We start from the raw sequence: 72,089 nt of genomic DNA, 5'->3' as shown, positions 1-72,089 counted from the left end.
GTGAGAACTCTTGAGTTAACATATTTGCTAAATTATGCAGATAGATATGTGTGGAGGAACAAGGCCTAGGCCCCTTGATTTTTGTAAAATAAACCCTTAAATTGTAAATGAATTGAACTGATATTAGCAAACCTCTTCTTCTTGTAAATAAGCCCTTAAATAAGTATTATTGCATTGATATATTCCTAAAACTCTTATTATAAATAGTATGTATAAAATGCTTGCAAAGTCCCTATGCTGGCATTTGTAATTAATTTGAGTTCTCGGATTTTGACCCAACAGGAACTTTGGGTCCTTAATCTGGGTCTAAATTTTGTTCCAAAACCTTTACATAATGATTTCAACTTGAAGAAAGATTTATTTAAATTGGTTAGATTATTGAAATTACGGAAACTTTTTGGTGACTCTCCAGCTCCTGATAAAATGGGCTTCAGAACTAAGTCTACCTTCTGCCCTAACGTGGATGACCCAGCCATAACAGTTTTTTACAAGCAAATAGAGTCGAGAATAAGCTCCCTACAGGTAGATCATAATAGGAGAGGTAGAAGTGGTTACAATAATTTTTCAAAACAGGACTGGCAATCATTATATAATTTAAGCAAGGATAAGTCCATTATTATTAAGCCAGCTGATAAAGGTGGTGTGGTCGTTGTTATGAATGTTTATGATTATCAGAAGGAAATAGACCGCATATTGTCTGATACCACTACTTATAAACCAATTCCACATGATCCCACTGATAAAATCACATTTTTGATTAAAATTTATTTATTTATTTATTTATTTATTTGCATTTATATACCGCCTTTCATTAAAAAGATAACCCCAAGGCGGTTTACAAAAGTTAAAAACATACAATAAAAAGACAATAAAAACATCATGTTAAAAGTACAAAAACATATAAAAACAGGCATAAAAACAACACAACAAATACAACAAATAGGAACACAGAGAAGCCGCAGTAGAAAACAATCATGTAAAAGCCTGGGTAAAAAGCCAAGTCTTTAAAAGCTTTCTAAAAGCCGTGATGGAGTCCGAGGAACGAATGGCCACTGGGAGAGCATTCCAGAGTCTGGGGGCAGCAACAGAGAAGGCCCTGTCCCGAGTGCACGACAACCGGGCCTCCCTCATTGTCGGCACCCGGAGCAGGGCCCCCTCAGATGTCCTCGTCCAGTGGGCAGCAACCCTTGGGAGCAGGCGGTCCCTCAAATATCCTGGGCCCAAACCGTTTAGGGCTTTAAAGGTCAAAACCAGCACATTGAATTGGACCCGGAAACGAACCGGCAGCCAGTGCAGCTCTTTCAAAATGGGGGTGATATGTTCCCAACGGGCAGCTCTGCATAAAACCCTCGCTGCCGCGTTTTGCACTAGCTGCAGTTTCCGGATATTCTTCAAGGGCAGCCCCACGTAGAGCGCGTTACAGTAATCCAGCCGAGACGTGACTAAGGCGTGGGTAACCGTGGCCAGATCTGCCTTCTCGAGAAAGGGACGCAGCTGGCGCACCAGCCGAAGCCGTGCAAAGGCACCCCTGGCCACCGCCTCCACCTGAGCCTCCAAAAGCAGAGCCGGGTCCAGTAGTACCCCCAAGCTGCGTACTTGCTCCTTCAAGGGGAGTGCAACCCCATCCAGAACTGGTAAAATCTCCTCATCCCGATTGGCTCTCCTACTGACCAACAGTACCTCCGTCTTATCCGGATTCAGTTTCAGTTTGTTAGCCCACATCCAACCCATCACGGCCTCCAACCCCCGATTCAGGACATCCACCGCCTCCCTAGGATCAGATGACAAGGAGAGATAGAGCTGAGTGTCATCCGCATATTGCTGACAACTCAGTCCAAATCTCCGGATGACCTCTCCCAGCGGCTTCATGTAGATGTTAAACAGCATGGGGGACAAGACCGATCCCTGCGGGACCCCACAGGCCAACGGCCACGGGGCCGAGCAGTAGTCCCCCAGCACCACCTTCTGAACCCTCCCCTCAAGAAAGGACCGGAACCACTGCAACGCAGTGCCTCCGATTCCCATACTCGAGAGGCGGCCCAGAAGGATACCATGGTCGATGGTATCAAACGCCGCCGAGAGGTCCAGCAGAACCAACAGGGACGCACTCCCCCTGTCTAGTTCCCGGCGTAGGTCATCCACTAGAGCGACCAAGGCAGTCTCAGTCCCATACCCGGGGCGGAAGCCAGATTGAAAAGGTTCCAGATAATCCGTATCATCCAAGACACTCTGCAGCTGGGACGCCACCACACGCTCCATCACCTTGCCCAAAAAGGGGAGGTTAGACACAGGTCTATAGTTGTCCAGGTTGGAGGGATCAAGGGAGGGCTTTTTTAATAGAGGTCTTACCACCGCCTCCTTGAGGCACGATGGCATCCTGCCCTCCCTTAACGAAGCATTAACGATCACCTCCAGCCATCTACCTGTCCCCTCCCTGGCAGCTTTTATTAGCCATGAAGGGCAAGGGTCAAGAGCGCACGAAGTCGCCCGCACACTGCCCAGGATCTTGTCCACATCCTCAGGCCGCACCAACTGAAAAGAATCCAACACAACGGGACCAGATGGTACCAGAGGCACGTCTGCTGGAACTGCCAAAACTCTGGAGTCCAGGTCAGCATGGATGCAAGCGACTTTATCTGCAAAGCGACAGGCAAACCGATCACAAAGAGCCGTAGATGACTCCTCCCCCATTGTCTGGGGGGATGTGTGGAGCAATGTTTTCACCACACGAAACAGCTCTGTTTGCCTGCACTGAGCAGACGCAATGGAGGTGGAGAAAAAACATTTCTTCGCTGCCCCCACCGCCACGGCATAGTCCCTAAAATGGGCTCTAGCCCGTGTTCGATCGGATTCGTGAGGACTCTTCCTCCAGCGTCGCTCCAGCCGTCGTCCGAGTTGCTTCATCGCCCTAAGCTCCGAGGAAAACCAAGGAGCAGAACGGGCTCCACCAAGCCGGAGAGGGCGCTTGGGGGCATCCGTGTCAACAGCCCGGGCCATCTCTCCATTCCAGAGATCAACCAAGGCCTCGACAGGGTCACCAGCTCTGGACACTGGAAACTCCCCGAGGGCCATCTGAAATCCAAGCGGATCCATAAGCCTCCGGGGGCGGACCATCTTAATCGGCCCACCACCCCTGCAGAGGGCAGACGGAGCAGTCAAACTAAACCCCACCAGGTGATGATCTGTCCATGACAAGGGAGTGATCTCAAATTCCCCCACCTCCAGATCATTTATTTCCCGATCGGCAAAAACCAGATCCAGAGTGTGTCCCGCCACGTGGGTAGGGCCCGATACCAACTGAGACAGGCCCATGGTTGCCATGGAGGCCATGAAATCCTGAGCCGCACCCACTAAGGGGACCTCAGCGTGGACATTGAAGTCCCCCAAGACAATAACCCTGGGGGAACCCAAGGCCACCTCCGAGACCACCCCCGCCAGCTCAGGTAAGGAGACTGAAGTGCAGCGGGGTGGTCGGTACACCAGCAGAATCCCCAGCCTATCTCGGAGGCCCACCCTCAAGGACAAACACTCGAAATTCTGAGATTGCCTGACCGGGCACCTGGAAACGGGGAGGGTCTCTCGAAAGATGACCGCAACGCCTCCTCCCTGACCCTCGAGGCGGGGCTGCTGCACGATCTGGAAACCTGGAGGACAAAGCTGAGAGAGACCAACCCCGCCCAGCGCATCCAACCAGGTCTCCGTCATGCATACCAGGTCAGCACGCTCATCCACAATCAAATCGTGGATGAGAGATGTTTTTGCGTTAACTGACCTGGCATTTAGCAGCAGCACCCTAATCCTCGAAGGAGTGTTCTCAGAGCTCCCTAGGGTCAGAGGGTTGGGGGAAGGGCCGGAAAAAGGAACAGGCCTCAATTGCCTGGACCGTTTTCCCCTGTAACGGCCTGCCCAACTCCCACCGCCATACCTCCCTCTGCCCGCTACCCGTGATATTGCCGCCCCCACTCCAGACCCACTTTTTTGCTCTCCCAGACACATCCCCCCAGACTATTCCACCACGGCTACTTGGCTTAATTTAAAACCAAGACCAGACTCATACAGTCCCTGCTGACTTCTTGCTTGGTGGAAGATGGATCGTCAAGGCAGGAGGAGAAGATCTTCAGGGCTCCAGGCAGCTTGCCCCACGGCTGAGAGCCACAAGGACAAGAGCCCTTGTGCTCTCGCCCTTCGGCTCATGCCAAGAGGCTCACGCCCCTGGCCCAGCCCCAGCTTTAAAGCCACAGAGGCTGAGGGTAGATGGCACACACCTGGAGAAAGAGGTGGGGCAGAAGCCCAAACACAGTCACTGCCCTGCCAAGATGTTCCCTCTTCCCTTCCTCAGTCCCTGGCCCAGCCCCAGCTTTAAAGCCACAGAGGCTGAGGGTAGATGGCACACACCTGGAGAAAGAGGTGGGGCAGAAGCCCAAACACAGTCACTGCCCTGCCAAGATGTTCCCTCTTCCCTTCCCTTCTAAAATAGTGGTGCGAGAGGGTGTGTCTCTAAATCTTATTTCAGAGTCTCTTGCCAAATTTTTGATGAAACCCTATGGATGTATTATGGACTTCCTAAGGTCCATAAAAGCTTGATCTCCCCTCCCGGCCGCCCTATTGTGTCAGGCTGCAACTCCTTATTGTAACCATTATCTGTCTTTGTGGACTCATTTCTTAGACCTTTTGTTCCACGCATTTCTTCTTACGTAAAAGATACTAAAGATCTTATTAATCAATTGGAGGGCATGCAAGTATCTGAAGGTTGTATACTTGTTACTTTGGATGTAGTGTCTTTATATTCCAACATCCCTTTGGATGAAGCTAGGACTACTATTTCCAACTTTTTTGACAAAAGGGATAATATGGACCCTCCTTCCTTTTTCATTATGGAGTTGGCAGATATTGTTCTGGAGAAAAGTTTCTTCAGATTTAATGAGGAATTTCACCTGCAACATAAGGGTATTGCTATGGGCAACACCATGGCTCCTAGTCTTGCCCGTCTTTTTATGTCGGAACTAGAAGAAGCTACTATTCTATCTCAAGCATGCAACCCTTTTTTTGAGTACATTACCGTTTACAAACGATATGTTGATGATATCTTTTTGATCTTTAGGGACTGCAAGAAACTTTTCGAATTCGATCCATCCATCTATTAAATTCAGTATGGCTTCGAATCCGCACAGAATAGCATTTTTGGATACCTATATTAATACAAGATGTGATAGATCCATCTTTTTTCAACTGTCTCGTAAATTAACAGACAAGAATATGCTGCTTCATTATGAATCTTGGCACCCTGACCATTTACGTAGAGGACTTCCATATGGTCAATTCTTACGTTTAAAGAGAAATGCTACTCATTCTGATTTTGAGAAAGAGGCTAAAACCCTCATGGAACATTTATCAGACAGAGGGTATCCGAGACAGGTGATCATGGCAGCCAAAATGAAAGCGAGTAGGAAAAGTAGGGATAGACTACTAGAAGAGAGACCTTGTAATAACAAAAAAACTAATCGACTTATATGGTCCTCAGATTTTACACCTTTGAGCTTTAAGATCAAAAACATTATCTGCCAGGAATGGCGTATTGTCAAAGACATTCCAGGATGTTCATTACCACCTATTTTTGCTTTCAGAAGAACCAAAAATATTAGAGACCATTTGGTGAAAGCTGATATGCTTGTTACTCCAGTATCACATACGTCTCCATTAGGGTTTTTTCGTTGTGGCCATTGTGCCGCCTGTTCTTTGGCTGTGGAAATTGATGAAATATATGTTACCAGGGGAAAACAGATGGTCAAATTATCATTTTTTGCTAACTGCAGCAGTAAAAACATCATTTATATGATCACATGTCCCTGTGGCTTAAAATACGTGGGTAAAAGTACCCGGGCAGTGAGGACTAGAATTTTGGAACATCGCTCCAGGATAAAACATATGATTTTGGAAGCGCCTCTCATGGAACACTTCAGGAGTTTCCAACATGCTTCTGAAGATATCAGGTTTAGTGTAATCTTTAAATATCAACCACGGAAATTTGGGCATGAGAACATAGACCAATTACTCTTAAGAATGGAATCTACATTTATATATAGATTAAACACGGTTTTCCCAAACGGCCTTAACTCAGCATGTGATATGGCAGTGTTCTTATAGCTTTTTCATCTGGTTATATAACTATTGTGAAAGGTTGGTGCACATATCGGTTATTGATAAGAATTTGGCTGTCACTTATCATCTGTATAGGAGAACTATATAATTAGGAAGATAATGGTATGTGTTCGCGTACTGTAGGTGTTGCTGCATTTTACAAGGTTTGAAATACCCAATTGATGATTGTTTTTGCAGATAGTGTCTTTTGCAATAATTAAAGGCAACACATTTCTAACGATATGACATGCTTAGGATCTCAAAGTAGAGTGAACTGTGTGCCAGCTTACTGCTTCAGCAGTTTTAGTAGGATGATAATGCCGACAACCTGAAAGTTAATATAAACCGTATTGCTAATGAATGTGTATTACTAATGAATATGATGACAGGTTTTTCATCTGGTTATATAACTATTGTGAAAGTTTGCCTGTACATACTAGTTACTGACAAGAATTTGGCTGTCACTTATCATCTGTATAGGAAAGTTTTGTGAATTACAATTAGGAATAAGATGTTATGTGTTACATACTGTATGTGTTGCTGTATTTTATAACGTTTGTAATATCCAATTGATGATTGTCTATGCAGGTAGTGTTTCTTGCAATAATTAATTGCAACACATTTTCTAATGATATGATATGTTTAAGATCTGAAAAGTAGAGTGATTTGTGTGCCAGCTCACTGCTTTGGCAGTTTAAAAAAAAGGATGATAATGTTGACAACCTGAAAGTTCAGATAAATCGTATTGCTGATGGATGTGATGACAGTACACAGCTGATGCCTTTACATGCTTATCATTACCTTGAGAGACCAATTTGTAGGTGTTTTCACCTGATTAGAATTTTCTTGATTGGTATCGGACTATATATTCTCAAGCCTTGCAGCTTGTCGACTAGTAAGCGTTTTTTCTCCTCAAAAAGATGTAAGAGGAAGGGTTGCCTCTATAAAGATTGTAAGCTTAAATAGGAGGAAAGTTGGTATGTATCGTTGTGTGTATAAGGGGGAGGATATTGTTAACATTACTATGATTATCTGTGAAAATCCTTGACTGGGAGACTTGTTAGCTCTTATCTTGTTGTTACAGAATAATTGTGGTCTCTGATGAAGGATCAGGATCATCCCGAAATGGGCTTAAGAATCCCAGGTTAGCCTATTGGACTTTCTCCAGTTTGGCAAGAAGCTTCAGCTCCCCTTTGTGATGCTATATATTTTCACATGCATGCTCAGACATTACTCCATATATCTACGTTTGTGACTCATTTGGAATCTTTATCAACGTTGGAGTGCTTACTATTCTCCATATGGACTTATATACTATAATTTGTAGTATATTTATGTGCTTGTCCAGATATACATTCATTCTTTGTTATGATTATTCACTCACTATTTGAGTCAATGAGTTTGGGTATATGTATGTGCAGCATTCGTTGCCAGATCACTGCTTTTTGTTCTGGTTTTCTAGATTAGTGATTGATATGACTTTATCACTTACATTTACAATATAGCATCCAGAATTTGTCATACAGACTCATGTGTAGTGCTTTCCTTCCTTTACTCTGAATTTTGGCTTTTCTGTAGCAATTGCAGTGCCTCCGCTACTAATAGCAATTTTTGGTCCCTCACTATTTACCTTTGCACAGTATTTTTCTATTCTACTTTCTAACGTCCGTTCCAGGCAAATTGATGGAAAGCATCCTCAAGGATAAAATTGTAAAGCACCTAGAAGAACAGGCCCTGCTGGGAGTGAGCCAGCATGGCTTCCGCAAAGGTAAATCTTGCCTCACCAACCTTTTGGACTTCTTTGAGAGTGTCAACGAGTGTGTGGATCAAGGTGATCCAGTTGACATAGTATACCTGGACTTCCAAAAAGCTTTTGACAAAGTTCCTCATCAAAGACTCCTGAGGAAACTTAGCAGTCATGGGATAAGGGGACAAGTACATGTGTGGATTGCTAACTGGTTGAAAGACAGGAAACAGAGGGTAGGTATAAATGGAGAGTTTTCACAATGGAGGGAAGTAAGAAGTGGGGTCCCCCAGGGATTTGTACTGGGACCGGTGCTTTTTAATTTATTCATAAATGATCTAGAAGCAGGGGTAAGCAGCGATGTGGCCAAATTTGCAGATGATACGAAACTCTTCCGGGTAGTGAAATCCAAAACTGATTGTGAGCAGCTCCAAAAGGATCTCTCCAAACTGGGGGAGTGGGCGACAAAATGGCAAATGCGGTTCAATGTTAGCAAGTGTAAAGTGATGCACAGTGGGACGAAAAACCCCAACTTCAAGTATATGCTGATGGTATCCGAGCTGTTGGTGACAGACCAGGAGAGGGATCTTGGGGTTGTGGTGGACAGCTCGTTGAAAGTGTCGACTCAATGTGCGGCAGCTGTGAAAAAGGCAAATTCCGTGCTAGGGATCATTAGAAAGGGGATTGAAAATAAAACGGCTAACATTATAATGCCCTTATACAAAACTATGGTACGACCACACTTGGAGTACTGCGTACAATTCTGTTCACCACATTTTAAAAAGGACATTGTTGAACTGGAGAATGTACAGAAGAGGGCAACCAAGATGATCAGGGGCCTAGAGCATCTTTCTTATGAGGCAAGACTACAACACCTGGGGCTTTTTAGTTTAGAAAAAAGACGACTGCGGGGAGACATGATAGAGGTCTATAAAATCATGCATGGTGTGGTGAAAGTGGAGACAGAGAAATTCTTTTCGCTCTCACACAACACTAGAACCAGGGGTCACTCCATGAAATTGATTGCCAGGAAGTCTAGGACCAACAAACAGAAGTACTTTTTCACACAACGCGTGATCCACTTGTGGCACTGTCTGCCACAGGATGTGGTGACAGCCAACAACCTAGATGGTTTTAAGAGGGGTTTGGATGACTTCATGGAGGAGAGGTCTATCAATGGCTACTAGTCAGTTACAAAAACATTGTTGGAGTTAGGACCCTGGCAGCATCAGCTCTCAGCTGCAATGTCTCATAGTGACCACTGTGGAGAGTGGGGGAGCAGTTAGGGTCATGGACAAAAGTGCTGGACTCCTCCCCTGTTTGTTCTTCCAGTGTTAGTCTCCATTTTGTCTCTCCAGAGATGGCTGGCTGTTTTGGTCTCTCTCCCCACTTTCAGCCTTAAGCTCAGTTTTTCTATCCTTTTGTAACTTCTAAATAAATCCTGGTAGTTCTTCAATGGAGCCACCTAATGGTGCAGCAGGGAAGTAACTTGCCTAGGGAGCAAGAGGTTGCTGGTTCAAATCCCCGCTGGTATGTGGTATGGGAAACACCTATATCGGGTAGCAGTGATATAGGAAGACGCTGAAAGGCATCCTCTCATATTGCGTTATTATATAGCAGGGATGGGGAACCTTGGCACTCCTGCAGATTTTGGCCTACAATTCCCATAATCCCTAGCTATTGGCCTCTGTGGCTGGGGATTATGGGAGTTGTAGTCCAAAAACAGCTGGAGTGCCAAGGTTCCCCATCCCTGTTATATAGTGTTATTCATTGCACAGCCCATGGGCTGTTGGCGACCCACACAGACCCCACTGGCAGCCCCTGACTTCTCCCACCCCTCCCGATTGGGCGCTCACCCTCCACTGCATCTTGTGCCATGTTTTCTTCGTGGCAGCAGCCTGCAGGAACGGTGGTGGCAGGGAAGACAGAAAGGTGCCTGGTGAGCACCTTCAGCACATGCCACTGGGGTGTGTGTGTGTGTGTGTGTGTGTGTGTGTGTGTGTGTGTGTGCTGGGCCAAGAACATGCCCACAGCAGAAGTCACGGGGTGTGTGTGCATGTGTAACCTCTGCTCCTTAAGGGTTAAAACATCAGGTGATATAGGCTTTTCCAGTAGGAGGCTGCAAGTTGAATTGGGACTACCATATATGGGTTTTTTTTTTAAGTGCAATCCTCCTCAAAGGATCCAGAAGGCTGCCCAAGAAAGTCCCTGCATAGAGAGCTCCTGTGGGTAGGGATGTGCACGGACCAGTCCGGAGGCCATTATAGAGGCCTCTGAACCGGTTTGAATGTGGGCTGGTCCAGCACCAGGGGGCGTCTCCCTTTAAGGGTGGGGGGGTTGCACTTACCCCTCCCACCGCTTTCCCCCCTCTGTCGCTCGTTTTTTGCGAAAAGTTTTGGGGGTGGCAGCATTCTTCCCTGCCGCCCCTGCCCCCGTTGTTGACAGGAAATACCAGAAGTAGCGATAGCCTGTGCGCCTGCCGCCGCACATGCAACATGTGACATGCACGGTGGGTGCACGTGCAGCGGTGCCAGGTGCATGTCAGCAGGCACACGCGTGGCTGTGGGCACACGCGCAATTGCTATATTTCCTGACAACAACGGGGGCAGGGGCAGCAGGGAGGAATGCTGCCGCCCCCAAAACTTTTCACAAAAACAGAGCACCGGTGGGGGGAAAGCAACAGGAGAAGTAAGTGCAACCCCCCCCCAACCCTTAAAGGGAGATCCCCGCCAGCGCCAGACCACACCTCCATGGTTCCGTGCACATCTCTACCTGTGGGCTGGTTATTTGCTAAGCCTGTATTTATTACTTTCAGGCTTTCAAGAAAGGGAGACAGAAACAGACTATCTTAATGCCACAGCAAAGAAAGAGCTCTAAACAAGTCACCACCACCACCAAAAGGAAAAACCTCAGTCTGGACACATGAGTCTGAGCAAGTCTCTGTAACTTATTTTTATTTTATTTTGCAAATTCTGTTTATGTTAAGAAAGAAACTTTAAAGTGCAAAGTTATCATTTAATTGTTATGACTGTGTTTCATTTATATGGAAAATTAAAGAAATCCCACAAGGCAGGATTACACCGCTAATAGTAAAATAACCCATAGATGGTATGGAAAAAGAAAGTGTGATACATGCACCCCAGCAGCAGTGAAGGTCACTGCCGTACGTTCTGTGTTTAGCCTATTTTCCAAAGGGAAGAAGGCTTATGAGATTACCATCCTCCGTATGTGAGCCCCTAAGAACTTTTGTGCTTACTAGCTGGCCCCACGCAGAACATCTGTGCCCTTGTTCTCCGTCTCTCACCCTTCCCTGGACAATCCAGCTCTCTCCCCTGCTGTCATGAGCTCACTCTACTGAAGAAGCTGACCAGAGATTTATGCCAGTTGGAATTGTAGCTCAAGTTTCAGCTTTACTGATGAGTGGTAAGTTTTAATAGTCTCACCATGAATACAGGAACAAGGAGTGAAAGCATCATAGACCTACTACATAGCTGATAACCCAGGCTTTTCAGTAAACTTCAGAAGCCCAAACTCCAGAGTCACAAAACTCTCCGACAAAAGCTCCAGGCAGATTAGACGTGTTGTTTCCAGAAGTTTGTTCAAGGCACAGGCTGCCAAATGTATAGGCGTCAGCCACGTGCACTTGATCAACACTCCACCCCCACCAGCTGCCATAGATTCAATCCGGCTCCTACTTCCTTCTTGTCAGTCGACTACTTCTCCATAATGCCTTCACCTGCTGTTGACGTTTTCCCCACCTGCATCCTCGAGGAGATAGTGGCCATTGAATCTCTGGCTCAAATTCTGACCCTTCTCTCCAAAGATCACCCAGCCCTGCTGGCCCCTCCTGAGACAAACACTCTCCCTGGCCTGTCTCAACTACCTCCTCATTCACATCACCGGCCTGCTCCTCCTTAGGCGCCTCCCCATTTTCTAGTAAGTCTCCTGCCCCCCACTACTCTCCAATGTCCTTGGGTGGGGGCATGACACCTGCCTCCACCCCTTCTGCCTTAAGCCACCCCCCCCACCTGACAGAGCAGCACCACGGCATCAGTAGCCTATGTCGGCTCCTACTACTGGCCTCGTGCTGGCCTGCCCAGTCTCCTTACGAGGAGGACGGCCGAGATGAGGCTTCCCTTCTGGCCTGCACGGATGACCCTTGGTGAGCTCTTCTGTCCCAGCTTGTCTGCCCTCCTCGCAAGAAGACTCGGCGGGGTGACGCATGATGCCGCTGCTCAATGTCTCTCCCCCCCCTTTGCTACCGCCTCCTTCATCGGCAGCAGCTGCCCCTCCGTCCACTGCTCAGCCCTACTCCATACCTTCTCTCTTCTCTGGACACCTCTCTCTCTCAACTCTCACGAGATGTGCCATGTACCACGGGATTTGCGACATATGTCCGAAGGCTTTTATATATAAAGCAAGTTGAATACAAACCAAAATTATAGCACATAGGAGGAGGCCCAAGAGGCCCCCTTTTCCCACATCTGCCATCTTGATATTTATGGCCAGATGGTCGCCAAGGCACTCTCTCTATAAATTTTTTTTATTGGACAAATGCAATGCATGTTGGAAGTTAAAGGACTTTGCACTGTCTCTTGTCTCAGACAGTGGAGAACAGACTAGTGAGTCAGACGGCTAGAGGGTCAAGACATTGGTCACCCCTTCTCCACTGCTCTGACACTATCCCTTTGAAATGTAGATTGGTACTCTTAGGGATTAACTTCCTTCCTCTCTCTCTTCCCTACCTGCCCTACTACCTTGCAACATGGCAAGCCTCTCTCCCTGCACCATGTGTGCAGAGAAGATGCAGAATCCATCTGCATCCAGCTAGATAGATAGATTAGAGATCCTAACTCCTCACTTTCCTGTCTAGAATGGAGTTCCTTAATAAATGCCTTATGTATTGATTTGAAACTATGAACTGGCTCCAAGTTACTTTACTCTCAGCATACACGCATGCCTACGGTAACTAAATTCTGCTGTGTTGTGCCTCTGTGCACTCTGCTATAATGAGAAAGGGATTCTCTCACCACAGAGAATTTCCAACAATGCAAAACAGTCATTTATAATACAGCAAGCATCTCACATAACAAATGTGTCCCTTTCTGTAATGTGAAATATAAAGCAAATTCAGCACACATAGAATGGGGTCCTAAGGTATCTTGATGGGAGTCTTTTCTTATAATCTACCTTTTTGACAACAGATAGTGGCCATGTTCATTGCAAAATAAGCACTTTCCCTTTAAAATATACTGGAAAAATAAGAGTGGACAAACAAACTGGTCTGACTGGGGACTGGGAGGGGAGCCCACAGGGTTTGGGGCCCCATGCTGGATGTCTCCTTCTTGGAGCTTGTCACTGAGGTGCTGGAGTGGGCTCAGTGGGCTCTGGGGTCTCCTAAGTCAAAATCTGAAGGAGATCCCCCTCTCTCCTCATAGGCTCTCTCCTGATAGAAATTGTCTGGTGTCTCCTGTTTTGGTTCTGGGACAGGGATCTCAACCCTGGCATCCTCAGGGTCAATCCCTGCCGGTGCCTCGAGTTGAGGTTCCTCATGTGAGGAGATTTCGGTGTCCTCTGGTATTCTGGTTGGTACCCACATGTGTCGGGGACTGCCTGGGAACAAGCCCTGACCCACTGATTTATCATTTAAACATTTTAAAACACCTTGTCCTGTTTTGTTGTCTTTTCTCCCACCTTTTTATCTTTTGTTTGTTTGTGGGGATGCCTCTGTCATTTTTGTTGAATGTTTTGTACATTTTCTGCTAAATTCTGAAAGCTTAAGTTATTGCTTGCCATCTATATCACTGTACTGACAACTATTTGCAAGTATCACATGCTGTAGCCTCACTCTGTGCTGCAACAGGAGCTGGAAAAGGTGGAAATGCATTTCGGATGTGAAATCTCATTACAACATTGATGTGAGATATACTTCAGTCTGTCCATCCTCTGTCATTTGTCTAGTGCAGAGCCAATAGTGGGGTTTTTAAAAAATTCATCTGTATCCCTTAAACTCTGAACAAACACTTGATGCATAGGGATTTTCCTGTCCACTGGCTTCTCTAATGAAGTCCTTTTCAAAGCCACTTCTGTGCTAGCTAATGGCATCCTGAACTTGAGCCTTAGATCCATCTCTTTGACAAAGAAAGAGGGATAATTATTTCGTATTGAGTCTAGATGCTTTTGCTAATGCAAGATTTTCTATTAGCCATTGCTTCAGGTTGTGATCTTTGATTTCTCCTCTATTCAGATTTCTTTTTGATGTCTGGTGCACCCTGGGCAAGGACGCAGAAGGAGAGAGTGGAGGAAGTAATGCACATCCAGCAACAAAAAGGGAAGAGGGGAATGAAAGGAAAGCGGATGACAGTGGCACAGACAGACACTTGGGAAACAGAAATGACTACAAGCAGAATAATCTGGAGTAGATTTATTTAGAAATAACCAAAAGGCCTCTCAACATTCAGACAGTGCCAGCACTCTGGTGTGTTGTTGTTGTTTTTTTAAATCTGCTATATCTTTCCAGTGAAGACAAATCTGAACTTGCACTTTTATTTCTCTGCCTGCCAGCAGGGGGTGGTCTTGCAAAGGACAGCCAGCTTCCTTCCTTAATGTAGTTATTAGTCACTTCCTAATGGTGCAATGGGGAAGTAACTTGCCTAGGGAGCAAGAGGTTGCTGTTTCAAATCCCTACTGGTATATTTCCCAGACTATGGCAAACAACTATATTGGGCAGCAGCAATCTAGGAAGGTGCTGATAGGCATCCTCTCATACTGCACGGGAGATGGCAATGATAACCCCCTCTTGTATTCTACCATAGACAACCACATGGCTCTGTGGTCGCCAGGAGTCGACATTGACTTGATGGCACATCTTTACAACTTTACTTTCAGTGAAATAAGTTCTCAAAGCAACTTAAGATTAAACACATCTTCATCTTCTGTGTGCCTATATTTTGTTTTTTTAAAGCAGCTGTGCTGGGGGGGGCGACAATCTGTATTGGGACCACAGTGTGGGTAAAGGGGATTGCTTAACCCTTTGCCCCTGAATTATTTTTCTGGCAACCCCCCTCCCCGCCCCTTGAGGGGGCTATTTGTCCCTGAAGCTGCCATTGGCTGCAATGCGAGAAAATGGCATGGGGGCAAAGGCTTAGTCCCACCCTCCACCCACATGATGGCCCTGATTTAGATTGCTGTGCCCCACAGCTGCTATTTCAAAAGAAAACACACAATGGTAACATCCAGAGTAATTCTGCACTGGCACAGGCATGTTGCATTTGCCAGATGAACTAAGTCAGGAGCTTGCATTCCAGACTAGTGTTGTGTTAGTGCAAACTGCTTGTGCAACAGGTGATGCACCTCCTGCTGTGAATCAACATGAGAACAGCCCTGCTGGATCAGGCCCAAGGCCCATCTAGTCCAGCATCCTGTTTCACACAGTGGCCCACTAGATGCCGCCGGAAGCCACAGGCAGGAGTTGAGGGCATGCCCTCCCTCCTGCTGTCACTCCCCTGCAACTGGTGCAATCCTCTTCCTCCTTATGTATTTCACTGGTAACCTTTCCACTTTCAATATCCCATGACTTTGCTCAGCTGCACAAGCATGTTCCATGATAAGTGTGATTTGGTTAGCTGTGCACGCACAGCTTTAATCTGGGTGTTGGCTGATGTGTTTAATGTCTCATCCAGTTTGGCCACCACAAACAATCATACACAATATGCATACTACTCTTGAGTTAATTAGTATGAGTTGAGCTTGCTGCTCTTCAGCAGTCTCAAGTGGAACAGCTGGCTATTCACTAGTCAAGGATGCCTCGCTCTCCTGGTTCCCTTGGAAGATGGTGGAATTCAGGGAACCAACTGCAGCCTCTTTAGCACGGCTGGCCATGAAATGGTCAGGGAGGCTGTGCTCTCCTGGCTCCTCCAAGATGTTAGACTCAAGGAATTCTAATGCTCTCAGCCATTACTATAGCTATTTCACAAGTGCCCTAGGACATAGAGCAGGGGTTCCAAACTGGGCCCTTTTGCAGATGTTGGCCTGCAAATCCCATCATCCCTGGCTACTGGCCACTGTGACTGGGGATGATGAGATTTGTAGTGCAACAACAGCTGGAGGGCTGCAATTTGTTTGAGACCCCTGGCACAGAGGTCCATGCGGACACACACACACCATAATTATTTTCAGCATTTTCTTGCAATCAGCCTTCCCCAGTGAGTGAACACCATTTTAAACTTCCTTGAGCTCAGAGTTCAGTTTATGGAAAATTGCCTGCAATATTATTAATTTTTAGTGAGTGTCTGTTAGCATTAGTTTTGCACCACATCTCCATGCTTCTCGGAGGCATTTAAAAAGCAGCCGGATGGCTCAACAATGTATGGGTGGGGGAAGAAACATTGTGCATTTGTTGTATTGCATTTTGGCTTGTGCATTTGTTATGGTGAGTGGTGTATTACGCTGCACTGCAGAATGGCTGTATTACATTGTAATGTGTCTGTTTCATTGTTTCTGAGATGTGAGTGTTGTGTCATGGACTGCCTCTAATTAGATAACTTTTCATACCTAAGTATTTAGATTAGCTTTAAGCTATATCAGGAAATTGTAGGGTTAGCAATGCTGCAACTTTAGTGACCACTTTGTGAGTTGGTGTTCACTGGGGTATTGTAATGACAGTATTGGCTGGCATACTTTGTAAGGCCCCATCAGCCTAAGAACAGAGTGTTTGCACAGCTGTACAAGAGGCAGCACTGTTACTGTATTTACTTGAATTGAAAATGACTCTAAATTTAAGATGGTCCCATTAAAAAGTAGAAGTTAAATACAGGTTGTACCTACATTTACACCAAAGGAACAAAACCCTGAATTTAAGACAACCTGATTTCCAATTTTAAAATAACTTGGAAAAAGCCTAGTCTTGGATTCAGGTAAATACAGTATGCAATCTGCGCTATTACACACATGCAGTTGTAAAATAGAGGGTCTTGCAGTACTGTGCAAGAGTGCTTTTGTTCAACTACACAGACGCTCCATTCGCAGGCTGTTGGAGTCTTGTGCAGTATATCAGGCAGTAAATATAACAACTTGAGAGAAAAAGCTTTCACAAAATACTGGTTTACTTATTTGGCTTCCAGATATAGAACACAAAACAGATAAAGCATTAAACATCAAAACAGAATTGATTGTGAAGGATTCTATATGAAAAAGAATTCCAAGGAGTGTTAGTACATACAAACAGCAAAAGAAGAGTGAAAGAAGAAAAGCTGCGCAGGGATCAAAAGTTCAGTTCCTGTTCTACAGTTGGTTGGGTAGGGGTAAGAGTTTTACTGGTTAACCTTTGAAGAGAAGAGAATGTTTGATTTGACTGGATATGTTTTTAAAATAATGGAGAAAAATCTGGGTTGTCCTGATTGGTTTGTTTAGAAAAACTTGGAGGGAAAAAAGAGAATAAAAGGAGGCTTGCCTGCAGCAGATAGTTCAAGTTGGAGTCTTAGGGAGCCAGGAGAGAAAAGCAGCTGAAATTAAGAGCTGAGAAATCAGTGGGAGAGTTAAGCTGAAAATTATCTTGAGAACTGAATCGTCCTCAAAGCAGCTGAAGAAACAGTTTGGAATTGAACCCCCGGTACTGGAAAGGAAGAGCCAGCCCTGAATCTGCGCAAGGGAAAAAGCCAGGCTTGCTGCAGAAGCTGATCAGATGTGATTATAAGAAAACTGCTAGTAAGGACTCTGGGTTACGGCACAGTATGAGGTAAAGGTGAGATTGGATGTGTTTTTCTCCTATTTTATTTGTTCCTTTATGGTCATATGGCTGCTGTTTCTTTGTATTAAATATTCCAAAATAACTACTGTTTTGAACCATTTTAGATTAAATTTCTCTTTTTGAATTTAACAATCTGTAGCTTCTGCCTCTTTCCCCCGCCCTACACTTAGCCTTTCCACACAACCTAACTTGGAAAGAAACAGAGGTTTGGATGGCTGTTTCAGTAGACGCAGCCAGAGAAAATATAAACGCCTACTTGGAGGCAGCGATCAAACTTAAAATCACAGGGTCGGTTGAGACTGGGCCATGACAGCTGTACAGAAATCATAACCTGGATAAACATGTCAACATTCCAGTCCTCCTAACCATCCTGAAGAACACAAGCATGAATCTTCACACAGATAAGAAAGAAAAGGTTACAGGTAAGAAAGTCATTTTCTAGATCAGAATTGAATCAGATTACTGAATGAACTAAGGTATGATTTTGTTCTGGCATTCCATAAGAGGTATAGTGTATTTTGTGTCACGTGCTCATACAGTGTGTTGTAATGTATGAGAGATGTGAAGGGTGCACATGTGCAGGAGGGAGCACTTGCCATTTGCAGAGACACTCACGCTGACCATTTAGAATGTGCCTGAATATTCCATGGCATCTGTCTCCACCGCTGCCACAAAATCCTGTAGCACATTACAATGTCAATTTTCTTTGAATCAGTCTACATGCAAGGGAGATTATTGTGATTGTTCTCTATACTGGCCCCTGATGACAGGGAAATGCAATTGCTTAGTCATAGCAGTCTGCTAGACACAACCAGCAATGACTGCAGACCGGGGCCACCTAAGACAAACCACATTTATTTTGTCATTTCCCTTATGCCTCACTTCAATCAGTACCACAGAACATTGCCTATTAGATGAGAATGGCACCACTGGATACAATTCTTCTTCCTTGTCTCTTTTGTTCTCCTTTGCTTCCTTGCACAGGACGCATGAGAGAGGGCATGATTGGGATTAATATCCAAGGAACAGAGAAACTCTAGTGCACTAGCAAATGAAAGGCAGATAGGTATCAAGGAAAGGGTTATTCCTTGGTTTGGTAATTCACTTGAGGAAATGGAACAAAATAGCCTGGATGTTTAACTAGAAATGAATAATTCCAATCACCTGAAAATGGTGGGGGAGTGGATGAAAAACTAAGCTTCCTGCTTCCATTTTCATCTGATTCCCTAGTTGTAGATGAGTGTGCATCATATTCCCCCCAAGCAAGCCCCAAACATCTGCTTGAGGTGATTAAGAAAGTTGTTGTTACTGCAGAGCCTGGAAAAAGAGGAGGAAGGGAGAAGCGAATCACGCAACATCAAATGGTGGTGGTAATTAATGACTGAGAAATCTCAAGGCAAGAATCATGGCATCTGTGAGAAGATGGGATACTTCCCTGTTGACGGGTTGTCAACAGACTGATTACTTCCTTGTCTGGTTGGCTGGTAAATAAAGAGAGCCAGTAGTGGTCAGAGTGGCAGGGTAGGGCTTGGGAGACCCAAATTCAAATCCTTATTCCACTGTTAAATTCACAGGGTGACCTTGGGCCAATCACTACTTCTCAGCTTAGCCCATCATATGGGGTTGTTGTGCAGATAAAAGGAATAGTAGGAGAACTGTGCATGCTGCCTTGAGCCGCTTAGAAGATGTGTAGGCCAAAAAATGTAATAAATTGCTTCCTAGCAGGCAGGCAGTGAAGCTCCATAGACCAGAAAAGCATAACAGCAGTTTTGCTGGGTCAGACCAATGACTTATATAGTTCAGCACTTTTGTCTTCAACAGGGGCTATCCAGGGGTGCTCAGTAGCACGGAACAGTGTGCACAGAACCGCGGCGGGGCGGTTCGAAGGCAGCGGGGGTCTCCCTTTAAGAGCAGGGGAAGGGTGCACTTATCCCTCCTGAAGCTTCCCCCCCCCCGCTGCCAGCAACAGTTTTTTTAACAGCCTATCGGGGTGGCAGTGTACCTCCCTGCCGCCCCATTGCCCTCGTCTTCCAGATATGACTGGAAGTTGCTGACAAGCCTGCGTGATGTGCACGTGTCCGTGCCATTGCGTGCAGGTCATATCCGGAAGACGAGGACAATGGGGCAGCAGGGAGGTACGCTGCCGCCCCGATGGGCTGTTAAAATAACTGACACTGGCGGGTGGAAAGCGGTTGGAGGGGTAAGTGCGCCCTCTCCCTGCTCTTAAAGGGAGACCCCTGCCACCTTTGAACCGGTGGAACTGCCAGTTCTGTGCACATCAAATGCACACCTAATGCTCAAGAAGATCACAAGGAGGGCATCACAGAAAGTGTTTCCCCCAGCATCTGATATACTACTCCTGAACATGGAGGATCAGTTTTGCTCTGTTCTCTTACACTGTATCTCTAGTTCTTTTTCCTTTCAGGCATGTTGAGGTGCCACAGATGAGTAACACAGGAATACATGGCCAGGAAGTCCTGTCAAACATTCTGGGAATTTGTATCCTGTGCAGATTAATTTGCTGGGTTAGGTGTTTTTTCCCTTCTTTTTTTAATAACGCTGTCTCTCAAGCTGTGGAGGTTTACAGCAGTGTTTGCTTGTGTTGCTCTTTTCTTTTCTTTTATTGCTGTGAAGGACTGAGCTAAAACCCCATTTTGTTGTAAAGTGGTTGCATGGGTTAATTTTCTGGCTGACCTTGTCTATGCATAGGTCAAGGTGCCCCCCCACCCTGTCTTTCTTTACACAAAGGTTGAAAGTTAAAGTTTGTATGGTCAGGTGAAAAGTTTAGTTTGGGGCATTATTATGCCTAGGTGAAAAGTTTAATCTGAGAGTTGTTGAAAGGGGAGGGTCAGACACTCAGTCGGAGTTGTTGCTGGCCTAAACCAAAAGTTCAAATTAAGGGGGATGATCTAAAGTTTAATTTGGAGAGTTCCTGAGGCCCAGTCCAAGAGTTTAAAGGTTAAACTAAGTACACCCTCCTAGTTGGCTATTTGAGAGGAGGTGTGAAGAGTTGTGGGGATAAAAAGGGCTGACACAAAGACCAGTAGTGTAGGGAGGGCATAGGCCACCTATGTTCTCATGGGCAGCCCCCCGCCCCACCCCTGGCGGCAGCACACTCCCTATGCTGGTGATGGCGGTGCACATGATGGTAGCAGCCTCTTCACCTCAGCAATGGTGTTCTCCACCCTACCCCATGCAGCACTGTTGCGGGGGGAGGGGCAGAAAGTGGCGGTGGACTGGAGGAGTGCACCACTGGGAGAAAAACCTGTCAGTGGGCATGCGGTGGCTCTGGGGACGAGTGAGGCGCTCCGGAGGCAGGGTCATGTGGGTTCTTGGAACCAGTATGCCCTATTACAGCTCTGTTCCTGGGTAGAACAGAAAAGAGCATCCCACGGCATCAGAGACAGGATAGGACTGGACAAGACCAGGTTGGATGTGGTAAAATTGCACTGGAAAAGAAACAAGAATGTTGGAGAAGGAATGAAGGGAGCTGCTGGTAAGATTGGTCGTTAGGATTCAATTCAGAGCTGGTTGTGCTTATCCCATTTATCTTTTTTTTAAAAAAATATTTTTGCTCTTATGGTTATTGTTTTTAATACGGAAACATTTCAAAAACCTATTGTTAAAATTGAATAATTCCCCCCGCCCAAAAGTAAATTTGTTTCTTTAATTTCGATCTTGGGTGGTCTGTATCTCCATTGAATTCCCCATCCCATGTTTAATTGCCACACCCATCTACCAAAGTTGGGTATGAGACAGAGGTCTGGGGGCTGTTTAGTGAAGACAGAGATTTCCACTAGAAGAGATTTCCACTTTGCTGCTGATGGCAACAGCAATAAAGACTCTTTAATCAGAATGCTGGTTGATACCAGGCAGTGACAATGCTGTCTATTTCTCAAGGTAAGCTGGTCTGATAAAATTTGATGGCCAGAATCCAAAGCGGGTTCTGTGCACATGGGCATTTGTTGGTTTTTTCCTTCCAATAGCAGCTCCAATGGGAGCCTTTGGAACTGTCCTTTGGGGACAGCTTTTCAAGGGGCTTGGAGGGCTGCATGATCCTTTGAATCTTGACCTATGATTTACCACCAATGGATATCACCTATCAAATAATACTAATAATACTAATACTAATAATAATAATAATAATAATAATAATAATAATAATAATAATAATAATTCGATTTCTATACCACCCTTCCAAAAATGGCTCAGGGTGGTTTACAAAGAGAGATAACAAACAAATAAGATGGCTCCCTGTCCCCAAAGGGCTCACATTCTAAAAAGAAACCTAAGACACACACCAGCAACAGTCACTGGAAGTACTATGCTGGGGGTGGATAGGGCCAGTTACTCTCCCCCTGCTAAATAAAGAGAATCACCACGGTAAAAGGTGCCTCTTTGCCCAGTTAGCAGGGGACTTCTTTACTGACTTCTTCATTGTTCGGCTGTAAGTTTCTCATATTCACATGCTAGTTATGGGTCTTATGTGATGTAGTCTTCATGGCATAATTAACATACAATTTATTTGTGAACGTACGTCAACTGTTATGTGTGTTTATTTTTTTATTTTTATTTTTTTTTGCAAATTGAATTTTTATTGATTTTGTCAATATTCTTATTAACATTCACAACAAATAAACAAATATGGACTTCCCGCTCACACCTCTTCGTGAATCATCAACTATAAAATTTACCTTTGCTATCATAATAATTCAAAACATAAATTTAAACCTTACAAACACAGTTTTAAACACAATTAAACCTTACAAACACAACCAACCTGCTATTATTACTAAGTTTCAAACCCTGCCGTAAAATCCATAGTAGGAAAATAGTTCTTTAGATACAACAAAAATGGTTTCCAATCTTCTTTAAAGCATTCTAAATTTTGATCTCTTATCAATACTGTAAGTTTTGCCATCTCCGCATATTCCAAAATTTTTATCAGCCAATCTTCTTTTGAAGGGAGTTCATTGCTCTTCCATTTTTGTGCATATATTATTCTGGCAGCCGTAGAAGCGTACATAAAAAATGTTAAATCAGTTGTAGAAAATACTCCTTGTGTTATTCCCAGCAGGAAGGATTCTGGCTTCTTAGGAAATGTCATTTTAAATATTTTCTTTAACTCATTATATATCATATCCCAATAGGCCTTAGCCTTCCTACAAGTCCACCACATATGGAAAAAGGTACCTTCAGAGTGTCCACATTTCCAACATTTGTTTGAAACATTTTTATACATTAATGCCAATTTTTTGGGTGTCAAATACCATCTATACATCATTTTATAATAATTTTCTTTTAAAACATAACATGCTGTAAATTTTAAATCAGTTTTCCATAATTTTTCCCAGGCTGCCATTTCTATATTACACCCCACATCTTGAGCCCACTTTACCATAGTCGTTTTAACCACTTCATCTCTTGTCTCCTCCAAAAGCAAAAGCTTATACATTTTAGAAACTAACTTTTCATCATGTTCACATAGCTCCTTCTCAAATCTCGAGATCTGATCTTCAAATCCAACTTTAAGATCCTTCTTATACATTTCATTTAGCTGGTGGTACTGAAACCAATCTCTAACCAAGTTTTGAACTTCAGTTAAACTCTTTAACTTACAGTCCTTTTCTTGAAAGTATAACAAATCCCTATAAGTACCCCACTGTTATGTGTGTTTAAATTGCTAACATGAATCATAGGTTTGTGCGAATTATTTGTTTTAATGCTGAATGTCCTGTGACTTATCCATAAGTTTATATGTAATATTGAACCTTCTTTTAGCTGTTATCATATGAACTCAGTCTTCTGCTCTGTTTGTGGTGTCAAGTAAAGACCAAACATTCTGTTCCAACAGAAAGATCCCAACATTTATAACTCCACTTCTCCCTACTAAGTCTGTTGTAAGGAAATTATAGGTAGGCTTGAACTGAAATCCAAAAACTGATTCTGAAAGGGGCTTTCAGTTAACTGGACATGAACCTAAAATCTCTTCATTGTTTTGAATTGGAACTGCATCAAAACTCCTATACACAAAATGTGGTAACTGGATCAGAATAAGTGGGTCAGTATTCAGGCAGTCTCTTTTCAATAGTATGAAATGTTTTATTTTTCTGGTTTTTATCCTGGTGTATGTACTTTGTAAAACCTTGGGTTGGGGGGAGACAGCTGTCTAAAAATAACATATTAAGGTCATTCAAACAATCAAAAACTATGTTCTACCCATGTTTGGGAGCAGTGTATGCTCCCAATGTTTGGTTGTGTGAAAGGAAGGTAGGAAGAAAACCTGGGTAGAAGTGATTGTATAGAAGCAAGATAGGAGGAAAAAATACCCAGGTTTTCCTCCTACCTTGCTTCCACACAACCAAAAATTGGGAGCACACACAGCTCCCAAACGCAGGTAGAATGCAGTTGTTGATTGTGTGAGTGAATGGCCACATTTTTTTCTCAAGTATGTAACTTGAGAATAGTTATCATTGTATTCTTGTTATGAAGCTGTCTGCAAGCAAACAAACAGAAAAACACCCGTTTATCTGCTTAGCTTTTCCAGTGTTTTGTTAGCAACCGTTATAAAATAAATCTACTGTGTGCTGCTGTTCTTGAATATTCAGTAGCCCCTGCCTCTTACGCGGACTTGATTTCTCCCTCATTCCAAGCATCTGCTTTCCTGAAAGCTCCCAAATCTGGACAGAAAGGGATTCTTCTAATTCTCTTTTTAAAGACAACTATTGAACCACCAGTGAACTAATTAACACAGTTGCACACTGAATCACACTAGCTCTCAAAATCAGTTTCAGATCACTTTCAGGATTTGTTCATTAGACATTGGGGCATTTTGTAGCCTTTTATTCAAGCTTGCATCTCTCCAGATGAGAAGGCTCTCATTGTTTTACTATGAGCTTCCCAACTTGAGACTTGTAAGTGTCCTGGGATACGTGAAGAGATAGCTGCAACCTTGCAGAATTTCAAATCTCATTGGTAAACATACCGGTACACCTTTTCTGTTCTCCCTTTGCCTTCATATAATTTCACTCAGTCGTACGTTCCACTGTGAATTACACCAGCATATAGTACAGTAGCAATGGGGAAGATATGCACAGCATCAAAACCAATACATTACAGCTGTGTTCCGGTAGAAGCTGCCTTGTCAAATTGAAATTGCAAAGCCATCACTCTGCAAACAGTCTGCTTTACTGTGTTTATTTCATCCCTCTACCTACAACTCCATCTGTTGACGATGAATTATGCAGGGTGACTTCTAGACTAACCATGCCTGAGACTGGGAATTTGTCTTTGCTTGCATAAGGGCAAATAAATAGAGAGCAGAACCAACTGATAGCAGTAATGGTATTTACCTGCAACTTAGAATTATTCAATAAATGCTGCTTCACAATATTTACAGTGGTTGTTTTGCTATAAACATAATCACAAGTTCTCTAACTAAGCCTAGGATTAATCATTAGGCCTCTTCACACAAGCATCTAAACCTGGGTTATCTGCTTGTAACACAGGCTTGCATGCTTGTGTGAAGCAGGACAAAAATCCCAAACTCTGGTAGTCCGAATCTAGGTAATCCTGCTTCTAACCTTCCATATTAACTCAGGTTAGTACACAGCAAAGGTCCTAGTACATCGTGGTGGTCAGTGGGGGTGGGGTGGGGGGGTTCTGTGTCTACTCTCTGCTGTGTATTCAGATCCTGGCAGCTTGCCAACATGTTTATTAGAGAGTGCTGTGGCTGGAGGGACTGTGATCTGTGAATGTGCCATTCTGCACAGCCCACTCTATGACCACTTGCTCAAAATGGCCTGATGGGTCTTACCCTGCCTCCTTCCCCTTCATGGCTAATCAGAGGGCAGCTGTGATGTAATGAGGTTTCCCCTTCTCCCGGTAGCGCATTGCATTGTGGGAAAGTTCTCCCCTCCCCGATTATCGGCAGACTTCCCTGATCGCTACAGTGGTGCTTGTCTGGGAGCGAGGGCTCCAGAGCCCAACGGAGGCTGTGCTTGTCTGTTCTAAATTACTCTTCCCAGCCTCAAACCACCCCTTCTGATAGTGTACAAGAACCCATTTCCATACACTATAGAATAGGAGAGGACCCCAGTCAAAACGGGCCACTAATTTTGTTAGGTAATTGACTCCAGTTAAGATTCAGATATTATTTCAGGGCTAATCTTAAGGGGACAAAAATTATAGGATGTTTCGGCCACCCCCTGCTCTTGTTCATGGGCTTAAGAAATACACGAGCTCCTGTGGAACTCTACTCATCATCTGCTTACATTAACAGAACTTCTCTGAAGATGGAAGGAAGAGAGGTCAAGTCTTCTCAGCTGTGGTAGACTCAGTCTTCTCAGCTGTAGTAGACTCAGTGGCTTTAGACAACCTTTTTAAAGGAAAGCTCCTCTTCTGTGGTGCCAAACACCAAAATATCTTCACTGACACTGAGGACACCTAGGAGTCCAGCTAGCACTTCATGAATTGTATTCTGAAATATTTCCGCAGAAGAAGAAATGCCAAAACTGAGACGTTTGTAGCGGCGAAGGCTCACATGAGTTGAAAATGTCATAATATATCTGGAATCAGGGTAGAGTTCAAGTTGATGGTAACCAGCAGTAAGATGAAGCTTGGAGAAAAATCTGGTCCCATTAAGATCAGCAATGATGTAATCCACTGTGGGATTAATGTGTGTCTCATACTTGATGGCTCGATTGGAGAGGCACATGTCCCCACACATCCAGATTTTGCCTGGCTATTTAAGTTTTGGGGCAACAACTATGGGGAAGACCCATTGGGTAGGGCCATCCGCACACTCAACAATATAAAGTTCCTCCAAGTGTCTCAACTCTTCAACCAGTTTGCTAATATGGAAAGGAATACAACTATGTGGCAGGGCAATTGGTTGAACTGTTTCATCAATGTGAAGTTTTACTTACTTCCTTTTCAACTTTCTGATGCCTTGAAACACATGCTCATACTGGTGGAGGTTGAAAGGAAGTGGATCAGGGAGTATAGTCTGGAGCATTGTGATGGCTGTGTCACTGGTGATCAAAGTTTCACCCGAGGTACATGGGCTGCATAACAGATGTGTCCTGGAAGGTAAACGATGTCTGGAACATGCCATACAGAGGGAACGGAGTTGGAGCTGCAGAGGGGTACACTTTCATGGTTGAGTGCACCAGCAGCAGTTTCTGAAGAAGTGCATCGTAGTCACACTGGCTCATCACATTTATAGTTGCACCTGAATCAATCAGAACTTGAACTTTGTGTCAATCTATGAAAACACAGTGATGAGGCAGACCCTTATGGTCAGAAGTAGTTGGCACTAGAGAACAAACAGTATAGCTGTATGAGTTATCTTCCTAGGGAAGATCAGCCTGAAGAGCATTTGCCTGCCCATGACTCTACTGGCGAGGACACAATGTAATCTGTGAGGACCTGAAGACTCTTGCATAGTGATTTTTCCCCCACAGGCATGGCAAGTTGTGAGGATAAGATTCACCACAGTTGTAACAAACTCATTGGTCCGTCTGCTCAGGCACATAGTGCATGGTTGAAGATGGATAGGTAGCTTGAGAAAGTGTTGGCTGCTTGCAGTGGAATGGAATCTGTATTACAATCATTGACCAGGCAGAAATATAATACAATAAGTAATAACTTAAAGCAACCATGATTTTACCTGTACTTTCTTACAGAACACAGTTCAGAATATAACGATATATAATACAACCAACACTCATGATTTTATCAGTTGCTTCCTTAAACAACCTGCAATGTAACAAAAATTTGCCACCATAACAAAAACATTAATATTACTGTCAGACAAAAGAAGAGACAAATAAAAAGCCGATGGCCTACCTCGGAATTTGACAAGGTAGGTAACAAAAGTGCTGACCAAATATCCCTATAAAACAAACAGTGGAGCAACATGTGTTCAATTGTCTCAACCTCTCGTGACTGACAAGGGCACACCCGCTGAGAAAAAGAAATGCCAAGAGGGCAACCCTTTAAAAGAGCTGAGGGCAACACATTCAAGTGTGCCAAGGTAAATGCCCTTCTCATTTTGGCAAGAACAAGCTCATACAAATAATTAGCTGACTTGTAACTGAGGTCTCTCTGAAGCCTTTATACAGTTTCCATTTGTGGGGCACAGCTACCTTGCTCAATCAGTTGGGAAAGATGGGTGTGATATGCATCAATACTTTCTCCTTCCTTTTGATGGGCTTGCAGGAAACATATACTGCTTAAAGTCTATGTTTTTGCAGGGCTTAAAATACTTGGTTTGTGCTAGAGTTAACCAACGGGTTATTATCTACTTGGTAGACGACGACCAATTTCCGTACATACCAAGGAGGAGAAACTTCAAAGTTCAAAGAAACTTTATTGGACTCTGCAGAGTAACAAAGTGGCCATCTTGGGAATAACTTCCAAAGGCAAGACAGACCCCAAATGGAGTCCGTCCCAAGCTTTTATACATGATTTGATACATCTGAATACATCATCATTCACAACAAGCCAGCCAGGTAGATTGGCAGTACAACTCCATATTTGGCCAACAGGCTTACAATACTACCATTGTTAAAGGAGAGTTTATGCAGCCTCTAGGAGGCAGTTCAGATACCAGCATCATCACCTCTCCTGACCAGTAGGCCAGAACAAAGCAAGGCATAAAAAATACATATTATGTTGCAAGTTACAAACAAGGTCTGCTTGGTATGAGAACCAAAGCATACTAAGCAGATTCTTTCCTACTGACATACATTCTGGAATACAAGATGGAGGGGACTCTTGCTCTCTTCAGCTACCATCAAAATGGTGTAGCAAGGGCTCAGTTCTCCATCAGCTATATACCCTAGGATCAATACATATAGCTCAATATGAAATGCTTAGATTCACAGGTTGCACTAGCTTTGCATTTTCATAATCATCGTCATTCCCAGTATCAGGTCATGTTTTGAAAATCTGGTGAACTTCACTGCCTGCAAAATGTAACAGCATTGCCTGCTTGGTGGTGGGGTCATTTTCCTTTATCACAAGGAATAGATTTTCCAGTCTTTCAAGCCCATGGTCCCATCAAGGTTGCAATATAGAGTGGGAGTCATGAATAGCAAATTCAGGAAAAGCAGGAAGCATATTGATAACAACCAAAGCAGAATCTCGTAAAACTGGAAGAGGAACCAGTCACTGTTGGAAAAGCATGCTGTGCCACTGAATAAAAGAAGCACTAAAAATGACTGCCATTCTACTCAGGCAGAGCTAATAGACTATACAGTAGATAAGAAGGCTGCTGCACTCAAAAGCAGGCTGCTACGAAAGTCTTGTTTTACACAGTATGTTATCTCTATGAGGAAAAATTCAGAATTCCAAGTGAGGAAGAGACAGACGTTCCTGGTTAGAAGAAGAATGGTGGTTTTTTTTGTTTGTCTCTTGCCTTCCTTTTGTCCTCTCTGTGTCTTGTAGGCCTTTTCCTCTCTCTCTGCTTTCTGTTATGTCTGCTTGTTGGTTTATAGAGAGGTTCTTAGCCACTCTCATCGCCAGTGTAGAATCCAGAGGAAAGAGTTGTGGCATGCAAGAATAAGGCAGTGGAGTAGAATCAGGAATGTTAATGGTTTGTTGAAATACTGTAGATATTATTTACAGAGAGACAAGTGCAGTCTGCTTTCAGTACTCTTGCTGCTGGCTGTTAGCTCTTCCTCTACTCCAGGACTGGAATAAAAGTAACAAAAGCACCATTCAAAAGTTGGACTGGATCAAGGAATGGATTAACCAAAAACACCACAATATCCGGGAAGGAAAGATGGGGTCTCCGGTCCCTTTAAGCACAGCTCATGTCCCAGTCCCAGTCACTATGTTTGCTGAGAGGCTGATAATCAGCACTCCAATTTTTATTTCAATGTCCAAATCAGCAGGAAAACAACATTGACTCTCTAGATTTGGCATGCTGTCCCAAAGCATCAAAGGTTCTCACAAGCCCATAATGCCATCTGTCCCCTTCTCTGCCAGACAGAGCACATTTGCATTCCCTGACAGCATTCCTGGAAGGCTGCCACCTGTAACAGCAAGATCAGTGGAGATAATTAAAGGCTGACAGCATGCCAAAATCCTTGAAACAGGTGGCATTGCCAAGTTCATTGGGATGAGGTTTTTGAAAAACTTGGTAATATACACAGCAGTGCCCACAGAAAGAATGTCCCAGACTGTGCTAGGTGTCTGTCTTGCTATGACATGATGAGGGGTAGCTATTCTAGAGCTGCGAGACCTATCACCCTTGAATGCATGGCTACCAGCTGACATCCTTATTATAAAGAATTAGCTGAGCAAAAGAGCTGCAGCTAGCTGGCACTTGAAAGGGAGATGGTGTGGTTGCATTAGGGCTGTCAGAACTACAAGACCTGTTCTCATGACCAAAGGCTGGGTAGGAAGATTGTCCAACCAGGTTTCAGGCCCCAGTGCATGCTCCCATGAAACTGTTGGAGACCACCTGGACCAGTAGTCCGAATTGAATTCTGAACCTCACAGTGATCCAGGTTCTTCAGACAAAGAGCTCAAGGAAGAAACCCTCTTTGAAGAGGGTGATACAGTCCAGATCCCAGGGGCAGCACCCTTGGAGCCCCCACTAGGACCCCCCAGACCTTGAGGAAGGGGTCCTGACTCAACCCCTGTCACCTGACGAGCCTTCATCCACAGATTGGACTCCCACAACTGCACCCATCATTCCCACCTTAGAATAATTGGGCCACTCAGTTCCTCTACAAGTGGGGATCCCTTAAGCCCCAGCCTCAGCCCCATCCCTGGCTTCCCAAGGAGACACCTCTATGATCCCCAAGCTGACAGCGCCATAAAGCCTGAGAAGCCATGCAGGCCCAATGGAGAAGTGAAGGCTGGCTGCCAGAAACAAGCCTTCTGAGGGGTCTACTCAGGAGGAGAATTAGATGGTCTACTCAGGAGTTGCTTTGGCTTGTGAAGGAAGGGTGTGGCTCTGTACACAGCCTTTATAAGCTGCTCACTAGAGGGAAGTGTCTCTTTCTGCTGTTGCTGCCGCCGCCACCACCACCACCACCACCACCACCACCACCTTGAACCAGCTCCTAGACTCTTGTATCCTGGTCCCTCTCCTGGCTCTTGCCCCAGAGTAAGTCTGTTGTCACTAGATAGCGCTTGACTTTGCGCATCCCACCAAAAAGCATTAGGGATGTGCATGGAACTGGGTGGGGGTGGTTCAAAGGTGGGGGGTGCACTAATCCCTCCCTCCACTTTCTCGCCGCCAGTGCTCCATTGATTTAAGTTCATCAGGGAGGCAGCGTACCTCCCTGCCGCCCCATTGCCCCCTTTACCGGAAGTAACCAGAAGTATACAACACACCTGCGCATGCCGGGCACATGCGTGCACACAGGCTTGCAACAATCTCAACTGCACAGGCGTGCCTCGCAGTTGGCAAAAGATACTGGCCCAAATGGACGGGCCCAGCATCGCTCCGACCCCTACCATCTCCAGGGAAGAGAGAAGGGCTCCTCCGCTCCCCTCTGCTGCCACTCCTCGGCCGTGGTAGTCATAATTTTTTTTAAAGCACATGGAGATTTGGTGGGGTGTGTGGTGGCTACTTAAAAAACAACCACGGAGCCTCGGGCAGGTGATGGTGGTTCATGACTGGGTGTGGCGGGTGGGTGGCTCATGGCTAGGCAGTCCGGGTGCCCAACATATCTAGGTGTGCCCCTGCTTGAGCCAGCCTCTTTGCATGCTGGCACAGTGGTGCTTGCACGGTCTCCCACTCACTTGCTGACTACAAACATTCACATAGTTAGTGGTTTTCTTTCAACACAGTATTTTTCAAAGAAAACTAAATAAGGTGCTCCTCGGTCCCCACAAGTCTCACAATCTAAAAAAAGAAATCAAGATAACACCACACCAGCCATTGAAGGGTTGCTGTGCTGTGGTTGAACAGGGCCAGTTGCTCTCCCCGTGATGAAGACAACCTCTGCTAACTTGGCAAAGAGGCACCTTTTAATGTGGTGATTCCATTTTAGTAAGCAGGGGGAGAGTAACTGGCCCGATCCACCCCCAGCACAGGACCTCCAGTGACTGTTGCTGGTGTCTATCTTATGTTTCTTTTGAGATTGTGAGCCCTTTGGGGACAGGGATCCATCGTTCTTATTTATTATTTCTTTGTGTAAACCGCCCTGAGCCTTTTTTGGAAGGGCAGTATAGAAATCGAATTAATAAATAATAAATAAAATAAATAGAAGGGAGTCACCACTTTAAAAGCTGCCTTTTTACTCAGTTAGCAGGGGACTAACTAAAGTTAGTTAACTAACTGCTAACTTCTCACTGCTGCCACCGCCACCACATGAAGGAAGCAAGCTGCACCTGCTGGGCCTACCTTTCCATGCTCCTGCATCATGTGGCTCTGCAACCTGCCACTGATGCAGAAATTCCACTCTGCTTTCCCCACTGGATGGATGGCCAGTAGGATACTGGCAGGGGAAGGAGACAAAGGAAGAGGAACTGCTCATGAGAGCGAAGTGTTCTGAGTGAACAAAATGTTCTGGCTGATCCCCAGAATGTCAGACGCCACAACAAAAGAAAAGAAGAAGAAAAAAAGCTGTTCGGCCCCCCAAATAGTCTATCTTCTTTCTAATGCAAAAAAAAAGTAATTTGGTCCTCAAAATAGTTGCATATACCATATAAAAGTTCCTAGTTGGCAGCCCTATCTACAACGCTACACTGACCCATCACTTTCATAAGCTTCCTCTGTGAGTTGAAAACTGAAGGCACGATCAAAGACTTCTCCAGTTCCTCTCTTGAGACCAGACTCCCATTCCTCTTTTCTCATAGTATGCATGCTAGAAAGTCTCGAACTGTTCCATTTCTTCCATGATGGAAGACAAAGTTAGATTTTTGTTTTGGAACGGCACTCCCCCCCCCCCCCCCGCTTGCGGATTAACACAAGACAGCTGAGAAGTTACTTTAAAAAAAAAATTTCACGTCACCTCCCCCTACCCACAACTCCATTGGCCCAAATGAAGCAGGAGGAGGGGTAGATAAACGCATTTCAAGGAGAATATGGACAGTGCTGCCTTGAAAACACATTGCAATGGACAGAAAATATGAATGGCCACCAGCCTACAATGAAGCATTGAATAATGCTTTACTCTCAGTTTTAAACCATTGAACTATTCTGTCATACTTTGCAATGCTTTACCCATTGCAAATCTCATAGTCTGGAAAATGCCCTGTAGTGGAATGAGGAGTAGTTAGATAAGCAAATCGTTTCATTGATTGTCTTGTTCCAGGATTGTTGTTGTGTAGTAGCCAGTTTTAAACTTTCTTTCACTAATCTATTCATTTTTCCCCACTAAATCATACCCTCAAGGATGGTACAAGGAAATAGACTTGTGTGTTATCCCTGTGAATGAGCCCCTGGTGGCACAGTGGTAAAACTGCTGCCCTGTAACCAGAAGGTTGCAAGTTCAATCCTGACCAGGGGCTCAAGGTTGACTCAGCCTTCCATCCTTCTGAGGTTGGTAAAATGAGTACCCAGAATGTTGGGGGCAATATGCTAAATCATTGTAAACCGCTTAGAGAGCCTCCAGCTATAGAGCGGTATATAAATGTAAGTGCTATTGCTATTGCTAAGTGCTATCCCATGGTTATGCAAATATTGTTCCATTTCAAATGAGGTAAGTTGTATCCCATTAACAGTCACCAATTCTTTAAGAAGACCTTCTCTTGCAAAAACTGCCACCATGAATTGGATCACCTTGTTTGTACTGTCAGCAAATGAAACTTCTGGCGACCTGGAATAGTAATCCACCATCATCACCATAACAAATCTTTGGTTTGTGGGTTGGTTATCAAAAGGCCCCATTACATCCAGATCAAGTTTTTCCCAGGGACCAATGGGATACTCTATTGGGGTCAAGGGGGGTGACAATAGTCTTCTGCAAGTTGTCAGATACAGCACAAGCCATACAAATCACATCTTCAATGTGTTTGTCCATGCCTGGCCACCAAAAACCTTCTATGAATTGCCTTTTAGTCAGGCTCATGCACAGATGACTTTTGTGGGCAATTTTGATCACTTTTGCTTGTAAGGTGGTTGGCACCACCAAACAATCAGTCCACGGCACCAGCTCATTGAGAAAATAGCAGTTTTTCATACAATTTGGAGCAGTTTGTTTTTATAACAATCTGATCCCTGATCAGTTCATCATTAAAACTGGGATCTAGAATAGAACTTGTAACGTTCAACAATCACACATTCAAAGCAGGGCTGAAATGATCATCTAAGGCTTGAAGAGCAGCTTCATAAGAAATCACATCCCAAGTGGGCAGGAAAGGGCAAATTATTATATATTCTTTGGCCTTCAGGGCACAGGCAGTGAAGCAATATAGTCTCCCTTTCTGACTCCACCCCTCCCCCATTCTCCCCCACCGCTCCATACAACACTCCCCCTCCTCCCAAATAGACCCATTGGGAGCCAAGCAAGCAGACCACCTTTGGAGCTGGAGCTCTGCCCTGCTACAGCATCACCTCTGCTCCCAGGTACTCAGGGCAAGGGAGAGAGGTCCAAGGAAGGGGCAGGAGACCCTAGTGGGGATATTAGGTCTGCAGTGCTCCAGGGCTCTTCTGATGGGGCAGCTAGCTCCAGCTACTCCAGGCCTGAAGTATCTGGGGTGTAGATACTACTGGGTCCAGGGATGCAAACTGGGGTGGCTCCTCCTCTTGCTCTGATGGAGTCTCCTTTGGGTGTGTGTCCAGGCCAACCCTGGCAGGTTTACATAGTGCCTTGAATCCTGATTTCGCTTGGAAAGAGAGTCACTGCATTTATGGCATCTTTGTAATATTGCCCCCCTACACACACACACACACACATATACACACACACACACAATCTGAGCATTGGATGAAATTGGGAATAGCAGCATATTCCTAAAGTCAGGCAATATGTTACATCATAGAGCCAAAGTCTGTAACCTCAGCTTTCTTGCTGGCCCCCTCATCCCAGGCTCTCACAAAAATTAATTCCTGAATTCTTCCTTTGCTGGAAGCTGCAGGCAGTTTCTTTCACTCACTCACACATACCTCCAGAGAAGCGTGAGGAAGGGAGATGAGATAATCTCTCTCTCTCTCTCCTCTCTGATGTATAAGAACATTCAAAAATAGGAGACTTTTCAGAATGGTGTAGGACGTGACATGGGTGGACTGAGAATCTGTAGCAATGAGAGAATCTCCCCTTGCAAAGAGAGAGGTCCCTCCCTTCATGCAGAGATGCACCTAGGTAATTTTGGAGCCTGGTCCCAAAGGGCTCTGGAAGCCCACTTGCTGCAAGTTAAGCATTATTTTTTAACATGTAGGTTCTTGAGGGCACAAACTACACCACCAAGGACAGACTAAAGAGGATTAGGGGCCCTAGAGGGTTTGGAGGCCCTGGACTTCGACCCCAAAGTCCAGGCATAAGAGTGCCTCTACCTGCTGCAACAGACGCTGGCAAAACAGTACTAATATTGTCATGTACTTCCCAGAGCCATCCTACAAAAGCACTGTGTGGGGAATAATCCCAGCCTGATGTTAAACTTGGACCAGCTCCATATTGGACCAGTCATGTTGACTATGTGAAATCAACCTTTATTCCATCCCAGTGTGTGAAAAAATATCATATGCATCTAGGTTCCCCCACCCGCCCGCCCCCAGGAATGTGTTGATATAGAATTCTGACTGCCCAGAAACCACAAAAGCCATAAAAGACTGTCAACAGATGGGACAGATTCCCTTAAGGGAAATGGATTGTCCTGATACCAAGTTATTATCATGTTACCAGCCAGCACTGAATTCCCAGGGCAGTATGCAAGTGCTTACAATCATTCTAAAACCAAAAAAATCTTGATACCAGAAAATCCTCATGGATTTGAGCATTCTCCACTCCTGCAGAGCACACAAAACCTGTTCTGCGTGTGCAATTTGAAGTGCGGTATCTGGATGAAAGCAAGACGGCAAGAAACCAATAAAAGGAGAATAAAGGCAGAAGTCCTTGGGTACCACTCACAAGCAGACAGATCTCTGTGGCTCATGTGTCTATTCCTTCTAATTCAAATAATGGACAAAGGCACAGATTATTAGACTGAACTGTGCCATTGTATGGGCACTTTCTTGGCTTTTTATACGAGACTTTTCAGAATATGTCTAGAATGCTTATAAAGCAAGGAATGCTGAGAGACCTTTCTGGGTGGCTCTGAATCAGAAATTGGACTGTCCTGTAGGAGACCATGTTCCTGAACAAATTATAATGATTTTAAAGTATCTCCACACCCCACCCATAGGTGCCATAGATGTAAAGTCAATAGCATGGCTTGAAAGGCTATTTGCAAAGGACTTAGATTTATACTGTGCATCATCAGCCTTGCCCAGACCAGTATGGGAGGAAGTGGTACTAAAACAGAGGAATTTTATTCATTGTTGGAGTACTCAACCATTCTGTTTTTTATTTTTATTATTATCCTCAAGCCAACCTTGTTTAACTTTGATCTTCTTCAAGCTATGGTTTATTGCTGTTGAATGGAAATTAGGACCCCTCTCTTTCTTGTTTTTTAACTGCAATATGATATTCCTATATTTCACTGTTCTCCCTCCTCCTCACTCCCCCCCCACCTCTGTTGAGGAGGGTCATAGCTCAGTAAAAGAGCACATGCTTTGCACCCAGAAGGTCCCAGGTTCGATTTCCAGTTAAAGAATCAGGTGGTGGGAAATCTCTTTTCAAAATCTTTTGCAGAGATATTGCTGGTCTGATTAAACCAGGGTTCTCCAACTTGGGTCTACAGATGTTTTGGGGCAACAGCTCCCATCATGCTCAGCCACAATGGCCAAAAGTCATTGTGGATTAGATCTGGATTAGAAATCTGTGGATTAGACTATATTGGACTAGATAGACCAATGATCTGACTCGGTCTAAGGCACCTTCATATGCATCTTTAGCCTTTATGAGCAGCCTGATATGAAGTAATTGAGTACAGTAAAAGAGGCAGTTTCTTGAATGGAGTTAAATGAAGTAATTGAGTACAGTAATGTAGTAATTGAGTATAGTAAAAGAAGCTGTTTCTTGAATGGAGTTAAAGGGTTGAGAAATGCTTCCCTACCACCCTAGACTGCATACAAATTTGCCTTCAGGCAGGGGAGGCTGTGGATTTTTCTGCTGTGGGGCAAGCTCTAATGTATGTCCTATAGCTACAAATCCTCTGGATTAAGTACTGTTTCCCTCTCACCATGCTTTGTGTTTGGGTTTTGGGTCTTCCCCCTCACCAGTGCTGAGGATAGTTATTTGCATGAACATTTATTTAATGCTTTTAATAACTGCCCTGAGTAAGGCGGTGGTGGCTTCATAAGGTCTCAAGGGCCAACTAATCGACACTGTGCACAATCCTGCTCTGAGAAGGAGGGAAGTGGTTTAGTGATTGATATAAAGGCCAGCCAATCACCATTGTGCTAGACCAGCTCCTGCTCTAAATTGGAAGAACAGATTCTGCCTGAACTTCATTGGGAAAGAAGGTTGTGCATGTGTTAAGAATACAGGCTGACATACTGCAATGTGTTGCAATGTAATGTTTATCAAGTAGTTCAAGAGTGCTCTTGCGCAAGCTCAAAAACTGCACAAATGCCGACACATGATGATACAGCCATTATTTCCAATTGCCACACTTCTTTTGTGCAATTTTCATGCAACTGTGCAAACATTATGATGAACCAGCATAGTGTAGTGGTTAGAGTGTTGGACTAGGACCAAGAAGACCCAGGTTTGAATCCCCATTCAACCACGAAACTCACTGGGTGGCTCTGGGCCATCCATCTATCTCTCAGCCTAAACTACGTCATAGGATTGTTGTGAGGATAAACATAACCATGTACACTACTCTGAGCTCCTCAGAGAAAAAAGCAGGATATAAATATTATAATAATAATCCCCCAGTGAGGTACTACCTTGGCATGGTTGTGGGGCTTGCGTACTCTGAGGAAGGTGAGAGCTATACCAGAGGTCCAACCATACTGGACAGATCTCAGAGGAGGAGCCAGACAAAGAGTGCTTCTCCCATTAACAATATGGTGAGACGTAACTTTAATAAATCTATACCAGATCGGCCGTTGCCCGGGTCAACAAGGACCGCGCCAGGTGCTGGAGTCCCTGGACATCTGGTGGGAAGTGGGCTACAAGACTCAGGATCTTCAGTTGAGCAACCAGGGCTGGAGACTGCAGGGTTACTGGAAGAAATGTCGCTTAACCGGAAAAAAATACACGAAAAATGCCAAGAAGGAAATAATGATCTGCTATTACAAGTCTAGTCCAACTAGAAGAGGTTATTTTAAAAGAATGTACCAAATTTGGGAAGAGAAGCATCCAGATACAGAAATAACAGAACAAAAACTAGCAGGCCAGAGAAGAGTCATAATAAGAAAAGTATTCACAGAAGTTGAGCTGGAAGAACTGCAAAGAGCAACACAGGCTCAAAATATGGAAGAAGAATTACCACCAACTGAAGCAGTTGCTCAGGCGCAGGTGGAGGAGGAGGTTCATTGCCTCACACATGGATACTAAAATGTTTAGAAACAACTGGTGTCAGCAAAAACATTCAGATATTTATTTAAAAAGCAATGAGCATGTGGAGTACACAGTTAACAATCAATGGCGAGACACTTGGACAGGTTAGCATTAGAAGAGGTATTTTCCAAGGAGACTCACTATCCCCTCTGTTGTTTGTAATCGCCATGACTCCACATTCACAAATACTAAACAAAACAGGCCTCGGATACCAAACATCTAAAACAACAAGTAAAATAAATCATCTGCTGTACATGGACAATTTGAAGTTGTATGGAAAGTCCCAGTCAGAAATCGAATCACTGCTAAACACTGTCCGTATATTCAGTAGTGATATAGCAATGGAGTTTGGACTAGACAAGTGTGCTGCATTAATAATGAACAGAGGGAAAATAAGAAAAACAGAAGGAATAGAACTGCCCAATGGAAGCAAGATCAAGAACCTGGAAGAGAAAGAACATTACAAACACTTGGGCATTCTCCAGGCTGATAACATTGCACATGCTGAAGTTAAAAGAAAATTTTGAAGTGAATACATCAGGAGAGTTAGAAAAATCCTCAAGTCCAAACTCAATGGTGGGAACTCCATACAAGCCATAAACACCTGGGCTATACCTGTTATCAGATACACTGCAGGAATAATAGACTGGACCCAGGCAGAGCTAGAGACGCTAGATTGTTAAGACCAGGAAAATAATGACCATCAACCATGCTCTGCACCCCCGCAGTGATGTCGATAGGCTATACCTCCCTCGCAGCTCAGGTGGAAGAGGAATGCTGCAAGTCCATCAAATAGTAGAGGAGGAGAAAAGAGGCCTTGAAGAATATATCAGGGACAGTGAAGAAGATGCACTTCAAATGGTCAATTACAAGAAACTATTCAACACCAATGAAACAAAGCAGGCCTACAAGAAAGAACAGGTCAAGAAGCAAGCAGAAAAATGGAAAAATAAGAAGATGGCACAGACTGACTACAAACAATGGCATGACAAGGTAGCAGGGATGATACACTGGAAATTCTGCAAAACATACAAGCTACCTGTATCCAAAAATTGGTGGGACCATAAAATTGAAAAAGTGGTAGAAAATGAAGATGCAAAAATATTATGGGACTTCTGACTACAAACAGACAAACATCTGCCACACAATACACCAGATATAGCTGTAGTTGAGAAGAAAGAAAAACAAGTTAAAATAATCGACATCGCAATACCAGGGGATAGCAGAATAGAAGAAAAAGAAATAGAAAAAATCACAAAATACAAAGATCTACCAATTGAAATTGAAAGGCTGTGGCAGAAAAAGACCAAAATAATCCCAGTGGTAATTGGTACCCTAGGTGCAATTCCAAAACAACTTGAAGAGCACCTCAACACCATAGGGGCCACAGAAATGACCATCAGCCAATTACAAAAAGCAACTTTACTGGGAACAGCCTAGATTCTGCAACGATATCTATAATAACAGCAACAACATTGATAATAAAATCCAGCCATCTCAGGTCCTTGGGAAGGACTCGATGTCTGTATAAAACAAACCAGTCAATAACACCTGGCTGACTGTGTAAACAACAACAATAATAATAAAAAATAAATTAATAGTATACCAGCCACAATGATTGTGCTTCTACTGCAGACTGACTGCTGACATCTTGTAAATCTATAAGCATTCTTAATATCTGTATGCCAGTACCAACCCTAGCTGTCCTATACATATGAATTATCTCTGAGAGTTTGTATCCGGAGGGCGGGGGTGTGAAATCAAAAGGTCAACACCCATTTCAGATACAAATTGGTGCTTTTCAGAACAGGATGCAAGTGCCTCATTTCAGCTGGGATTTACCACTGGTGGTATCTGAGAGAGCCCTGAAACTTTGCTATATCCCAGAAAATGAGCTGGAGGTTGTTGTTGTTTTCTTTTCCCTTCCACATTTGTAGGTTCAGATGAGATGAGCCTGTCTTTGGGCTTATACAGAGTGCCCCTTAGTCACTATTGGGTCTTCATGGGCCAGTCTTCATGGGCAATTAGGTGTTGGGGCTTACCACACACAACTGCTATCTTACCTGGAATTATCTGTTCAGGAGGGACTTTCAGAAAGATTAGGGTGTTGATACCTTTCTTCTTGCATATTAAGCTCCTTACCCTAGTGACTTTTAAAGTCAAAGTGCCCCAGGCAAGAACTTGAAGGTGAAGAACATTCAAAAGCTATTATTTTAGAGGCCTAAAAATAGACTCTGCTTAATGGGAATAAACTAGGCCAGCATTAACAGTAAGGATATTGCCGAGTATCACTCTTTAAATAATTTAAGCAGTGAATTGATATAAAATTACCTAGGTGGGAATGATCCAGTTTTCCTGGAAGGCACTTTTTGCATGAAATAATGGCTGTGTTTAAAAGGGAGTTAAAAATACACCCCGAGTCTGCTCCCACTTAAGGCAGTAGGAAGAGGTGTGCCTTTGAGGGCTGACATTGGGAGGTGGTCCTTTCAATGTCTTTTAAAAAATGGAACCTATTGTCCCAAAGGGAACAAGGGCCGGCCATTATCCCAGGTCATGAATAATTTGACACCAGGGGTGCATTTATTTAGACTAATATAGACTACAGAAGGTATGAAGTGCGCAACATTTCCTTGTCAGAAGGCTTTTACACACCTCGAGTGGCTTAAGTGCTATTTGTACTGGCACTTTTGGTCATGAGAGCACAAAAACCTATGTTGGCTTGAACATTGCCAAATGGGAAATGACTAATATGGCAAACATTTATATACCACTTGTCAACAAAATTCCCAAAGCACCTTACATAGATATAAATAAATAAAGATGGCTCCCTGTCCCCAAAGGGCTCACAACAAGAAACATAAGATAGACCACAGCAACAGCCATTGGAGGGATGCTGTGCTGGGGATGGATAGGGCCAGTTGATCTTCCCCTGCTCAATAAAGAGAATCACCACTTTTAAAAGGTGCCTCTTTGATCAGTTAGCAGGGGTTAAATGGACCAGGGGTTCCCAACCTTAGGTCCCAAAATGTTGTTGGACTGCAACAACTTCTATCCTCCCCAGCTAAAGTTCATTGTGGCTGGAGATGATGGGAGTTTCAGTTCAGTAACATCTGGGGACCCAGGGTTGGGAAGCCCTGAAATGTACCATCACATGAGAACCATTTTAAATGTAGGAGCTAAGGGACCAAGCTATGAACCAGGAAGCCCTTGGCTCCTGCATGATGCGTGAGTCTAAAGCTCCTGCATGAATTTAGTAATTGAGTCGGTGTTGACTCTTGGTGACTACAGAGCCCTGTGGTTGTCTTTGGTAGAATACAGGAGGGGTTTACCATTGCCATCTCCCGCACAGCATGAGATGATGCCTTTCAGCATCTTCCTATATCACTGCTGCCTGATATAGGTGTTACCCATAGTCTGGGAAACATACCAGCAAGGTTTTGAACCAGCAAACTTCTGGCTTGATAATCAAGTCATTTCCCTGCTGCACCATCAGTGAAATGGAGCTAGTGCTGCCACTCACTCCCATAGGGGGCATTATAAGGCTTCTGGTGGTGGTGATGGCATATTTATTTTATTTATTCAATGTATTTATATACTATCTTCAACCAGAGGTCTCAAGGTGGTTTGCTAGCAGCACAGGGGGCTGGAGGACAAAGTCTGACCGGTGGCTCCCCTGCCCCCTGGGTGTTCCTCCTTGAATTCAAAGTGTGTGTATGCCCCAAGCCACACCCTTGTGTGACATCAGATGCCGGACAGGTGGGGGCTGTGCCAAGAACAGGGCTCTCACAGTCCAGGCAACACTTCATTTCCCCTGTCAGTGGTTGGTGGAATCGCTGAAAGAGAGCTCCAGCTCACAAGGGAAATGAAACACTGCCTGGGCTTTGACAGCCCTGTTCTCAGCACTGCTCCCCTGCCCCCACCCATGTCTGATGTCAGACACAGGGCAGGGGCCAATGCTCAGGGGGAGAGTCCATCCCTCCCCAGCCAGTCTTTCAAATGCTGGTTGAGAAGAGAAGAGAGGAGAGGAGGGGTCATGACTCATGCTCCCAGTTGGCAAGTGCTTTGCTCGCCGGCTGGGTGAGGGAGAGGGCAAGGGGGCACCTGGCCGAGAGCCTTGGGGGCTGGAGACAATTGTCCACCCTTGCTCAATGGTCACTATGCCCCTGCGGTTCACAATTGATCACTAACTTTTATCTATCGCTTTTCAATATTTTATATACCACTTATTTTTTACATAGGAAAAATAAGATGGTTCTCTGTCTCATAGGGCTTATAATCTGAAAAGAAACACAAGGTAGACACCAGCAACAGCCTCTGGAAGGATGCTGTGCTGGGGTTGGATAGGGACAGTTGCTCTCCCCTGCTAAATCTAAAAGAATCACCATTTTAGAAAGATACTTCTTTGTCCAGTTAGCAGGGATCAATGTAAGGCATGTGAAGTGATCTTTCTTGTTCAATTTTTATATCGCCTTTCATAAGACATCTCAAGGTGTCTTATTAAAATACAATAAAACTCCATAAAAATCTCATTTAAAACCAGTTAAACATTAAAAAAAAACCCATAATGCATGCACAGACACACCATTAAAAAGACAGACAGAAAACAGGAAAGCTGAGAGAACCAACAGACCCTAAGGGGTAAAACCCTGAACAAATAAAAAGGTATTTAGTTGTTTTTTAAAAGCTGCCACAGATGTCAAAGAACAGACATTCACTGGGAGCATTCCAGAGCCTGGGGGCAACAACAGAGAAGGCCGTGCCTCCATGCACGACTATTTAGCCTATCTCAACATCAGCACACGGAGCAAAGGCCCCTCTGATGACCTTGTTAGGTGGGCAGGAATCCTTGGGAGCACGCAGTTCTTCAGGTATACAGGACCCAAACCATTAAGGGCTTTAAAAATAATAACCAGCACTTTGAATTGGATCTGGAAACAAACTGGCAGCCAGTGCAACTCTGTCAGAATAACTGCTCAGAAGAGAACTCAAGGCATGGTGTATTGTGGGAGTTCTGGGGACCTCCCAGAAACCTCCTTGCTGCAGGCAGAAGCTGGCAATCGTCTGGATGGGCTATCTGTTGGAAATTCTCTGTGGTGAGAGAATCCCTTTCTCATTATAGCAGAGTGCACAGAGGCACAACACAGTGGTAGTTTAGTTAAGCATGCGTGTATCCTGAGAGTAAAGTAACTTGGAGCCAATTCATAGTTTCAAATCAATATAAAAGGCATTTATTAAGGAACTCCATTCTAGATAGGAAAGTGAGGAGTTAGGATTTCTAATCTAACTATCTAGCTGGATGCAGATGGATTCTGCATCCTCTCTGCACATATGGTGCAGGGAGAGAGGCTTGCCATGTTGCAAGGTAGGAGGCAGGTAGGAAGAGAGAGAGAAGAAAGGAAGTTGAATCCCCTAAGAGTAGCAATCTACATTTCAAAGGGATAGCATCAGAGCAGTGGAGAAGTGATGACAAATGTCTTGACCCTCTAGCCCTCTGACTTACTAGTCTGTCCTCCACTGTCTGAGACAAAGAGACAGCGCAAAGTCCTTTAACGTCCAACATATCCACCCACCCAGCAACTAGGAAAGGATCATTTGCAGGGGAGGTAAGCTTTCCGAGGCTTCTTCCCTTCACCCCTTCAAGCCCTTCTCACCGATTGTGAGAAAGGGCTCTTTGACTTCTGGAACCTGTAAGATCTACCATTATGCTGTTAATTTTGAAACTTCATGGAAAATCCAAAGGGAGATTTAAAAACCTTTCTAAATATTATTAATACACCTTAAAAAGAGATAGTGAATTTAGCTCAGCTTGAGTATCAGAACTCATGTATCCCGAATCTTAGAAGTGTTGAATCTTGGAGACTTCTAAAGCCTTTTCATGTTCAATACAAATTTTACAAATTGCCCTGTGCTTATAACAGATTGGACCACAACTTTAAAAAATATATCTGGATATCTCTCTCAGCACAAACAGATTCTTGTGAAAGTGCATTCCAGTGCCACAAGGGACCAAGTTCTACATCTGAATGAAACATATTCAGAGAATTCCTGCATGATACCAAGGAAGGGTTTTATTTCAGAATAGGTTTGAATTATTCTGTTCCTTTTAGAATTATAAACATGTTTCTGTAACAGCCATGTTTTTTCTGACATTTCAACTTTAGTTGCTCTTGCTGGTTTAGTCTTCTCTCTTGCATCATGCACATTCTGTCCTTTTATCCTTCTCCAAGAAAGCTAGAAGTACCTCTGCTTTGCTCCTTAAAGCTGACCTTGTATCAGTGATAGCATCTGCAATATGCCATCTCATGAATGCAGTTCTCTGAATGTGTTCCTGAGGTTCTTACTTTCGGTCTTGAAACTCCTTCAGAAAACTTTTTCTTGAGGAAGAATCTGATTTCAAAACTTATGAAACTTACTCCTTTTCCTTCCTTTTGGGGGTAAACATTCCTGAGTTTTTCCATATTGTTTCTGTTTAAAATACCTGGCCAACATCCACAGCAAGGAGGAACCATATGTGGAACAAGCACTGTTGCACTTGTGCAAGAGGATGGCTTAGCTGTACTAAACATTGGTATTTGAAAGGTAGTTCTATAGTGCTCTTGCAGAAAGTTTCCCATTAAAGCAAATTAGGCTTGCAGCAATTTGTCAGGATCTGCCCCAGTTTGCCCTCAGGAGGAGGAGGACCCTGGCATGGCCTGGGGGAATCCTTTAGAAAAGACCCTGACACAGCCCAGCGGAAAGCAGCATAAGGAGGTCCTGTTGAGGCCCAGGAAGAACCTCAGGCTGAGGAGGCTCCCAATACAGCACAGAAAGGACCCCAAGCTGGAAAGGACCCCAGCAGGGCACCTGAGGAAGACCCCAGCACAACACCCTCCGAGAGCCAAAAGAGGACCCTGCTGGAGCCCTAGTTGAGACCTCCCCCACCCGAATCATGACCTCAGGAATTTGTAGCCATACACCTCCTGGGATTTCTTACCTTCTTCGAACCCCCAGGAGTCCAACTGAGAGGAGTCTCCAAATGCCCAGGAGCACTGTTGCTGTTGAGCTAGGGGGGCTGATCTGCGAGAGCAGTGGAATCAGTGGGAAAATGTCCTCCTTGGGAGCTAAAGATCTACTCAGGAGGAACCACAGAGCCAGTTTCAGCAGCTGTCATGAATGAGTCAGAGACCTGCTATCAGCTAGAGCCTGTAAAAACCCTCCAGAATCTCGAGATGGCTGCTAGAACAGCTCCCAAGTGTCAGCACCTTGCTGTTTGGTCCCAGTACCTCAGCTAGCCTATTCTCCAGAACCAACTGTAGCAGAATTCCCCGGGTTCTGTGACAGAGACTTGACACCAATAGTGAGAGAAAGCAGATTTATTGCCGGCAATTGATCCCAGCGGAATGAATTCCAAAGGCTGAGACCCAGATTACACTGTGGCTTCGCCTTTTATACGCATAACTATTTACATATAGTGGATACAATTCTCATTAGTAAGCATCGTCTTAACAATTACTACCAATCAGACAATTTCCCATACTAAGCTATAACTAAGCATTTCTCCCCCTCCTTCTCTCTGCATCTTGCTAAACTATTTTCACTCCCTAAAACTGTGGCCTTGAGAGAGTGCTGGCCAGCAGGTTGTTATCTACAGATAGCAAAAGGGGCCCCTGTCTTACATACCAACAGGAATTTATTGTGCTGTTAGCAAGTTGTAATTAGAGCAGCTTGGTTTTATGCAGACCCTTTTAACCATTTCTTGACCATAAAACTGAGTCTGCCTCACAACCACCCTCCTGAACAGCTCTCACTCCTGGTGCCTTTGGTTCCCTGCTGCTGCAATTTCCAGCCCTCCTTCAGGCCTGTGAACCACTCAGACCTTCAGTCCCACTGGTTTCTCTTTCAACCTGAGAATAACCAGCCACATGGTGCTGACCTGGCAAAGGCAGGACACAATTGTGTAACTGTTGCACAACTGCAAGTAGGCTTGCATTTCTGCAACACTGCTCTGGAGCATGGGCTCCACAGACTGGGTGCAGATAGCTTGCATAATGGCTTTGCACTGCATGTGCTTTGCTGCTTTGGATGTTGGCTATTGTCTTTAAGATGTTCCAGGGCAAGCAGAAATCAGACATACAGGGCATTCCAGTTGTGGGGGGAGTGGCTTTTGGGAACTTTGGCCTAGGACATGAGGGTATTTGAGAAATGTAGGCATGGCCTATGTAGGGCTTGGGACATTTATTGCATCTGTAATTAAGTCTAATCCTCCTCCAGCTAGAATGTACACAAACACGACTGTCTTCTGCTAATTAGCCCATGTAAACATTATTTATAAGCATGCAAAGGAGGCTCAAACATTAACACTTCTAGTGTCATGTGAGAAAACACTCCATCTGTAGGAAAGGTACCATGAGGATGCCAGCAGGGCTAACAGGTAAAGTCAAGAAAGCCATAAACGGGAAGAAGACTTCCTTCCAAAATCAGAAGGCCAGTCCAAATGAAGAGAACGGAAAGGAATACAAACTCTGCAAAAGAAATGCAAGGTGACAATAACAGAGGCAAAAAGAGAGTTTGAGGAACATTTAGCTTAAAGCATCAAGGGGGATAACAAAAACTTCTTTAAATATATCAGATGCAGGAAACCTACCAGGGAGGCGTTTGGACCATTAGACAATGAGGGAGTGAAAGGGATTATTAAGGAGGATATGGAGGTTGCAGAGAAGCTAAATGAGTTATTTGCGGCCGTCTTCATGGCAGAGGATACTGAGCATATACCTGTTCCTGAACCCGGCCATCGGGGATGGAGGCTAAAGAACTGAGTCAGATAGAAGTGATAAGAGATGATGTCCTAAACTGTCTGGATAAATTAAAAACCAGCAGATTGCCAGGGCCAGATGGCATCCATCCAAGAGTCCACAAAGAAATCAAATGTGAAATTGCTGGCCTCCTTGCAAAAATATATAACTTATCCCTACAATCAGGCTCTGCACCGGAGGACTGGAAAGTAACAACTGTAACACTGATTTTCAAAAAGGAATCCTGCGGCGATCTGGGAAATTACAGGCTGGTCAGCTTAACGTCTGTTCCAGGCAAATTGATGGAAAGTATCCTCAAGGATAAAATTATTAAGCACATAGAAGAACATGCCCGGCTGGGGAAGAACCAGCATGGCTTCTGCAAATGTAAATCTTGCCTCATGAACCTTTTGGAGTTCTTTGAGGGTGTCAACAAGTCTGTGGATCAAGGTGATCCAGCTGGCATAGTATACCTGGACTTCCAAAAAGCTTTTGACAAAGTTCCTCTTCAAAGTCTCTTGAGAAAGCTTAGCAGTCATGGGATAAGGGGACAAGTACATGTGTGGATTGCTAACTGGCTGAAGGACAGGAAACTGAGGGTAGGAATAAGTCAGGGGTGTAGCCACTATTGGGTGACTGGGTTCAAATAAGCCGGGCCACCTTCCCTCAGGGGCTGCGCCTCGTGGCCCCGACACATCTGATGACAGATGCGGGGGTGCTGGTTTAGCTCCCGAGTGAGGCCGCGTGGCCCCATTCGGGAGTTAAATGGCCATCGCTGTGTTTGCAGCATAGCCAGGAGTGGATGTCCCCTGCCTTAAAGGCAGGGAAGAGCTGCTCCTGGCTGCACTGTGAACGCAGTGCTGGCCTGAATCTAACTCCCTAATGGGGCTGCGTGGCCTTATTCGGGAGCCAGACCACACACACACACCCCGCATCTGACGTCAGACATAGGGGATGGGGCAAGTGGGGCAGCAGCAGCTGGACACAGGCTGCCTCTGGTCTGGCTCCACTACTGGTATAAATGAAGAGTTTTCACAAGGGAGTGAAGTAAGAAGTGGGGTCCCCCAGGGACCGGTGATTTTTAATTTATTCATACATTATCTAGAAGTTGGGGTAAGCAGTGAGGTGGCCACATTTGCAGATGATACCAAACTATTTAGGGTAGTGAAATCCAAAATAGATTGTGAGGAGCTCCTAAAGGTTCTCTCCAAACTGGGGGAGTGGGTGACAAAGTGGCAAATGTGGTTCAATGCTAGCAAGTGTAAAGTGATGCACATTGGGTGAAAAACCCCAACTTCAAGTATACACTGATGGGATCTGAGCTGTCAGTGACTGACCAGGAGGGAGCTCGAGATTGTGGTGGATACCTCATTGAAAGTGTCAACTCAATGTGCAGCAGCTGTGAAAAAGGCCAATTCCATCCTACAGATCATTAGGAAGGGGACTGAAAATAAAAATGCTAATATTACAATGCCCTTATACAAACAGTGCTGCCCCATTTGGGACCAAAATAATGCCCCCGCATCTGACATCAGACATGAGGGGCGTGTCTGGGGCCACGCTCACAGTCCCTGATTGGTGGGTGGCCTGGATCCTTTGAACCCTTTTGCCCAATGGTGGCTCCGTCCCTGCTAGATGCTCTTCCCAGAGCAGCAACATCCCCCTAAGGGGAAGATCTTCCAGTGATCACACTTCTAGTCTCCCTTTCAGATGCAACCAGGGCAGACCCTGCTTAGCTAAGGGGACAAGTCATGCTTGCTGCCACAAGACCAGGTCTCTTCCACATAAGACCACTGCAGGGAGACATGATAGAGGTATATAAAATCATGCACAGTGTAGAGAAAGTGGATAGAGAGAAATATCTCTCTCTCTCTCTCTCTCTCTCTCTCTCTCTCTCTCTCTCTCTCTCTCAATCACGTAATTCTAGAACTAGGGGCCATCCCATGAAACTGATTGCCAAGAAATTTAGGTCCAACAAACAGAAGTACTTTTTCACACAACACATACTCAACTTGTGGTGTTGGCTACTAGTTTGGATGGCTTTGGATAACTTCATGGAGAAGAGGTCTATCAATGGCTACTAGTCTGAGGGCTACAGGCCACCTCCAGCCTCAGAGGCAGGATGCCTCTGATTACCAGTTGTAGGGGAGTAACAACAAGAGAGAAGCCATGCCCTCAGCTCCTGCCTGTAGGCTTCCAGTGGCATCTGATGGGCCACTGTGTGAAACAAGATGCTGGACTAGATGGGCCTTGAGCCTGATCCAGCAGGGCTGTTCTTTTGTTCTTATGTAGAGCCAATAGGCATATTGAAATGTCTAAAACAGATCCAGTGGTGTACTGGGGGGAAACGGCACCCAGGGCAAGCTATGGCCCTGAAATGGCGCCCCCCCGCCCCCACATACCTGGCCCGGCGCGGCGGCCAGTGATTTGGCGTTGGCGGGGTGGCGGCGATGCGGCGGCGGGTCACGAGTGGCGGCGACGGCAGCGGGTTGCCTGCCGAGTGCGGTGGTGGCTGGTGTGGTGGCTGGTGGCATCCCATGGCCTGTGTAGTGGCGGTGCAGAGTGCAGGCAGTGATGCCAGGCCGCTCGGCTCGGCGTCGCTGCCTGTCCTCCGCACCGCCGCTACACAGGCCATGGGATGCCACCAGCCACCGCCGCACTCGGCGGGCGACCCGCCGCCGAATTGCCGCCGCACGCCTGCCGCCACACTTGGCGGGCGATCCAGGGGGCGTGGCGGGGGGAAGCCACTTTTTGGCGCCCCCCACGTGACCCTGAACAGATCTTATTTCATTTTCAGATCAGAAAAACAGATACATTAACTTAATATTCATTCCCCACCCCCGGAAACTGATGTTCTGTGGGGGGAGGGTTTAGGGAGGTGCAATAGAAAATTCCCTGCATCCTCTCCAAACTATGGTTTCTAGGATTCTTGGGAAGTTACATTGGTATAAAGCTGATAGATATGTGCTGTGTAGACATCCCCAAGTTTCAATATGTCCAAGAATAACAAGATCTCTGACCATGCACTCTGCCTCCTGCTCTTTGCATCATAAATTGTCCTGAAACTGACCCTCCACCTGTTTAACCATTCTGTTCACAATGGACCTTGCCTGACCTGGAGAGTACAGAGTTTTAGTATAATGTGCAATTTGGCACTGAGAAGAAAGAGACATTAGATTAACTTTTTTGCTGTTTTTTAAGTGGAGGAAAATATCCAGTTTTATTTTCTTTCTTCTAGAATTGGCTGCTGTCAAGAATATGATTAGCAATGTTCAAAAGCCACCAGAAAAAAAAGACTAGAATAGAAAAAGAAAATCAATATATTTAGATTATTTCATCTTTAAAACAAACCTTTGCATAACTGAAGCCACAGCTCTCAACAAATTGCAGTTTTGCTTTTGGAGTTATGCAAATTAGAACAAAACAGAAGACTGGGAACAACATACCTTGCCATCTTTCCTCTTTATTCAGGCTGATTTGCATATGTCACCCACATGGTTATTTACATATTCTAGTGCATATTTTATTATTTCCAGGCTTACCTGAATGTGCAGAGAAGCAGACTTTTCAATTTGTAACGCTCTTTCCATGTGAATTTTAGGACATCTGCTTATTAAATCCAGTTGGGTACATTTAAAAGGATCCTTTTTGTTTTAATAGGTCTTCAGACCTCGCCACAAAGGTCCTTTTAGGTCTTGAAAGCTTCTGCTCTTTCTGTATACTGAAATGATCTATGGACTTGAGTTTTTCAAAAAGCACCCCTCTCTTCTCCCATTATATTGCAAATCCTTTAAAAATGAGAGCAGATTCGCAAGTAGTTTGAGAGAAGGGGATGGAATCTTGGGAAGGGGGATCATCAACAATTCCACAGCCTAAAGTAGTAGTTGTGATCTTGAAATGATATATTTGGTGGGTTGTTTTTTGCTTTTCTTCATATTGCTTGTGTTGTAGATCATATCTATATGTAATATGGTAGAACTGGCCCTCAACAGACAGACCTTCTCCCTGTATAATAGGTAAGGTAATATTTTCTCTCCAATTCATACCATTTGCTGCTTGCTTGCTTATTTATTTATTTATTTACATTTATATGTCAGCAATCTGGCCACCCAGAAGGGAAGTCCAGGAAGATAGTCCACAATACAAACTGGCCTACAGAAACGAAACACGGCTCGGAATAGTTCTTTATATCAGGCTCGGGCTGAAAGCTGTCGACAGGAGGGTTGACAAATGTTGCCTTCCAGCAGCGAACAGAAAGCTGCTTGCGTACTTTATAATCCAAGCTGATAACTCTCAGCTGGCAGGGATTCAAGGCTTATCAGCCCTCTGCAAGAGGTGTTTACTCCTCTTGATAGTTTCCAGGTGTGCTCTCCACCTTGTGACACGCAGTTGCTGTGGAGTCAGTGGGGGTTGCCTGCACAGCTCATCTTCTAGTCTGTCCATTGCTGTCTCTGCTGCCTCAGACTGCTGTACCTGCTCTGAAACATCAGCCGAACCTTCCTCATCCATCTCTTGGGAACTGACAGCTGGGCTCTGCCCCTCAGGCACCCCTGCATCGGCTGAAAGGCTGTCAGCTTCCCCTTCCTCCTCGCTATCTGAGATCGAGGGTGTGACACTATATCCCACTCTTCCTCCAAGGAGCCCAGAACGGTGTACTATATACTTAAGTTTCTCCTCACAACAACCCTGTGAAGTAGGTTAGGCTGAGAGAGAGAAGTGACTGGCCCAGAGTCACCCAGCAAGTATCATGGCTGAATGGGGATTTGAACTCAGGTCTCCCCGGTCCTAGTCCAGCACTCTAACCACTACACCATGCTGTCTCTCATTTACTGAATCTGTCCCTGGTGCTGGAACACATGTCTGAAGTTGTTGTTGTTGTTTGGCCTTGTAGAATGTCAAATTTTGCTTGGATGTTAAACCTAATAATATTGCCGGGGGTGGATTAAGCTTTTTGCCTCCCGTAGACAACCAAAGATTTGCCACCCCAGCTCAAGGGGCTTGTTGGCTATACTTGTATAAGATAATCCAGCAAGGATTTCCGTTTAGAAGTAAAGGGCTTGTGGGGTGGGGTGGGGTGTAAATATTTTTACCATCTGCAGAGAGCCCTGGAATTGAAATGGCCTGACCTGTCATTTGGAAGGCAGGCAGGCCTGTGGGAGGAGCACTTGCCACCGTCCCTGCCACGCTGCCACCATCCTGATGTGCAGTGGCAGTTTTTAAAAGGTAGAGAAGGAAGATTTAACTTCCCCCTAACTCAAGCCCTTTACTTGCACACCACACTCAAAATTTGCCGCCGTAGGCAAGTGCCTATATTGCCTATGTGTTAATCTGACCCTGAATATTGCTACTGTATGTTTTGCTTAGGTCAGGAGTTCACAACATTTAGCCCTAAATGTTGTAGGACTACAACTCCCATCATCCTCAACCACAATGGCCAAAGAGGATTCATGTCAGGATCCAAGGCTGGGAACTCCTTGACTTAGGCCTTAGAGCATTCTACAAGATAAAAAGGGAGGGAGGAAGGTTTGAGTATTCATCTAAATATGCTTTCTAGATTATCAGGGAGTGTAGAGTTAAACAAACAAACCACACATACAATCCTAAGAGTACTTGACAAGGTTATGAATTTTTTGCACACTACTTGGACATTATTTGAAAGGTTATTTAAAAAAAATACTTATTGGAGAGAGAGAGAGAGAGAGAGAGATAAATAGATAGATAGATATCTACACACACACACATACACACAGACTATGCCTCGATATATACACTATGCCTCAATAATACCACCTAATGGCACAGCGGGGAAATGACTTGACTAGCAAGCCAGAGGTTGCCAGTTCGAATCCCCGCTGGTATGTTTCCCAGATGATGGGAAACAGCTGTATCGGGCAGCAGAGATATAGGAAGATGCCGAAAGGCATCATCTCATACTGCACGGGAGATGGCAATGGTAAACCCCTCCAGTATTCTACCAAAGACAGCCACAGGGCTCTATGTTTGCCAGGAGTTGACACCCACTCGATGGCACACTTTACCTTGACCAGGGACGTAGCAAGGTTGGAGTGAGCCCAGAGACAAGATTTTAAAATGGGCCCCTCCACTCACTGAAGCTCAGCTCATGAAGTAAAGAAATCTTAATTGAGGCTGAATAGTAGTAACAAAAAACATTGTGTGTGTGTGTTTGTGTGTGTGTGTGTGTGTGTACACACACACACACCCTCTTTGCCACAATAGAACATCATCCTAAATTATTTTTTTAAAGGTTTCGTAAATTGGGATGATGCAAGTCATTTAATGGTACTAGAGAAAGATGTGCTGTTCTGGTAATTTCAGGTCTTAACACATCAATTTCGGAGGATGAATAAAACAGAAGGAAGCTCGGGCAGGTGCACGGCTGGGGAAGTTGGTCATGTGACTTGCCTCTGGGGGATCCCCGAAGGCAGAGGGCCCCCTGACAACTGTCTCCCCTTGCCTTGACCTTTATGCCTCAATGGCTTTCTTGCTGCTGGCACCTCCAATTCAAGATACACTGTGCCAGAATCCTGAGTGCATTCTTGTCAGGATTAGTCCTAGCCTCCTTCTTCTTTCCAGTCACTCTCTGCTTTGTCCTTGACTTCCTTTTCCTGTTTGGCTATTTTGCTAATTTGGAGGCTTTGAGGAAAACACATTCTCTGTTGGCTATTCTCACTCATTTCCAGATCCACTCAAGATGCTCTGGGAACCTTGGAAAACCTGTACGTTATTTATTCCAAAAAGAAACAAGATAGTTCAAGCTAATTCGAGTTCTCATCATCCTCTCTCATCCTTCAAAGGGCACTTGGAGGCTGTTCACACGAGCAGCCCCTACCCAGGGTTGTGCAGTCCTACCGGGGTGGGCCTGCTCTTGTGAAGCACCGGGATCATGACTCATCCTGGGGCTGCCCTGCCAGGTAGCCCAGAGTTTTTACCCTGGCTTTTACCTGGATAGAAGGGCGCCACGAAACAAGCCGGCAGCAACCACAACTGGACCTCTCCAGATGATCTTAAAAGGCAACAAGGTTCATGGCAGAGAACTGTATTGTTACTCAATACAGGTGGCAAGTTGAGCTAGCGACTGTTGACAAAGTTATCAAATCGTGCTATGGTTTAATGATTGTCTGGGAGTTGTTTCTGATGGTGTGCAAAAGACTATGCAATTAGACATGTAAAGGGAAATGCTGTGTGTGCATGTGTGTGGGGCCTTATTGCAAACTGATTGCAAAGAGACAGCATTACTAAAATGGCCAGATTTTTAGATGCCTTGTGTGGACTCAGTGCAGATCTCCAAGCAAAATCTAGACTAGATTGGAAATCTAACGGCCAGAACTGTGGAAGGAACAAAGGAGGTTTGGCTAGATCAGGAGAGCTTGAGGGAGCTTTTTAAACTATTTTAAAAACAACAACAATGTGTTCTTCAGCAGTATAACACTGCAATGAGACTGTCCTTATTTGCAGCTTGGAGCGAGGAGCCAAGACAGGGTTTGAATGGCAAAGATTGCGTGCAAATTTAATATATTAAGCAGGGTGCAACTTAATGCTACCCCACATCCTGACTGTGGTTGTAGCAGTTTCCAATTCCCCCCTTCATAGCCCCAATGGACCACTTGCTTTAAAAAAAAAAAGAACACCAAGTTGCTTCCCAGCATCTCCTAGTTCCGGATATTAGACTTGAGCTAGGCTATCAAATTTCCTTTTTCATTAATGAACTGGCTTGCTTTTTTTCACTTTCCGGATACATGTATGGCAGTTAAACTGGTTCTTTAAGGGTTTAATTAATACCCCTAATGTCCCGCTTCTTCCTAGAATCCTTTCTTTGCTCTTGACAACCATTCTGCTGTCTAATAACTTGTTTCCTCTCACGTTCTAAAAGTAACTCACTCAGACAAAATAAGACTGAACTTGTGAGACAGTACTGTGAATAATAATGAAAGCTCTCCCCCTCCACCACTTTCTGTTCCTTTTTTGACTGTCAGAGTAGAGAATGTCAAAATAAGCTCAGAGGGAAACTAAAATGAAAATTAGGAAATTTGCTTATCTCTTTGCCAGATAATAAGGGATAAACACAATGAAAAAAGAGGGGTGTGTGTGAAAGATTAAGTACTCCCTCAGGTACATGTACAGAGGACTGCAGTGTGTTAGTTGTTTTTGAATCATTAGGTACCATATTCCGATTATGAATATGTTTTAAAAGTGCTGCAGTATCAAACAATCCTTAAGACATAGCAATCACTTTCCCTAATACAGAAAGAGAAATTCATTTTGTTACAATTAATCTGGTAGAATTATAAGATAATTAGAAGATTGTGAAGTCACAAAGGGATTACTGTGGTTTTAGAAGCCTAAATGAGGAACTAGAGAAAGGTAAGAATGAGATAATACAAATGTTGAACATCTCAACATATATAATATACTAAGGTCGTATGTGGCAAGCCCCACCAACACTCTGCTTTATCAATTGGAGGTAACAGAGCAGAAGCACCGTGGTAATTGGGCAGTGGGGATTCCATATGCAGATAGGGAAGAGGAGTGGGTAGGGGGTGAGTGAGTGAGCAAGTGGCAGGGAGGGGGGGTGAGTGAGCTAGTGGGAGGGGAGGGAGTGAGTGAGTGAGTGTGGAGGGGTGAGCAAGTGGTGAGAAGGGGGTGAGCAAGTGGGTGAGTGGTGGGGAGGGGGTGAATGAGAGAGCGGGGTGAGCAAGCAAACGGCAGGGAGGGGGCAGACGAGAGTGGGTGGCTGACACTGAACAATAAAGCAGGGGCTGTGGCAACGGCGGGGAGGGGGCAAGGAGAGCAACAAAGTCCTAGCGCACAGATGCTATGTGTGGGTTCAGCTAGTTTGAATAAAACCCAAGAGAAGCATTAGAAAAATAATCACTGACATGATGAGGGGAATTAATCAAAGTAAAGGTAAAGTGTGCCGTCGAGTCGGTGCCTACTCCTGGCGACCACAGAGCCCTGTGGTTGTCTTTGGTAGAATACAGGAGGGGTTTACCATTGTTTCCTCCCGCACAGTATGAGATGATGCCTTTCAGCATCTTCCTGTATCGCTGCTGCAAGTAGTCCCATAAGAATTGAAAAGGACAAGCCAGAGGCAGCGAGGAAGACTGGTGGGCTAGCTGAGAAACCAGGGGCTCTTTCCCATCTGAATCTCCCTGGCCTGAGCTGGGAGATTTGCTGAGCCTGCCTTGCCTCCTCTCTTCATCCTTGACCAATAGAGAAGACCAGCTGCTGGGACTGAATACCTTTTGCCAGCCTGAGCCTCTGTCCTGATTGGGCTGACAAGCTGCTGCTGTGGGGGCCAGTTTCATCAGCCAAGGTCCAGAGTCCATGTGAGAGGTGGGGTGCTGGGGAGTATGGCATGTGGGGCAGAGGGAAGCCAGATGTGCAGTTGCTGACTTAGCTACAGCTGCTGGCTTTGCCACTGAAACAAGTTGCTAAAGGGGGCCAGTCGGTGGTGCCGGACCAGTCCTTTGATGTGGGACTGGGGAAGGGTAAAGATGGAGCAGGAGGCGCATTCAATGAGATTGGAGCAGCTATTTCATTCGTGGTGGGCAATAGAGAATTGGGCGTTGGCAGGCCAGCATGACATTACAAGGGAAGGGAGTCCAGTAATTTAATTACTCTTTTCCTTTCCAGGTGCCCTGTCAGCTCTCAGGCCTTAGGGAGTAGTTTCAACTTCCTACTGAACCTAACCATGCTCCTTTGTAATGCCAGGTCAGTTCAAAATAAGATCAAAATCATCCATGATTTGATCGTGGATGAAGGAGCTGACCTGGCTTGTATAACTGAGATCTGCTTGGGGGAGGCTAGTGGTCCTATGTGGACCCATCTTCTTCTCCCAGGGTGCTGTGTTGCTGAGCAAGTATGGGGCAGTGGCCAGTGGGGTGGGGTAGCTGTGGTCCATAAGAATAATATCTCCCTTAGCAGGATCCCTGTGAGAGAATTGACTTATATTGAGTGTGTGTACCTTAGCCTGGGGACTCAGGATAGATTGGGGATACTGTCCAACCTGCTGCCTAACAGACTCCCTAACTGAGCTGATGGACCTGGTCGCTGAGCTGGTGTTGGACTCTCCTGGGCTTTTGGTACTGGGTGATTTCAATGTCCACTTTGGGACTGGTTTGTCTGGTGCTTCTCAGGAGTTCATAGCAGAATTTTCATAGGAGTTCAACCTGCACGCCAAGTTGTGGCTGGTTCCAGCCCACTAGGGCATTTGAGTTCTGCTGCCCTGATCTAGATCCATTTCAAACAGGCTTTAGGGTGGGCTATGGGGTTGAGATGGCCTTGATCGGCCTGATAGATGACCTTCGCCAGGGAATTGACAGAGGGAGTGCGACTCTGCTGGTTCTTTTGGATCTCTCAGCAGCTTTCAATACTACTGATCATAGTATTCTTCTGGATTGCCTATGGCAGTGATTCTCAAACTTCGGTCCTCAGGTGTTATTGGACTTCAACTCCCATAATCCCCAACCAAAGGCCACTGAGGCTGGGGATTATGGGAGTTGAAGTCCAATAACACCTGAGGACCCAAGTTTGAGAATCCCTGGCCTAAGGGATTTGGAAATAGGAGGCACTGTTTTACAGGGGTTCCACTCCTATGTCTCAGGTAGATTTCAGATGGTGGCACTTGGTGACAGTTGCTCTTCAAAATGGGAGCTACTATATGGAGTTCCTCAGGGCACCATTCTGTCACCAATGCTTTTTAACATCTGCATGAAACCACTGGGTGAGATCATTGGGTGATTTGGTGCTGGGTGTTATCAATATGCTGATGACACCCAAATCTATTTCTCCTTGTCATCAATATCGGGAAATTGCATTAGCCCCTTAAATGGCTGCCTAAAAGCAGTAATGGGCTGGAAGAGGGATAATAAACAAGCTCAATCCAAACAAGATGGAGGTGCTCATTGTGAGGGGTCATAATCTGCAAGACAGGATAGAACTTTCTGTTCTGAATGAGATTACACTCCCCCAGAAAGAACGGATTAATCGCTTGGGAGTTCTCTTGGACCCGTATCTCACCCTGGTGCCTCAGCTTGAGACTGTGGCCAGGAGAACTTTTAACCAGCTGCAATTGATTCGACAACTCTTCCCGTTCTTTGAGGAGAATGACCTGAAAACAGTGGTACAACAACTGGTAACCTCCAAGTTGGACTACTGCAATGTGCTTTATGTAGGTCTGCCTTTGTATGTTGTCGGAAACTTGTTAGTCCAGGGTATCCCGCAGGTACGGAGCCAAGTCCAGCCCCGCCCGGCGGCCCCTCTGCTGACATTCCGTGCACCCCAAGCGAAATCCTGCCCACCCCCGCCTGGGCTACCGGGAGTCCCGAGCACTTGCTGATCTTTTTCAGGCAGCGTTTGCTGCCTGAAAGCATCTATTCCCCTTCCTCAGAGAGGGAGAGAAAGGGAGAATAGATGCTTTCAGGCAGCAAGCATCCTTGCTCTCCCGCCCTCTGGTGCCGTCATTTGCCTGCCCACCACCGCCGCCACTAATTCCCAGCCAGACGGCTGCCCATCCCTGTCGTTATCATCCCCATCACTATCCGGTAGCTCTCCGAACTCTCGTGAATGCTGCCACACATGGGATTAGCAACGGGTATGTCTAAGAGAAATAAATATATAGATAGAAGATAGATACTGGTTAATTTACACACTGTCCAGACTGTGTTATATTGTAATCATGGCTGTCTTTTATATCCTTGATGGAGTAGAGGAAGAATTGTAAAGTCAGAATATTGACACTAATTTGGAGCACACTAGGAGTTTGAAGACCCCTACTTGTTTAGTCCATTTTGATATGGCTTTACCTTGTTTCAACCATGTTTTACTTCCATATCCTTTTACAGAAATGAACCTTTTGCCTTTTGATTGATTATATTTTATATGGATTATATTGTTATATATTGGGTTGGATACGAGGCACCTATAAGCATCTTTCTCTCTTCTTAACCCTCTGCTAATTTTCTTTTCTTGCCTTGTTTACAGGATAAATTAGCAGGAGAGAATGTATGCTTTGTTTGTTCTCTTTTCAGATTGCCAGAGAGATATCTGATGAACATACTTCAGTCCTATGTTTTCTGATGGATTTGTAATCCTGATATTGGAACCTTGAGATTTGAAGAGCGATCCTATGATTGGCATCTTCATCTTACTTTGCATATCTCTATGGTCCTTTCCAAGTTCCGCACTCAGGTCATGAAAGAGGTGTCATGGATAAATGCAACCTGGCCTTTCTGCTTGACATGAGAGGTGCCATTTTTGTGAAAGATCTGCTTGGAAGCTGGAAAGAATAACCTTTGTGCTATGAACAGCAGTGTCTCTGTACTGTACACATATCACAAGGCCTTACATGCCATTGATAAGGGCAAGTCTGACCTTATGAGGATGCTCAGAGAATGGAATGCTCAGTTGTTGCTTGCAGGGATCTAAATATCTTTGCAGGGAAATGACATTTTCCTTATATTCAAACTGCAGTTTGCTGTTGCTGGGAGAACTTGTGGCAAAGTTTTTAAAAACTTTGAATTATTTCAGAATAAATTGGTGCTTTTATTTTCTGTGCAGCTAGAAAGTACATGGCTAATAATGTTTTAAAACTACTTGAGCCACTAATATGGCTAAAGATCTAGTTTTCCTCATCATGTCAACCACTATTTATTATTTAATATAGCTCAGGCTGAGAGAGGACAGCTAGAAACAAAGGTGAAAAAGAGCACCCAGGAGAAAGTATTTGTTCCCCAGGCCTTATTCCTGGTCCAAAACAAAACAAAACAAAACAAAACAAAAACAAAAACAAAAACAAAAAAAAGGTAAGTACTGCAAAACATAAAATAAAATTTAAGTATACACATACTGATTGCACAGTTTTCAATATACAGGGGGAAAGGGGGATGACATGCAAGCTGCAATTTTAGAGGGGATGGAGGAAGAAATGAAGGCAAAGAAAAAGCTTTCAAGTGATGGTGGAAGAGAGACACAAAATTGAGGATGAATGCTGTAAGAAAGTCATGATTGATCATCATCCTGAATTTGAAGGTACTCTGCTTGAAATACTGAAAAGGCAAGCTAGGCATTAGATGAAGTCAACAAGAACTTGAAAACTATGATGGAAAATTTGGCAGAAGAGAAGAAAAAAAAATACATGGGGATTATTGCTAAAAAATATGTTTGCAGACTTGCTGTTCAAAATGTTTGTAATTTTAAGTTTAAATCTTTTGCTAACAAAATATCTTGCTGTTTTTTAAAAAGTTCAAAAAGACAAGTAAATTTAATGATCAAAGTAAGGGAAAAAATAAGACATACAAAGGGGAAAATGTTAAGTACAATTAATTGACTTAAACCAGTCTACTATGGATACACACCATATACATGGAAGGGTTTCCTAGGGCTTAAGAAGACCATATTTTCACTCACCTCTTCTGCTTGTGTGTACCCACCACTCAGGACACTAGATTGTTAATGGGGAATGGGGAAGCTGTATGTGTTTCCCACATCTCTATCCAGCCTTCCCTGCCTTCTAGCTCAGGGAACTTGAGAGGGTCTTGATAAGTTTGGATGAAGACACTGACAGCATGAACAGGTCTCACTAGAAATATCTAGATGCAGTGCATATGACATATGACCTTTAAGTTAAGTAAGGAGGGAGAAGGAGCATCCAGGAGTTGCACAAAGTGGATTTTATGCATTTTTGGATTCCTAGTTCAACTTCCTGGCTTCCTGGCAGCTGTAAAAAAGGCCAATTCCATTCTCGGAACCATTATGAAGGGGTTTGAAAATAAAACTGCTAATATCAGAATGCCCTTATACAAAACTGTGGTGCAACCACACCTGGAGTACTGTGCACAATTCTGGTCACCATATCTAAAAAAGGACATTGTAGAACTGGAAAAGGTGCAGAAGAGGGCAACCAAGATGACCAGGGGCCTAGAGCACTTTTCTAATGAGGCAAGGCTACAACACCTGGGGCTTTTTAGTTTAGAAAAAAGACGACTGCGGGCAGAGGCATAGCTAGGGAAATAGCGTCTAGGGCAAGCACTGAAATTGCACCCCCTGTCCAAACATCTGACACCCATCTTTCAGATAACTTTACCATAATATCAGCTGAAAAATACAAGTCAAGCTCGTTAATCTTTTAATATTTCAAAAACTATTTAGCAGTGGACGTAGTAGCCAGACCAAAAAATGCTGGAAAACGACAAATTTCAGTATGCTGGGGCTCATGAAATACCCAAATACTATGTGGAGGTGTACTTGGAAAACTAAACAGAAGTGCCTGTCTTGACTGTAGCATCACTATTATATAAGTTTTAAAAATAAATGGAGAATTTGACTTTTCCCAGATACTCTGAAAATAATTAAAGGATATGCAGAATAAACTGTGTCACTGCTTGGAATATATTCTAGTACTTCAGAAAGACAGTTAAAATGAGAGAAAGAGAGCAAGAAACTCCCAGTGGGCCTCAATACAAGGATTTCACACTGATTCAAAGACAAAGTCACCATTAATAGCTATATTATTAAGACATCACATTTAACTCACTTATCACCAGAAGAAAAGTAAGAGCAAATGAATACAATCTTAGCTCATAAGTTTCAGCTCAGTATTCACAAGCCCTGATTCACTGTACATAGTGCCAACCTGAATATGTGTACAGTGACTTATATTATATTAATTTTTAAAAAAAATCCATAGCCCCTTTGGGGGTCTTCCTAAAGGCCATAGAGGGAGGTCTTCAAAAGTTCCCCCTCTCCCTGCTTCTTTTTATTTTGAAACTTAAATCTTGTCTCAGTCCAGTCATTTCCTGAGTCCACACTTTTCGCAATTTAAAACTTACATGAAACTGTTCCTTTCTGAGCGAATTTCCTGTGAGCCCAAAAGGCAGATTTTGAGGTGTTCGCCAATCACCCCGGAGCAGTTTAACTAACATCTCTGACTTTTCTGAGACTTTGGAGAGCCAATGATCTGGCTGAATATATGTCAACTTCGCACGTTAAGCCCTTTAGCGTACATAAAGTAGCTTACTGGATTGTGGCCTAGGACACCATCATCCCTTGACTTCTGTTTTCAGAAATGTGGAAGGAGCTGGAGGCATAGTGGATTTCGGCAGACATACAGCAGTTGGTTTTAATTTGCTTCTAAGAGTCCAGTGTTAATTTACTGGAACGGTCAGAATTCTCAAAGCTGAAGTCCAAGCGTTCTAACTGGCTGTAAATCAGAAACTCTGGTTTCCAGGTTTTGGCAAGTGAAAATCTAATGGGATATCAAGTATGCTTTGTGCCAGACATATAAACTGGTGACAAGTGGGGGAGGCAAGCACTCCAGCAAACTGGGAAGGAAAGATGCTTCATTCGAGTGCCTTAGGTAACTTAGAAAGCGATGGCTTAAGTAGGTAGGCATCTTTACCATTCATTAGTCAGCCCCTGAGGCCATCTGTAGGTCCTTCTGTCCTCTAGAGGGAAGCATGTGGATCTACGCTGTGTCGTCAACCAGCAAATCAACAGAAGGGCTGCCCATCTTTGCCATCAGCCAGTCCCTGCACATCTGCTGTCCCTCTTTCAGGAGAACAGCCTGGAAGCTGGACTTTGACATCAACTGCTAGGAACCAGAAGAGACTGCCATAAACTCTTCTGATGTATCACCAATATGTTAGAAATTCTTCTGGTGGGCTTTTAAATTTCAAGCCACTTTGGGAACCAATCTTAGCTGGAAGGTGGGGAAACAAAAACTGCAGAATTGGAGTCTAAGGTTGCCAACTGATCACAAAAATCTGGCCTGGTCTGTATCTGAGCCTTCTATGTTTCTTGATTGCCTAAATCAACAAATGAAACTTTTCACAGCACTGTAAAAAGCAGTTCAATTACAGATTGAGCAAGAGGCACAGAAACCAGCCCAAAAGTTGGTAACTCTGAGTCAGTCACTTTTCTCATTCTTGTACTACAAGCGATATCTGCCATGATTCACAAAACTATTAGACCAGGAACTCTTATTTTCCTTAGCATGTGGTCACAGTAACATATGGTGCATGTAGGGTAGCAACACTTCTCAGAAGTTCTGTAAGTAGTGCAGGTATGTGGGGGGGGGGGTCGGGGGGAGGCAAGTTGCATTTATACCTTATGTTCTAAAAAAGGCAGTGGCACAGGAGTGCCATAATCTGCTGTATTTATCAAACCACAGATGGGTACCTCCTTCACCGGAAGTGGCATTGGCATTGGCATGGCTGGCCGGCCATCATTTGAGAAAAATATCTCAATTAATTGGCAGGGCCTGCCTGCCTGCCATTCGTCTAGAAATACACACTTCAAACTGCTGCATTCTACAGATGGAGCTTGGTTTTGTGGGTGAATTGTTTCCTAACTCTACGGAGGAGAAACAACATTCTTTGCCATCAGCTAGTCCCTGAGTTGCCATCACTCTATCAGATAATGATCAAATCTGGGACAATTATATTCATTTGTGACATGCTGCCTTATTTAAGAATTGGAATGAAGTGTTGGGGCTGTTGTTCACAACTACCTCCCAGTTTTGTTTTGTTAAATGCCAGTTTGTGAGTTTCTCTGGTAGTGAGAGCATTTTATCTGCATGATATCCAGATTGGATTTAGTCTTCAGATTAAAACTTCATAGGAGTTTCAGTGACACTCATTAAATTTTTCATTATTTGAAACTGAATATCAGAGCCTGCTACTTGAATCCACTTTAGTTGGATTCAACTGGAAATTCAAAATATTTGCTAGCTTTGGACAGGCTGCGAGGAAAAATAATCCTTAGATCTATTTTCTCATCATATTTGGCACAGGTAGGAGAGAACCAGCATGTCTGTGAGCCTGATTGGCCATCTTCTTCTGAGTCTCACCCTGCTGTTTAATCCGGAGGTAGAATGTTAAGATTTGGGTGGCTGAATCTTCCTATCAAACCTTGCGTGTCGGTAATTAAATGTTTTGCACAAAATGAACAAGTAAGTGCTGTCAGTACATGCCTGTGGAATTTACATGGTAGGATGAATACAAGGGATATCATGTAATTATTAATAGAATCCTTATGATGCAAAGAGCTGTGCCAGCCTATGGAGGGAATCATATTTATTGTCATTACAGCAGGTTATTTGTAGCCTGAGTCTATGCATATTTATTTACTCAGAAATAATTGTGTTCAATTGGTCTTATTCAGAGTTAGGTATGCATAGAACTGCAAGCACCCTATGCCACCTTACCTCAGAGTAAGCCTCATCAGACATAACAGGACTTACTTTGGAGTATACATGCATTACATTTTTTGTCCATCATGCTAGCCTGAAAGTTCATTGTCATGACTCCTACCAGAGCCAGAAGAGAAGCAGGGAGTTCACTTCTCTTCCATCAACCCCATTGTCATGCTATGTTCTACAGCAGGGATTCTCAACGTTGGGTACCCAGATGTTATTGGACTTCAAGTCCCATAATCCCCAACTAAAGGCCACTGGGGCTGGGGATTATGGGAGTTGAAGTCCAAAAACATCTGGGGACCCAACGTTGAGAACTCCTGTTCTATAGGAAAACCCACATCCCCAGATCCCAGTTAGAAACTTGAACTCTCACATCACTCAGCAGGGGAGCTTCTGTGGCTGGGCAATGAAGTGAGCCCCTAGAGCAGGCCTGCTCAATTTTGGCTTCCCTAGCTGTTTTGGACTACAACTCCCATAATCCCCAGCAACAGTGGCCAATAGCCAGGGATGATGGGGGGTGTAGGCTAACATCTGCAAGAGGGCCAAAGTTGAGCAGTCCTGCCCAAGAGAGCCAGGGCAAGCCTTCTTGCTAGGGGTACCATTTGATCCCCTTCACCTGCCGGACCAGTGTGTCGTCCTCCTACGCCTCTGGTGCTCTGTTGTTCGAGTAAACACACATAAGACTGGGCTGCATGACTTCATTATAAGGGAAGGGTCTGTGCTTTTAAATGTGTGCATAAATTGAATGCAAATAAACCCAAGAGCTGACATCCAGGCTAAATTGCTCACCAGTAAATACTCCTGCTAAGTTGGCAGTGCTAACAGGGCAAAGGGGCACCTTTCAAAGTGGTGACTCTCTTATATTTAGCAGAAGGGAGGCAACAGTCCCTCCCCAACACAGCCTCCTTCCAGTGCTCACTACTGTCCAGCTCTGTGTTTCTTTTTACCCTGGGAGCCTTTTGAGGACAAGAAACCCATTTTACGATTATTCTTTTTCTATAGGGAACGGGTTTATTGAAAAGCGGTATATAAATAGCAGTAGTGAGATCAGCAAGCCAGAGGTTGCCGGTTCGAATCCCCGCTCGTATGTTCCCCAGACTTTTGGAAACACCTATATTGGGCAGCAGCGATATAGGAAGATGCGGAAAGGCATCATCTCATACTGCGCGGGAGGAGGCAATGGTAAACCCCTCCTGTATTCTACCAAAGACAACAACAGGGCAGGCTCTGTGGTCACCTGGAGTCGACACCGACTCAACGACACGCTTTACCTTTACCTAGTGATGGCAGTATTAATACTATTTAATTACTTTACTAACTTGTCTCATGCATTTCAATGGGACTAGTCATGAATAATGATGCAAATCAGAGCGCGCAGTACGTCGCTATGGATGGTTGAACCGGTAACTGCGGAGGGGGGAGCACCGTCGCGCGGCAACAGCCAGGGGAGCTGCAAAACTACATTCCTCCCTACCGCCTCCCCGCTCTATTACGCAACCAAGGGCCGCCACTCTACGGGATTCCTTCCCCTTTATTAGCATGGACGCGCCCCTCCGGAGAACGCCATTGGCCGAATCTCCTCACCCGGGGCAGTGTGACGCACGGGCGCGGGACCGAGGGAGGGGCGGCGCGCGCAGGGAAGAACCCAGGAGGGCTGGCGTAGTTCTCTCCCGGCCCCTCCGACGGACGTCATGAGCATAAGCCGCGTCCTTTACTTCACATCCATTGGTCCGCTTGAGGGAGGGGGAGAAAGAGAGAGCGAGAAAGGAAGCCAAGAGGGTGTGTCTCCCCACTCCCCCTCGTTCACCGATTGGAAGCGCGGGTTGTCCGTCAAGAAGAAAGGGGCGGGACTGTGCGTTCCCGTGGGGGGAGGGGTGGAGGTGGGAAGAAGAGGGGTCTCACTTCCGCCTTGGTGTCAGCGGGTCTCGTCGGGGGCTTGCCACGCGCGCGTGCGCGCCGCGGGAGGGGAGCGCGAGCGAGGGAGAGCCGGGTGCCAGGTAACCAGCCAACCAACCACTGGCGATAACATTCCCCCCCCCCCGCCGCCCTCTGCCTGGCGATGAGGGGAGGAAAACAGCTGGAGCCCGACGGGGTTGGGGGCGCACAGGGACCATCCCTGCCTGGCCTGCCTGAGGAGAGGGATTCATGAGAGGGGGTAGTTGGCGGGGGGAGGAGGAGGTGGTAGAGGCTGAGGCTGGCTCATAGGCCACCCCCTCACGGGCCGCCGGGGGAGAAAAGGGCCCCTCTCCCCTTCCTCTGTGGGCAGCGCCTCTCCTGCTGTGGTGGGGAAGGAGCAACAGGCAGCCCTACCGAGAGTCCTGCTCAGCCACGCTCTTGTGCAGGAGGAGAAGATGGAGGGTGGTACCCACCCCCCCTGGCCTCGCCTTCCCCAACTGACTGCGATCCTAAATGCACTTACTAGAGAGGAAGCCCAGCACTGGGCACAGTGGGGCTTCTGAGTAAACGGGCTTAAGATCCCCCTGTCTGTCCGCCGGCGGAGCTCCCCCTTCCCAGCTGTTGGGTCCAGAAGTGTTTTCCTCTTAAGGACTCCTCGATCTGGAAAGGTGGCGGAGTGACAGCGCAGCCCTTCTCTCTCTCACGCACACACACACAGAGTCTCCCCACAACAACCACCTTCAGTTTCTCCCCAAGTGGAATGCTAAGCAAGTTCTGTTGTGCAGAGAGCCTGGCTATGTCATCTCTTTTGTCTCTGAGTTGGTGGCAACAGCAAGGTTGCCAGTTTCTGTCTTGTATAACTGGCCCTGTTCCTGTGCTCTTAGCAGCAGCTTCAGCTACAGACATTAGCAAGATCCTAATTGACCTGCATTGAATAAGTGTCACCTGCCGATTTCTGCAGCTCAACTTGTGAACAAGAGAGCAGACTGGATTTGTGGTTTTGTTGTGTCCCGCCACCCCCCACCCCCCCAGTTAATGATATGGATGGAAGGAGGAGGCATCTAGTAGTCCTGGAAGAGAAGTATTTGGTCTGGATGACTTTACTTGCTGATCCTTTCTGTAGAAGGAATAGACCTTCTGCCCAAGTCTCAGTTCCCTTATCCACTCTCTAGGTTTGCATTCTTCTATCTATCTTATGCAAAGGGACCCAGTATTGTCATTGTAGTATATGGTAGGATGAAGTCCCATCTTAGGCATGAATGACGCTAGCTGTTCCTAACCCAAGGAATGGGGAGATACCTCCAGAAACAGCTCTTTTTTCTCTGGTGTTGTACTCACCAAGTTGAAGAGCTAAAGAGGTAATTTGCTTCTTCTACTATTGTAAACTGCTTTGGGTACCTTTGTCAAGGCAGAAAGGCAGTATAAAAATGTAGCAAATAGATAAATAAGAGACCCCAACATTTGAAATTTCAGGTCTGGAGCTTGGATACCTGGTCTGACCTTTTCCCTCTAGGAGGATGTGGATGTTCTTCAGTTTAAAGTGGAAGAATAACAAGATCTTCTGTATCTTGTAGGCCTAAAGCTACCTTGAGGGGTAGGAGTGGGTCACTTACTCTAGGTCAAGGAGGGAATCAGCAGCCCTCCACTGGTAAGACTTGTCTGTGCTTTGGGGATAGACTCCAGTGGTGACCCTGTCTTGCCTAGGGGCAGAAGTGATCTATAGTTTAAGGCTTGTTTTCTTCATTCCATGTCTGATCAGCCCTTTAAGCCTGTATCGGGTGTAACTTTTGGTTCCAATGACATATAGCTTCCTTTCTGTGATGAGATAATTCTACCTGAGGTCTGTTTGCTTAGCAAGTGCTGGGGAATAACCCATATACTGTAGTGGCTAACAGATCACCTGCTTTCTCTCATTACTCATTGTCCACTGGACTCCTTCACCTGAGGGTGGAGATACATTAAGCTAGTTACTTCTGCCTTCAGATGAGAATGGTTCTCAGGTATTTTTTGCTTGGAGGGTGCCTCTGACCTTTAGAAATAGACGACACCTACAGCAAGTTGTGGTACTAACTAGAACATAGGTGTGTATTCTCCATTCACAGATCTGTGTTGTAACTGAAGATTTGAAACAAGCACACAAACTGATAACTGAGTGAGGATGTATTTACTACTCATAGAGGTGGTGAAATAGAGAGGGAGATTATGCCTTCTGTTCTCATCACGAATCCGAATTGTAAGTAAAGACTAGTAGATAATATATCAAGAGGTACTGTTACTTTTTAATTTTTATTTATATACAAATAAAATTATTTATTTATTTTTTAAAAAATAAAAAATGAATTTTTTAATTCTATTTTTTATTTACTTCATTGCCTTTCCCTTCGCCAGTAGTTGCCCTGAATAGACTCAGATTGCTCTTGTTCTTTGAGGGTAGAACAATTGCTTCTTCCGCAGCTTAGTAGTCAAACTGTCAGTTTATGATTTGGATCTTCTCTTCTGTGAGCATATAGAAGATATATCTGCATCTTAGATAAGAATGTACGGATTTCTTCTCTTGTATGAAAATAGAAAGCCTAATATTGATAGCTAAGAGATCTATTCCTTCTTGCCTTGGAAGATGCAACAGAGAAAAGGTTCTGCAAAGGGGAAGCTTTTCTGACATTACAGTGAGTTGAGTAGGGGACCCTAGAAAAGTTCAACCTAGTCTTGAATGTTGAAGTGGGGGGAAAGCAAACTATTGTGATTCCTTCATTGCCTTTAAGGAAGTCTAACTGGCTTTCTAATAATGCAGCTCTTTTGGAAAGTGTTGAGAACCTTTGTAGCTGTGCAATAAGGAGAGGTAGGAATGTTGTAGATGTGTATATAGCTATTGTGTGCCCTCATCTCCACTGTGTTTGCTGCATAGGAGTGGCCACAACTTACATCTATGAGATAACAGTGTGTACAACAAGTGAAGATTGCCCTTTCTGTGTACAGCATAACTGTGAATGACAAGGTAGCCCTGTGGATGTCACTGAGCTTGAATTTGAGTTCAAATCCTAGATTAGCTATAATGTTGCTTGAGTGGCTTTCTGCAAGCTATGTAGTACAAGAACTATGTAGTTCTTGACTACACGTGTGTTGTAATGATGGCTTTGCAGAGTCTGAAAATCCTTCACAGGATTTGTGAAGGACTTAAAAACATTTTCCACAGTTGAAGAACTTGAGTATATAGATAGCATTGCAGTTTGCCATGGAGAAGATACAGGGCATTAGATTTTGCAGTATGATGTCAGTTATGAAACTCAGTTGGGATAGATCAGAGTTAAGTATTCTGAATTCTGTTGAAAGTGAATGTGTCCAAACTTTTGAAGTCCAAACCTTTGAAAGTATTTTTCACTTCTGTAAATAGGGTTTCTATGGTTCTTATATGAATACTCTTCTGAGCTTCCTCATAAGCTTCCCTCTGCAGCTTGTTTCATTAATTTCTCACTCAGGGCTTGATATATGGTGAGAGGAGACAATTGTGCAAATAATACGTTGGCTTTAGTTTTCACTGCCAAATCCCCTTCTTCCCAAAGTGTTCTGTATCGATGCATGGAATTTCCCTGCAATTGCAAGCAACATTGGTTCTCTGCAAACTCATCCTCTTCAGTGTGAAGCCCTTTTCCTTCAGGGATGCAGGGATAAAATTGTCGGAAGAATCTGATATACCTTTGGAGAAGGCAGCTATGTAACTTAGTGCCTGTGTGAAATACTGTTTATCTAATAAATAACTATACTAAGTATCCTAAAAAAAGTCTTGAGGCTGCTTACAAAAGTAGCAAAACAATAAAATATTTATTACATGTAATTAGGGTGAAAAATACAAACATAATGTAAGAAGAAGCCATGACTAATTGGGCGAAAGAGTTGCCTTCCATGTACAAGTAATGATGTAAGGTGTCAAGTGAAGGGAGTCTAGATGTCAGGTGAAGGAAAGTGTAGCAGTTAACAATTTAAATGTCTTGTAGAAGGAATTCCTTCATGGCCTGTGTGTTTTCTTAAACAAATCACTTGGAAGTTAGATCTTAAAGTTTTGCATTAGATTAAACCTAATTTACTGCAATGGAGCTTATTCCAGGCTCTCCATCAGTTTATTAGGGCTAAGTGTACTTGGCTTCATTATGTGATGACTGCAAACTCAGTTAACGTATGTCCAAATGCACACAGCTCCACTGCTCCTGTATGTGTAGGTATATGAATTGCAATTTTTTAAGGACTTCACATAAGAAGAGCCCTGTTGGAGCAGACTAAGGCCTATCCAGCATCCTGTTTTAACCAGCTTCCTCTGGGGTTCACAAGCAGAAGATGGAGGCATGCTCTTTTCTCACAGTTGCTCCCCTGCAAATGGTTCAGAGGTGGTATGGTATACAGCCATCAAGACTAGTAGCTGTTGATAGAGTTGTCTTCTGTGAATTTGTCTAAACCTTTTAAATCCATATTAGCTAATGGATTTAAGCTTTTAAACCCATCTTAGCTAGTGGCCAACACCACCTCTTGTATCGGGGAATTCTATAGGATAATTAAGTGGTCTGTGAAGAAGTATTTTCTTTTGTCCATTCTAAAGAGATGTGGTCAGCATGGTAAAGCAATTAGTCTCATGGTCTTGAGAGATGCAGGTTCAAATCCCCTTTAGCCAAAAAAGTCACACATGTGTGTCTGTCTGCCTGTGTCTCAAGCTAGCATGCTTTACAGGGTGGTTGTGAATATAAAAGGGGAGGCATGCACACACTGCCCTGAATTCCTTGGAAGAAGGATGGGTGTGTGTGTGTAAATTTAATAAAGTAAAATAAATCTCCTGTCAGTTGATTAGATGACTCCTGTTTCTAGTTTTGTGAGAGAGGGGGAATAAATTTCTCTCTATCCAATTTCTTCATACCATACATAATTTCATTAGCTTCAATCATGTCCCCCACCTTAAATGTATTTTTTTCTAAACTAAAAAGCCACAAGACCTTCCTTGTAAGAAAGATGCTCCAGGCTCCTGATGATTTTGTTTGCCCTCTTCTGCATCTTTTCCAGCTCTAAGGTAAAGTGTGCCATCTAGTCGATTTTGACTCCTGGCGTCCACAGAGCCCTGTGGTTTTCTTTGGTAGAATACAGGAGGGGTTTACCATTGCCTCCTCTCACACAGTCTGAGATGATGCCTTTCAGCATCTTCCTATATCGCTGCTGCCCAATATAGTACCAGCAGAGATTCGAAATGGCAGCCTTCTGCTTATTATTCAAGCATTTCCCCGCTCTGCCACTACAGCATTCTTTTTGAGATGTGAATACCAGAACTGTGTACAGTGTTCCAAATATGGCTACTCCATAAATTTGTATATTATATTAGCAGTTTTATGTTCTGTTTCTTTCCTAATGATCCCTATCATAGAATTTGCCTTTTTCACTGTTGTTGCACTCTAGGTTGATGCTTTCAATGAGGTGTCCACCACAACTCCAAGATTGATCTTGATTAGTCACTAAATTTCAGATCCCATCCATCAGTAGATACAGTATGTGAAGATGGGATGTTTTGTCCCATGTCAATCACCTATTCACATTTTGTTTGCAGACATGGCCACTCGGCTGCTTATTCCTAATTGCAGATCATTTATGAAGAAGTTTATAAACACCAGTCCTAGTATTGATCCTTGGGGAACCTTACTTCTCTCCACTGTGAAAATTGTCCATTTGTTCCTGCTTTTTGCTTCCTGTTCTTTAACCAGTTACTAGTTCATAAAAGGACATGCCCTCTTATTAGGGGTGTGCATGGACTGCTTGGTATGGTTTAGTCCAAATTCAAACCCAAACTGTGGGTATGCGAACTGATTTGATCGAACCAATAGACTGGGCTGATTGGTTTGATGAACCAGCTCGAAGCGGTTCATGATTGAACTGCTCAAACCGGCCCAGTTTGTGGTGGTCCGGTTTGCAGTTGAACCAGTTCTTCACATTCCTATGTCTTATCTCATGACATAGCTTAATCTTCTTTCCA

The 72,089-nt window shown here is 44.5% G+C and overlaps 1 protein-coding gene and 1 long non-coding RNA gene across 10 annotated transcripts in view; both read left to right on the top strand.

Moving 5' to 3' along the window:
• The first annotated feature begins 30,665 nt into the window (after positions 1-30,665).
• Positions 30,666-59,555, top strand: LOC128323018 (uncharacterized). Its single transcript, XR_008306148.1, has 2 exons — positions 30,666-30,753; positions 59,028-59,555. It is a non-coding gene; the product is annotated as an uncharacterized LOC128323018 (long non-coding RNA).
• Positions 59,556-65,833: 6,278 nt separating this feature from the next.
• OSBPL2 (oxysterol binding protein like 2) overlaps positions 65,834-72,089 on the top strand; it is a 112,652-nt gene continuing 106,396 nt past the window's right edge. For 3 of the 9 annotated variants that reach the window (XR_008306146.1, XM_053245485.1, XM_053245492.1), the window contains exon 1: positions 66,058-66,189. The gene's annotated coding sequence lies outside the window, so the exon portion shown is untranslated. Of the gene's footprint in view, positions 65,972-66,057; positions 66,190-66,271; positions 67,447-68,190; positions 68,322-72,089 lie in introns of those variants that run through there. The other 6 variants (XM_053245486.1, XM_053245490.1, XM_053245489.1 and 3 more) reach the window with 4 other exon arrangements.

This window comes from Hemicordylus capensis, chromosome 4 (assembly GCF_027244095.1).
Source record: "Hemicordylus capensis ecotype Gifberg chromosome 4, rHemCap1.1.pri, whole genome shotgun sequence".
Classification (NCBI taxonomy): Eukaryota; Metazoa; Chordata; class Lepidosauria; order Squamata; family Cordylidae; genus Hemicordylus; species Hemicordylus capensis.
The sequence above is the reverse complement of the archived record's forward strand: the minus strand, read 5'-3'. Positions and strand labels throughout refer to the sequence as shown.